The sequence below is a fragment of the Patiria miniata genome, unplaced genomic scaffold (assembly GCF_015706575.1).
Source record: "Patiria miniata isolate m_02_andy unplaced genomic scaffold, ASM1570657v1 HiC_scaffold_1, whole genome shotgun sequence".
NCBI classification, from domain to species: domain Eukaryota; kingdom Metazoa; phylum Echinodermata; class Asteroidea; order Valvatida; family Asterinidae; genus Patiria; species Patiria miniata.
This window is the reverse complement of record NW_024037047.1, coordinates 1,197,644-1,269,732: the sequence shown is the minus strand read 5'-3', so window position 1 is coordinate 1,269,732 and position 72,089 is coordinate 1,197,644. Positions and strand designations below refer to the sequence as shown.

Below are 72,089 nucleotides of genomic sequence, written 5' to 3'. Positions count from 1 at the left end.
AAACTTCTCTGTTTAAACGCAATTTGAGTTTCACGTCGGTTACCACCAACGTCACCTTTTTAGATTCTCTAAATATTCGAAAACTTGGTAAGGTGACCGAACCGGCGACTTCGGCTGGTAACGGCACTAAATGACTCGGAGAAATAAAATCTAAATCATCACCCGACACGATAAGACTTCCCCGAATTGTCACACCAGCCTCTCTAATTTTTCTCACCCTAGGTTTGCTTATTATACCTTCGATATATTCTAGAGCTATCTTTTTACCTTCAGAGACTTGATGGTATCTTTCATATAAATTTCTTAATAAAAATATAAGCGTATTGCGTTCTACACTGTTTAGGGAAGCTTCTCGTTTTTTATTGTACACAACTTCATGTGCATCACTTATTTGATTTGTTTTTTCCTGGATCGATTCTAAAGCAGAGTCTAGTCTATCTTCTTCGTACGCTTCTATAAGGTCGTTTATAACTCTATTGAAATCATTTTCGTCGTTAATTAAAAAGTCGTAGGGTACTCGGGTACCAATTGCGCAATAAAATTTCTATCCGTTCTTATTACCGCATCTGGGTCAAGTTCACTGGGTCTTATAGAGTCATCACGTCTTTTAGCTGGTTGTCCGTCTATTTGCGTATACCAATCAATCTCCGTGGCGCTGGAAATATTAAAATACCCGGGTTAAACATTACCCTTTTTACGCGTACAGATTTTTGACCGTTTAGATTATCTACAACGTCTTCTAATTTAAATGTCTGCTCATTTTGAAACAAGTGAAACGAATGCATTTATTTTAAAGTCTTTTTATATTAAAACTGAAACTAAAATAATGAGTGATTTTAAGTCGTTAAAAAAGCAGATACAATCGATAGCTGATCAGGTAACGAGACAAGTAAATCAAAATGTAGCTAAACGACAAGCTACCACCTAAGCGCATGTACTAGACAGTCCGTATCTCACTGGCGAACTCGAGATTACGGTCAACGCGTCTAACACGTTTTTAACCCCGTTCCCCGACTTAATCTCAGACTATAAAATATCTCACCTCAATACCAACGATGCTTTACTTCGTTGGAAAATAGACCCCATGTCTTTTTATCAAAATCAGTTAAACTTTGCAATCTTTTGCGCTACAACGGGCTGTGGTGTTGGAATCGATATTTTAAACTCGAACAACCGTTACGTTGAAACCTTATTTACATCTATACTTTACGGTTAGAAGGATATTAAACGACATGGCCATAGCAATACCAGGAGAAGACTCGTTTGACGCTCTCAGCAACACCTATGATCGTGGAGCATTTACCAACATCTGTCGGACGTTTGCCATCGATCAAAATAAGTCTTTTAAACAGACGAGAGATCAAAAGACTTATGGCTTAGGTCGGCTTTTTCTTTGGAACGAAAAAACAAAATCGTTTGTACACTTGCCGTTAGACTATGATAAAAACACGACCACACTCGACGATGTTATCATCGTCAAAATGGCTTGGTTAGATTTTATACCCGCGAAGAGTTCCTTTACCTCCGTGGGAATCATAAAGATCAACGAATCGATCAGATCTTACGTGTACGCTTTACTCGGTGCGCAGGCTCAAACAAAAACGAGCGTATTAACACCGGGCACTGGATTAGACGCTCAGATACAATTTAACGTCATCGTTGAAGATATCATCAATGCAGTAGACGACATGGAAACGAGTATCGATCAATTTCAAGACTCTTTGCATTTTGCCAGAACGCCTTACAATTTTGTCGTGTAACCGGGGTTGTATTTAATTCCATCGGATATGAACTTGAGGGTTGGAACGCACGACGGCTATAACAACAATCTTCAAATCGCTACCCAGAGTATGAAAACTGGTTTGGTGCCAAATTTACTCTTTTGATGACACCGATGACGTCACGCCACCAACACCCCCAGAGCCTGTGACGAACGATATTGTATCACCAACACCAACACCAACACCAACACCAGCACCAGCACCAGCACCAGCACCAGCACCTACACCCTCACCAACACCAGCACCAGCACCCTCAACTACAGTTTTAACCCAAGAACCCACGAAACTACAAACTCACCAAGACGAAAAATTATCGTTGACGGTAGGAATGTTGGCTATCGTTGGCATGGGTATTTTAGCTTACGAGGCAACGCGATAAGTCACACTCAAAGCTCACACACAAAAATAAGCCTTACCAACTTTGTGCTGGTAAGGCTTTTTTTTTTTTTTTTAAACTTGATTACAACTATAACTACCATCGTTTTTGCAGGTACGCAAACACCAAGGCTCCCACACCCAAAAACAAAGCCCACACGTGTTCGGCCAACCACGATACAGACTTAGGCCTACTCAGCGCGTTAAATATCCAACTGAGTACGCTGCCTATGATACCCGGCAGAGCACCCAACGCGCTCGCTCCGAGTTTTTTTAAGGGTTGATGCAAAATTAGCGAGTTGTTTTGAAATCCACTCTTTGATACCACCTTTTGGTGTTGGTGTTGGTGCAGGTGTTGGCGCGGTTGGGGCACCCGCACCTCTCACGCTATCGACAATGCTACTCACTATCGTGCTGATGGCTAAATTAAAAGCGGCTAAAATACTCACTATGGTTATACCTTATTCTCTAAACAGAATTCTAATCTTTTCTGCCAGAGTCGTGTCGTCATCTAATATTCTATTAATCGTTTCTTTGATTCTAGCGATCTGACTTCTGAGCCCTTCTGCGTTGGCGCTTGCAGCTTCTAATCTGGAGTCTCTTTCAACTTTCAAGTCTCTCAATTTTTTGTTTAACTTTCGTCGACCCTCTTCGCTGAGAGATTCGTCGCGTTCTTTTTTCGTGGCTTTAATCTCTAGTTTTAGTTCTCTGAGAAGCGCTAAATTAAGTTCTAGGCTACCTCTCAATGTCTGCAAATGTTTGTCTAAAGCCACGAGTTTTCTGTTATTCAATCCTTCTGTTTGAGCGCCGGTGTCGCGTTGTAAATCTTCTACAATCTCGATTACCTCATCGGTGACTCTGGGTAGTTCTGTCATGGGGATACTCTCGGGTTGTATCGATCGCAGTTGTTGACTTTGATCGTCACTGAGCGTCTTACGTGCGTAATGCGTAAAACCTAATTTGTTTCTAATAAAATCTCTACCGTTTAAACCAATCTTTCTTACATTTAACTCTATAGTCCTCAGAGTCAAAAATCTGTTTGGGTCATTTTTAACCGTCAACCTAACATCACCTTTATCAGATTTGTAAAATAAACCATCTGTTTTGAGAATAAATTTTTCGTATCTCGGAGATATTGGTTCATTGTATATGTTATAAGCTTCGTAAAACTCATCAACGCTAACATTAGTGATCATGCTTCTTCCTTGATCTAAAACGTCATCTATGTCGGTAGTGAGGATTGGTGGTGCAGGAGTATCAAAGTTGTCGTCCAGATTGGTCTCTGCTACATCATCATCATCTTCATCGTAATCGTAACCATCAACGGGATCAAAGTCAAATCCTCCCTCTGCCATTTATTTAATAAACCTATTTAAATTATGCCGTTTTCATTATACTGCCCGGAAGTATACCCTGGGTCACCAACCAATTTTGCGTGGCCAGAGCTCCACTTATAATACCCGTCAATTTAACCGCATCTTCTACGATTAGTTTGTCTAAATCCGGCGCTTTCATTTTGAGTAGTTTATTTCCTACCATGGCGTATCCCATCGAAAGACCCGATATGACGGCTCCGTGATCAATCGTATTTGCTATTCCGTTGGTGTCAAAGTTACTCATCGTTTTTAATATAACAATTTTTAAATTGCTGTTTATTCCATGTCTAGCGTTTTGGGGGCACTGGGTGTGGTGGGTTGCGTTACTACCGGCACTGGCTGTACTACAGGCGCAGTTGTCTTACTTTTTAATACCAGCAACCCCACTCCTATTATCGACGCTATAGCACCCCACATCGCCCAAGATTTGTAGTCTGGTGAGCTCGTAGCTTCGTCCGATGTTACGTTCATTTTTGCTAATTTTAATTTCATCTGTCTATTGTGCTCGGCTAAAGCTTCACCCTGCTGAATTCGTTCAGGATTTTTAGTCTTGGTCACTCTCGTTACCGTCGGTGATGACGCTGTTTTTATCGGTTGGGACGTCTCTGTCTCTGCTGGTTGAGCTGCAGGCGTTGCTGTCGCTGCTTTCTAATCTTCCATTTATTATATTAGGCTTATTAAATTTCAAATGTTTTGTTGTGATAATCGTAGCAACTAGGGGTAATATTAAAGTTCCGTACTTGTAACAAACGTCGCTCAACATACCAGCCATACTCGCGCTTATAATAGGATCGGAACTCAAGTCGTTGGTGAGTTCTTCTTCAGAATCTATAGTGACGTTATATCCTAAAACTTGTACGGGCGTAACAACGGATAACATTCGCGAAAATAGACTTAAAGTGTATTTACCAACCGTTTGAACAATTTCATTTCCAAATTGAGTTTCGCACAGATGATATAATTTGTCGAGTTCTTTACTGTCAAGAGCTTCGATATGTTTAACGGTGTATTCCTTTCCCAAGTACTTTCTAGAGTTTCCGGCTGCTACGACACCGCACAAACGATCTTTATGCTCTGCGTTGTGATCTTGTTCGTTCGTTAAAGCAAGTTTTAGGTCCTCCATTTAATTAGAAACTAATTTAATTTTGTTGTAGCTTTTGCAACTTTGTTACAAAAGCAAAGGTATTCGTAGGTGTAAAACGATAAATTAAGCGATATGATGATTTCATTGTTGTTCATTGTTCATTTATTTTCCACAGTGCCACATTTTTAATGATCGTAATTAATACAAAAGATACTATATAAACAGATAGTGAGACTGTAGAGGAACCTTCTAAGAAGCTAAGCTTGTAATCGTAGGCCCCTTGTATACAAATTTAAAGTTGCTTTTAATACATAAGACACAGGACAGACAATAGACAAGGACAATACACAAACTTTACATGCCAGTTAACAAGCAGGATAAGATTTGTTGCACGAGCAATCTCGAAGTTAATGGGTTACACGGGATCATAATAATTATACAACAGGGTCGATTTATATTTCCGTTTGAAAGTAGACACATTTTTGGATGTTTTCAGGTTCTTGGTAAAGGAGTTCCACAGCCTGGGTCCCTCATATCTAATAGTTTTTTGGGCTAAAGTTGTGCGAGTCAATGGGAGATGAAAATTAGAGACTTGGCGAGTATAATGGGAATGAACATCAAAATTCCGGGTAAAAATTGAAGAAATGGAAGATGGTGAGGTGCCAGAAGCAGATTGATACATTAGAGACCCAAGCTGGTGGAAATAAATATCTTTAACTTTCAAAAGTTTGTGTTTGATAATAGCAAAAAACTGCAAATACTCGAATATTGCTATCATTTACTATAAAGCTAGTTATAAAGTTAGCTGTAGTCAGCTGAGTAGTAAGTTGTAAACAACTCAGTAGTTAGTTGTAAAGACCTCAGTAGTTAGTTGTAAAGACCTCAGTAGTTAGTCGTAAAGACCTCAGTAGTTAGTTGTAAACAACTCATTAGTTAGTTGTAAACAACTCAGCAGTTTGCTATTATTTTGCTGATTTTGTTACAACAAAATGTAGAAAAAAATTACATATTTTTTATATCAATATAATAAATAGAACTCATGGAATACATATGTATACATTGTCACCAAATTTTACCAAAAGATTCTTTTCATATAAAAAGAGATGGGTCAACGTCTAAGACATGCCATAGTTGTTGGGATAAAATATACGTCCTAAAGATTCAAATTCCAAACGCCTGTGTTAAATGTCGTAAGGTTTGTGATCCTGAAAAGTTTTGTATTAAATCAAACGGTGAAAAATACAAAACCTGTGATGAGTGTAGAAGTAAAATGAACCAAAGAAAGTGTCCACACGGTCTTCAACGCTACTATTGTAAAAACTGCGGTGGTTCTGGTATCTGTCCACACGGTAAGGTACGCAACAAATGTAAAGATTGCGTCGGTTCTGGTATATGTTACCACAACCGCTTCCAAGGCCGATGCCGAGAATGTAAGAGTGATGATGGTAATGCTGTAGACTTTACTATTTCGAGATGGATCTTGGGTTGTCGGAAAAAGGATAAAGAGAAAAATAGATTTAATCCAGAACTTTTCGTCGATACCGATTTTTTAAGAGGTCTTACAGAAGACTACAAACATTGCTATTACGATGATTGCCGAGTCGTTTTACAATACGATAGTTTGGAGACGATATGGCAACGATAGAACGCTTAGATAACTCAATTGGGCACGTTAAAAGTAATTGCGTGTTGGCCTGAAAAAGTTGTAACGTTAAAAGAAAATCAAACAAAAAGTAACACATTTTTTACTTTCAACGCAAAAAGCTCTTCATAACAATAAAACGTTATGAAGAGCATTTTCCGTTAATTTATTTTTTACCCCTACTCAAGTAGCTCGTAACTAACTGGAGGTTCGGTGTATACGACCAATTTACTATATTTCACATCTCTCAAACGTCATTTTATATAATCTCGTTCTTCAATCGGTACGACGTCATTTTCGTCTAACGCTTGATCAAACGATGTTTTATCTTTGCAGTAAAATAACGCCAAACAAGCCGTGTTTTCTCTACAATTTTTTAAAACGCTGTTGTACTTTTGAGTCAATAACCAACAGCTGTGATTTACGTGTCTTCCGCTAAACGCCATTTTGCTTAAAGCACACGTCTTTTTACGATATTTAATCTCTTGATCCGAAGAGCAATCGTCCACGATAAACAACGTAGCAACACCTTCGCAAAGATGTACCTCGGGATCAGCTTGAATCAACTTTCTTTCGATGTACGTTTTGTTTTTAAATATGGTAGGGCAAATGATGACTATAACTTCAAATACGTTTTTATAGTCTGACTCTAACAGATCCAAAATCCATTTGGTTTTACCCGAATTTGTTTTGCCGACGATTAAAGCGCAATGCGGTTGTGTCATTTTAACTTAACAGAGATTTAAAATTCCCGTCTTCCAAGTTCAATTGAGCATCCATGACCAAAAAGACGTACATCGTGAGGTCACCTTGACTTTCGGCTTCTCTGTTAAATTGAATGTTGATGCCTCCTCCGTCTCCAGTTTTCCTACCGGATCCGTGAGCGGAATTGTCTTCGTTACTTCTGAAATCAAGCCACAGACCGTACTTGTTTTTTAGGTAGTCTCCGAGGTCAAGGCCCGTCAAATTTAAGTCTTTGGATACTCCGCGCCCGCTTTCGGTATCGCTGTCTCCAAAAACGTGTTAAAAATCGCTGCGGATTCTTCTCCGTGGGATCTTTAAACAAAAACAAAATACCCTTGAGACTCCTGATGGGTTGATTGACGCCGACGTTCCAAAGCGTGTCCGATTTGTTGACGGATCTAACTTCTAGTGAGTGGATTTTATCAAACAGATATTACATTAACCCCTTGTGTTTATTTCTGATGGTGATAGCTAGGTCTCTGTTGGTCACCACTTCGTATTCGAGAGACAAGTCTGAGATAGAATACATCGCCGCCGTATCTGAAAGGTTGTTTTAAACCGCTGGGGTAAAAAGGGTGATGCGAAGTCAGTATGTCAATGTCTAGGGGAATACAATATCTGTTACCATAGGCATCCGCGATAGCTTGATCTTTACCGTTGTTGGCGCCCGCGTTAGCATCATGAGCCCCCGTTCTTAGTTTAGACACGTTTTCTTTTTCTATTCCCGAGTACGCCATGTTTCGAGTCGTCGAGCTGTTGATCCAATTGTCTTTAAAGTTGTGATACACGTCGGCGTGACGATAACTTACGATTTTAGCTTTTTTCCATACGCATTCATTGAGCTTTTTTCCATACGCATTCATTTTATTTATACGAGTTTTAAATTTAAAGGTATCTGTAAGCCAAGAAGCCCACCAATAGCGTTCCTCCCGCGATAAACACCAGTTCTCGTTCTATTTGTTGGTCGCTAGGCTCGTAAAAATCTTCGAGTTTGGGTTCGCGGGGTAACTCTACGTTTTCTCCGGTCATTTCGTTGTAGTAACGCAACGCTTTGTCAAGGTCTAAAATGTTTGTTTAGAAACATTTTGCTTTCTGATACGTTCGTTGAGAAAATTGAGTCGTTTCGTTCGTTCTCGTTGCCACTCATCTCTGGCGGCCGAGAGTTGTTCTGTCGCTAAATCGTGTCTCTTACGCTCTTCGCTGCCATCATCCTTCAGACTTGAAAATAAAAAGTTTGAACCCGAAAAAGCTAAGGCGTTTATGATTGCACCTTCAACCATCATCACAACAGCTGACGCCATCTATTTAATGTATATAGCCTTTTAAATTATTATTATAATAAATGATGGATAAACTTCAAAAACTGTATTATAGCCCGAGCGGTTATTGGAGAAGTGAAAGCGCCGTCGACCATTTACACGAAAAAAACCAAAATCGATAAAAAGGTAATCAGAGATTGGCTTAAAAAACAAGTGATCTGGCAAATTTATCTACCGGGTCCTGCGTATGTACCCAGGCCTACGAGTACATCGCGGGAGTTTGAAACACCAAACGACTTTCACCAAATGGATGTGCTATACCTACCCTGGGATAAAGTAAAACGCAAGACTTATAAATACGCTTTGACGGTTGTCGACGTTGCGAGTCGATACCACGAAGCAGAACCTTTGGTTTCTAAAACGGCGGATTCCACCGCCGTGAGAGTAGACGCCGGTACCGAATTTAAAGGCGCATTTAAAAAATGGATGGCCTCAAAAAAACGTCGAGATTATCGTCGGCGAACCCGGAAACCACCGATCGCAGGGTATCGTAGAAAGATTTAATCGAACGCTAGCCGAGAGACTGTTTGGTCATCAGTACGCTCAAGAAATGTTAAATCCCGAGAGTAGAAACACGCAATGGGTAGAGCGATTACCCGGCGTGATCAAGGCAATAAACGACGAAACGACAAGATTAATAGCTAAAGCGCCGTCACAGGCGGTTAAACTAGAACAGGTCTGGCAATCACCGGCTAACCCCGTTAAAACAAAAGAGCAACAATTACCGCAAGACGCCATGGTTAGATATTTATATTACCCAGGCGAGCAAGAGGGTGGAACCTCGAAAAGAGCCACGGATCCCATTTGGAGCGTAGACATCTTCAACGTGGAAAAAAGAACGAGTCAATTTAAAATGATTAACGGTAAAAAAGTGACGACGGGTCCTACTCTTTATTACCTTCAAAACGGCCCAGAAAGGAGTTTTGTGAGACAAGAGCTTCAAGTCGTACCCGAGGACACGCAATTACTGCCGTAGTGACCAAAGGCCAGCGTGTTTATACCGTCCGGTAAAATGTACCTCTTTGTGTCCAACGGACTCAACGATAGTTTATTTTGAGATACGGTGTAAAGGATAAGATTTTCCGATCTAATGTGAGTCAACGTTTCGTAATGAGATTTCTTGTTTAAGATGCAGTCGTAATAGTGTCGGTGTTTTAAATTTTTAGAGGTGACCGATTTTGTGACACCCTTGGCTTTTTTCAAGTTGATGTCAGCGGTTAAAATCGAGTTCATTTTAGGCCTTATGCAAACGACTTCTTTGATTATTTTTTTACCTCCTAACTCGTCTTTAAATTTACCGATCACTTTCTTATTGGTTGGGTCGTACAAAGGATGATCCGTCGGATAATTCGAAAGGTCGTATTGTTGCCCGTTTTGCTGCATATCTTTGTATACGTCGTCAGTGTGCACTACGAGTACCAAACTGTCTGTATCTGTGTACATCAACCTGATTTTCTCTTTGTACTTGTCTTTCAAATTTCGGTTTTAGTCTTGTACTTTTCGACAAATGACAATTTGCATTCTGAAAATGACGTCGTCGTTTTGTAGCTCGGTTTCTGTACAATTTTTCGTATTTATCTCGATCGTCATCGTTACTGCCTCTGAGTAGGTAACCGTCAATTCGGTTTCTGACGTTTTCCATCGTCTTACCAAACAAGCTGTTATTAATCAGTTTAAAAAAGTCTTTCTCAAAATTAGAGGTCGCTTTTGTTCGGAGTTGCGTGTTTTTGTCTATGTAAGATGCCATCCAAGGCGCTTGTTTAAATTGCAGCACTCGATGCACCGGTATCCAATAACTCGTTTTGATAATCAGACATCCATTCTTTTGGTATGACGATATTTTCTGGCGCTAGGGGGTAATCGTTTTGCAGGTCGTGGAGATTGTCCGGGTAATCGAGGTCTACTTCAAAGCAGTAACCGGTGTTTGACGTTTTCGTGAGAGATAATATCTTGGACTCGGTAAACGTTTTTGTAGACGCACATTTAAAGTCTTTGTACGGCAGGTATTGACTCATGGCCCAGCGGTATAGATTGTTTGCATCGAGGTAGGTGATGTAACGCGACGGCTCGTTTGGATTATGGTCGGGTAGGTATTTGTTGTTGGCTTTGTGGTATCTCATACCACCCATGCTCGAGATACCGCCTCTTTTTGCCTTTTCAAAAAATAGATGTTTGTCTACGTCTTTCAATAGTTCGAGTTTAACTTCCGAGTGTTTTAACATGTAATACACGTTTGCCTAAAATTTTCAAATACGCAAGCCAGTAATAACGTATCGGTAGTGACGTACAAATCGTGATATTCCCCCATGTTTTAACTTTAAACTCGTTCCACGTCAGTTTAGCTCTGTCGTAGTCCTCTCGCGATATATTTTCGTCTTTTAGGCTGCTGTAAAATTGTTCGATGCGGGGTAGGCTGGTCTCTTGAAATCTGTCAAACGAGTCCATGTATTCATACGGATAAACTCCTTTTTGTAACAACGAGTCGATGTTTTGACGATTAACATGTTCTCTGAGTAGTTTAAACGACTCTCTCGGACAAGCTTTTAGATAATCTATCCAACGAAGACGCCATAAAATTAAACGAGTCTATCAATCGCATATTTCCGATCGAAAACGAAATATACTTTTCCGAATTTCTAGCGATATTCCTTTTCGTCATCGTAATCTGAAATACTCTGCATGATCAAGCGAGCTTCGTAATTTTGCAGATTGTGAAAGACGACCGGTATGGGGGTAAAACCTGGTTTAACTTGTAATTTTAGATTGCAGTAGGCGTGCGCGGCACCTCTATCTCTACCCGTGACGTGGCAGTGATCTCTCACCTTTCTAAATTTGTTGATTTTCTTTTTGCATTCGAGACATTTAGACTCGATAAATCCATTTTTGTTTTCGTACTGATTTTTTTTTATTTGTTTTTCTGTTTTTTGGTTTTTTTTGGTTTCTGGCACTGACAGTTGCTCGAGTAATTGGGATAAATTGGTTTCTCGCAAATCCAACACGTGCTTGTTTTATCATGATGTTCTTTAGCTCGCTCATTAAATTTCATGGGTTGGGGTTTTTTAAATATGGAATTTATGTCGCTTTGTATTTTTAACATTTTATTTACAAACTTTGATGCGGCATCTTTACCTTTATAAGTCTCTTGATATGCATTTATGCCGTAGCATCTAACTACTACCAACGAGTAACCGCTTGCTTTGTGAATGTTTGTCTTGTGCGTGTTGTTCTTTTTATCGTCCGAGTTTTTTTCTAATGTCGATTCAAAGTCGGCGTAAACTACAAACGGGGCTTTTTGATTAAACCTGTAGTTTTTAAATTCTAATATTGGCACATCGTTTTCGTCGACTATCCACTCGTTATTTACATATTTTCGCTTAGCGGTAGGAAATACAATCTTTGACGGATGTGTATCTATACCGAATCAATCAATCGTGAATTCTGTATAGTGATACGCACAACTCACGTTACGGTACACACAACTCACGTTACGGTAACTAACGTTACGTGCATGCCCATTTAGTCGTAAAAGAGTGAAACCTTTTGTCTGCCTTAACAAACCTCACAATACAGACTAGAAAAACGTTTGAAACTGTGCCAAATTGCTAACGTCAAATCCAAAGTTTTGGCAAAAATCTTTAAAAAAAAAAAAAGAATGCACGTTGTCACATTCCGTTTCATCGGCACACCATTGTTGACTGCTGTCCCCGTTAATTTGATACAAGACTCGAGGTTGTGCACATGGTGCTTGTAAATCTGAAGATTTTATTTTGAAAAAAAATTCACTTTTCAGCTGTGTCCACTTTCTCATTTCATGGTGTCCACCTTCTCATGGAATTTTCCCTGTATTCGAATCAACAAGATATGTACACTGTAGCATATCTTCTTGCTGTCTGGAGTGCATGATAGCTTGCATGAGGGGTAGGCCTGCATGTACTTACATGACATTATAGTTTGCTTGCGCTATGGTGGTCACGATCACACAGTGAATGGGGCAGCTGCTTATTAATAGACGCCCTTCCCGTCATAACATCGTCAAATAATTCAGTTCATACGTACCACTACCGCCAGCGGCCATTTTTAGCGACGTCGTAAGTTCGAACCGCCTGACGAGACGAAAGGTGAAATGTGCAAAAAAATCCTGTATAATCCTGTATTTGTATCATGGAGACATTGTGTGCATAATTATTTCAGGTTGATCCCACGTGACATATTAGACTGTACGCAGTACATCCATCAATAGCCTCCTAATGATAATGAATGATGACAAACTTGTGAAAACAATCGAGTTCCTTGATTCTAACTTGTTCTCTAAATTTTTCAGGATCATGGAGATAACCAGCAAAATTGACTTGGACAGCAGGTATTTGTAATAATTACCGTCCAATAATTCCGTTTCGAGGGCACCTTACCGACTTTTGTAAAGTCTATGGACGCCGCGGCGCTATAAATTATTCTGCAATATTTAGTACCTACAAAGGAGAATTCCAAAACCACACAATGTAAGAACATTATATATTGCAACACCATAACATTATGTCCCGTGTCCATCATTGGGAAATAATTTTAGATCTATGTTTTAAACACTGAATTAAAGCGTTGCATTACTATGGTATTATAAGCGGCACAATACGTCCCAATACCAGTACTTCAATTAAACAAATGGTGTGACGCAAACTGTGATTTCACTGAAACATCTACTTGTATGACTGTCATTAAATTTGCAATTGAAAAAAATGATGTAACTCGGCATTTTAAAACAGCCATGCATAAGATGATTTTCACCGCAAACAGATATATTCAACCTGTTGTTACACACTAAATCTCTCGCGTAGAAATATGACGATGAAACGTAAATGGTGTGTCGCAATTATCAACGGGAATGTACCTTTTCATGTCTACTATCTAGTTAAAGGGGTTCTTTACTCAAAAAAAGAAACCGGGCTGGAATAGCGTGACAGTCCATTAGCGGAGGGGGGAGGGAATACGGGGTTACACCCCCACCACGAACAAATGCTGAGTAATGTTTTGTGCCAAAAATTTCAAATGGAATGCCAGAGTTACTCAATTTGTTCTTATATTGCCTTAGAACCGCCTCATGTGTTGAAGATATCTCACAGGGTGTCCGGAATTGTGATTTAGTTACAACATGGAACTATGTTATGGTTGTAATGAACACACAAATGGTTTATTCGTGCGTTTACTAGCAAAACAAAGGCATTGCCATTTAAGATGGCTGCTTCGTATAAGATCTGTTGTCGAGAATCTAGTCAATTGTGAGGAGACGGTGGAACTACCCTGAATTCGAAGTGATTTATTGTGTATAATAAAGGGCGAGTCTTGAATAACCTGAATTCATGATTCTGTATCTTTACAACGCACAATACATTTGATACCCAAACGAAAACAAAAGTCATAAACGAGCATGTTCTTCCACTAATGTGATAAAAAAACAATTACTGAAATAGATCCATATCTAAAATCATGAAGTTAAAATAATATCAGCTATGTCAATGTTAATGATATCGTGCATATTTGAAATTTATAATCATGTAGAGTTAGTTATTAATGAAGGAATGCTTTATTCCCGATGTGAAGAAATTTAAAGAGCTGTAGAATCATGAAGCTCGCTTCAGTCTTCTGTTTAACTCATATGCTGTCATGGAATATGTTAATGTAAGTTTAGCGTAAGCAAGACCTCCCAACTTCAGTGGGCGGCGTTGGGGGAAGGAATGTAATTGATTGAGCAATCTTATTTTACGCACTACGTGGATTAGATTGCTGTTGTTTTTAATTGCGTTGAACCATTCGAATGTTCATGGATGTTCCCATGTTTTTTAGTTCAAACACCGCGCAGTCTAATAATCCCCATTCACAGCAAGTTTTCCAACAGAATTTCAAAACCGTCAAGTACAAGGGCGGATCCAGGAATTTTCGCAGGGGGGGGGGGGTGGTCATCAGCACAAAAATCTGAAAATGTACACACGTTTTTTTCTCCGGGCAATTGGCCTCCGTAAAATCCCAAAAAAAACTTGGGGGGGGGGGGCCTGGTACAAATTTCAATAGGGGCGCTGTTCAAATTCGACGATTATTAACACTCATTACAGAATGGTGTACCGTAATTTGAACCAGTATAATTTTTTTTTGGGGGGGGGGGGGTATCACAGCGGGGGGGGGGGGGGGGGGGAGGGTTTCGACTTATTTTTTAGGAATATGTATGAGAACTTTTTTTTTTGGACAGAGCTGGGGGGGGGTGACCCCAAAACACCCCCTCTGGATCCGCGCCTGCAGTAGACCCTAAATCACTAACAATAAAGAAAAATAGTTGCACAAAAGCAGATCCGGGTTATCTACAGGGGTCACCGAGAGTGCAATCATTGTTACTATAGGCGCTCCATAGCAACCGCCCATTGTGCTTCAAAACCTGTCTGGTTCCGAAATCTTGGAAAGTCCCTAAAAAAACCCTAGAATTCATTTTATTGCATACACAATAACATACATTATTTCCCGTGACCGCAGAGTGGGGGGCCCTCACCACATCATGTAACACATAATTGTTATATTTTTTTGGATAGAGTCCAGTAGGCTGAAGGGTACTTGCAAAAATGGAATTCCGATTCTGAACAGTTTCCAAGATTTTTTTTTGCGAGTTGTCTGAGAATAAAAAGACGGGTTACATGTATGTGCAGTGGTTCGAAAGGAAACGTGTTGTCATGTTGTCAATGTCCATCATTATTCAGGAAGGATTTTTTCTTGAGCGTTCCACCTGGAAATTATTTTGAGACCGTGCATTGTAATAGTCTCAGGCCCGTTTTTACCAATAGGCACAGTAAGCATTGTGCCTACGAAAAATTTGAGGTCCTATGGACAATTTGAGGGCGTACGAAATATATTTAAGGGCCCACAAAAATACCACAGTGTGCCAGCTATTAGTTTGACCTGTCTTGCTAAGTACATCGACATGAAATTGGTGGTGGTGCGTAGTGCGGAATAGGGCCTACGAAATACTGGTGCCTAGGGCCTACGGAAGACAAAATCCGGCCCTGGACAGTCAAAGTGTTACCCGTTATCCTCGGAGCCCAGACTCCTGTCTAACCTCTGATATATCTACGACTGCGTGACGTCATTTAGGATAGGATAGGATAATATATTTATTGGCAACCGTTAGGTTGGATTACATAATACACAAATTTTACATAAATTTATAACAGCTTAAAATACACATAAAAGAGATTAACAGATGAAAAATACTACGAACAATGATCCCAAGCTAAAACATAAGAAAACAAGCAGATCAAAAAAAAGGAGATTGCGTTAAAAAACTACCGGTTATTTTCAGGATATAAAAATTCATTTCAAAATTAAGTGCAATTATCTTAAAACTCATTTAACGAAGCTACTGATAAAAAGCTACTGATTAATAAGGTACAATGGGATATGAGAATTTTCAGGCCTATCTGTGCGGGTTCTGATTACGTATACACATATTTTACATAATTTCGTTCCGAAATCAGGACTAAGATTGTGATTGGTCAGTTTCGATGCCGCGTTTTTGTAATACAACAACCTGTACACAAATGTTTTTCATCGTGGGCGTGATTTTTACGCACGGGGGAGCTCGAAATAGAAGACGTTTACTTATCGGTCAGTTTCTCGAGGTCAAACGCATTCTAGTTGCATAATTAATCGCCGAATCTGTTTACGTAATATACCGTGGTCGGCTTCGCCAGGGCCAGGGTCTATTAAATGGACTAGCATTGTGACCTTTTGACAATGTAACAAACCCTAACAGTGATGCTGGTCTCACAGCCCCTATAATTAATTTCGAAAAGTTATTTCTTGGAACTCTTTTAATCTACACAAGAAACCGGTTTGGGACAATTTGCATTACGAAGTAATCATATACGACAGCCAGCCAGACAGCCAGCTAGCCAGCCAGACAGAAATAACCTTTGATGGGTGTCCCAAAAACCAGCTCCCGGTGTACTGTTCCAGATCCCCGGAACCCCTGGCGTGGCAAACTGACGCCCTGTCCTTTTCGAGGACCAATCACGGTTGTTTCGCACCCAGGCCGTACGCATCAATATAGTTTTCTCAATGAGAAGCTATGTATTATTCATAACGCGTTGATGACGTCATTGCTAAACATGGCGGCGCCCATTTATGATTTTTATGATTTCGAACATAATTCAGCAGTCAAATATTAATGCTACGACATTCATTTAGTGCATTCCCAAACTTTTTGGACTTTAAACGTGTTAATACAGACTTTAGTACTTAATCTGCTGACTGAAAGTCGTGTTAGAGTGTATTTTTAAACGATGTTTGGCGACAGCGAAAACAGTTGTTCACATAGTCCGAAGCCTTGTAAAGGGTAGCAACAAAACGATTTTACAACATAAATCCGCTCAACTACCATATTTCACAATGGTTTTTCAATAATTATTGACCTTGCTTTCATGATCATGTGGATTTTGAGTGTGAGAGATTTTATCTTTTGACCCTATAACCCCCTGAAAACTCCGCATTGTACGGGACAAATTTTGTTTTCCATGTTAGTGACAACGCTGGTTTCGTGCCCTTCGTTAATAATACGCGCGTCGTGTGCGGGAACCAGCCATCTCTGACGCGCGATATTCGATACGATGTCAACGTACATTTTGTACATGTCTGCATGTACTGTGCCATATTGTGAGTTAATTTGTACGCGTACCTACGTTTGCAAAAATCAAGAGTGATTGTTTGATTTTATGAATGATTTCTTAATTCCAAATGGGGATTAAAGTAAATCTTCAGAATGTGGATCTGTTCAAATCGTTTTTAAAAGTAATTAAACAGCGATTGACAAAGTAGACCTAAAAAGACATGATGATTTTTTTTACAGCATATAAGGGCTAAGTACTACAATGTAGTACCACATTGAGCCATAGCTCCATGCTAGTACTAACTATTATAGAATGATTACTCAAACCAGCATCCATCCGCAGTGTGTGAGAGGTCATGCAGCAAATTGGAACACAGACTTCAATTCTATTCTATTCAATTCTGGTTTATTGGACAAAAAAACCACCAAATAAGAAGTCAAATGCTTTAATTTGGCTCACAAAAGTTGTATCAACAAATACTTATGCAAACATGTTTGACCCATAACATACTAGAACTGGAGAGTGATTTGTATGCCAAACCGAAGCCCACAGTTTTTCATCAATGACTTTGGACATTTTCAAGCAATTAAATATTGTTGACAGACCAACAAAGTTTAAGATCCTGCATGCTTACGGTATCCCGGAGGAGACCATTAATGCCATCAAAATTATGTATGAAGATACAAGTGCTGTTGTTCTCACTCCCGAAGGTGAATCAGATTCGTTCTCCGTCAACGCTGGAGTTCTTCAAGGTGATCCTCTCGCCCCTTACCTATTCATCATAGTTCTGAATTATGCCCTGCGGACAGCATTAAATGTAACCGATGGTCTCACCCTCGCACGCCGTAGGAGTAGTAGATACCCTGCCCAATACCTATCCGACCTAGATTATGCAGATGACATTAGTCTGTTTGCTGACACCCTCCTTGATGCCGAATCTCTCCTCCATAAAGTAGAAGCCTGCTGCAAGTCCGTTGGTCTCTCTCTTAACGCAAAGAAGACTAAGTACATGGTCATCAACCCATCTACCTCTGATGACGTCACTGCACTAGATGGCAGTAAGCTCGATAAAGTTGATGACTTCAGGTATCTGGGCTCCTACACCAACACAGCTCATGACATCGAGTGTAGAAAAGCTCAAGCTTGGTCTGCTCTGTTCTCACTGACCAAAGTATGGAGATCCTCAATCTCCAAGACCACCAAACTTAACATCTTCAAGACCTCAATAGAATCCATCCTCCTCTACGGTTGCGAGTCCTGGACCCTGACCAAACAGATCTCTGCATCCATTGATGGCACCTATACACGGATGTTGCGGGCTGTACAAAACGTTTCTTGGCAACAACATCTCCCTAACTCTGTTCTGTATGGTGCCCTTCCCCCTATCTCCACCACCATCAGACAGCGTCGCCTTCGGCTAGCCGGTCACGTTTATCGACATAATGAGCCAGCTAGTCAAGTTCTCCTCTGGAATCCTGAAGCCCCTCGACGAAAAGGTCGTCCCAACATGACCCTGAAAACATCCATCGAGCTAGAAACGGGTCTGAGTGGTCCATCTCTTTCCAACACTATGCTCGACAGGGACAGTTGGGCCCAACTCATCAAATCATCATGAAAATGAATGAATGAAGAAGACGATATTGTTGATAGAGACTGAAATACCAGGCAGCTTTGAACAATTTTGGCCACCAAATGGGAAGAGTGTCTTTTCGTCTTTGGAATAAATGTATATCCGTGCATTCTAGACAGACTTGCAGTTCAGAATTTGTCAGCATAACTGCTGCTTTAAAAGTCTAAGGGTTTGACAATTTGTTTCAAGAACAACACAGATTTTCTGTGCATGACATGTCAAAACAATCACGATCGATTTGGGGACGCTGAATGAACAAGGGGGCCAGCTGCTGCACACAGAATTCAATCGAGCAGGGTGCATAGTCCATGGCATACGTGATGATCTGCAGAGCGAGGGTACTGTCGATAAATAAAGCAATGATCACATCAGCACCGCATCAGAGATACGGGCCAGCATCCTGAAGACCTGCAACCCAAAAGCCATACAAGTCGAAAATAAATCAAAATACTTACATGTAAATGCATGTACATCACAAACAGTTTTGTCATTTGTTTCATGCCTGGTCAACACAGAATTCGAAATACATTTCCATTACGTGTTTTGGGAATCGGCAAAAAGTCAGTATTGACAATTAAATCATAAAATTCACGCTCACAAATACGCATGCAGTGCAGACATGCAGACAAACACTTCAAGTTTGTATCGTGTGTGTATGCGTGGTCAGGCATTATTCTACAGCTTAATGCCCAATTTTGTATTTTTTTTAAGGATGTCTGAACGTTGTAAATTGGAAAATGCATTCAATTCAAAGTTTTCTGTTTCTATGAAGAGTGGACCCAACACAAGGTTGATACATGTACACTGTGAATTCCAATACTGTTTGCGTGCATCGGTGTACACAAGACAACCTGTTGAACATACATGTATATGCATTTTTATGCACATGTAAAATCGAGGATTTGCATATCATTGTTATCAAGTGACAAGTAGCCAGTGAAACAAAAAAAAACACAGTGCTCACCGGATTTGCAGCTGAACTTTCTGTGCACCTACAGCCGGGTAGTTATGGCTTGTAATGTACGATATAGAGCTTGGGGTACAGCGGGTACAAGTGATACAGCACACAAAATTAGAAGTAGTGTGCTCAAGTCAAGGGGATGTCTTCAATCACCAGCCCCCGTAGCAATCACCCGTAGCAATCTCAGCATCCGTGGCCATTTCAACTGCACCGGGATCAGGATGAGACCTTATATAAAGAACAATTCAAACATAAGAATGGACATAAAGTGCACACAATATTTATGTTTCTAAACAGTTGCTACATTTAACACAATGTTTAACTGCTACCACGGCATGTTTGTTCCCTGATCTAACAGTGTTAAAAGACATGATCTTTGGCTATTGGAACCATGCAGACTGACTATCAACCGAATGGTTCTTTGTTTGGAACGTTTATTTTACTTGAAAAACATTCCTTTTTAAAAGAATGATGTCGTTTAATGTGGTGGTCTACCCTACTATAATTCTAGGGCTGGGGTCCGTCCTTGATTAAACACAGATGAAACTGGACACCAGTCCATCACTTCTCGATCACTACGGTTTATTACCAATCGGATGCTTGGTCAATCATAGAGGTAGGAATAGAAAAACCCCAAAACAAAACCCTGAAACAAAAAAATAAGTATTGCCTATTTATTACATAATACACAGTTTCATAATCATATCTGGGTTCTAGACACACTTTTAGTTCAATAATCGTCTTCAAAAATAATAATAAATATATATAAAACCTTACCCCAGGGTCAGTCAGTCCCAAGTGTTAGGATGTCTCAATGCATGTACATGGAGTGGTGTACATTCTGTACTGTGAAAAACACATAGAACTACATGGTTAAACACATGTACATGTGGCCTACGCAGAAAGTTTCATTTTGTACCTCACGTGGCTGCAAACTTTACACAAATAAAACGATCAAAGGAAGCTGTAAAGTGGGTCTATGTATCTTGGCTTAATAAATACTCACTTCCTGGAACTTTAGTCCCCCGAAATTACAGGAAGCAGGGTTGTCATTCCTGAGTTCCTGACATTAGCGTACAGCATTCTCCTACATGTGTCCGAATTTCTCATTGATCGCCCACTCGAGCTCTCCGCAAAATGATTTCTCATTGAGGGAAAGTCCCTCCGCACGCAATCGCGGTGCCCATAGAGAAAAACAATAAACACACCATGGTCCAGTGCACTAGTGTCCTTCATGCTGCAATTTCCTTACATTATATTACATTCATCCTTCGGCGGTTCCTGTCAAGTTTCTAGAATTTCGTGTGAAATACCATATTACATGAAATATATATTGCTAGTTTAAATTACTTGTATGTAGATGGGTGTTACTTCGTGGTGTTGGTGACGATTTCGTTACACTGTCTTCATTCTTTTCTTCACCTTTTTATGGCCAGGTCAACAAGAAGAAGGCTAACGTTATGTCCTCTTATCTATGATGTCTGCGCTAGTTCCATTTTGACGGGTAACAAAAACAAGCATTAAATCGCTATTGTATGGGAACTTGAGGTCGTCTGCCTGTCACAATGCTTTTACCAGCGTCGAATAGAGTTGGCGCAAGAAAGAGGCTTTAATTTGAAGCCATCAACAAAGAAGAACGATTTGGTCATCCGTAATAAATCCACGACTTCTTAACAGCGGACCATTGTGTCTGTGTAAAAGTTAAAAAAGGACCACAATTTGGCATTGAAAGGTGTTTTATAAGCTGCAGCTACAGTGTGCTGTACATCAGTTGGTGCACGCAGTCGTCACTGTGAAGTTAGCTACTCGTCCCTTCTGTAGATTGTCTTGACTGCTTGATGAAGATGATGATGCGATCTGTTCCCGTCTTCGTGTTTCTAGGCCTCTTGGTCTTCCAGGTCGCCCTTGCCTGGCCGGAGCGTCGCACCTTCGACGAGTTTCCAGAAGTAAGTTTCATTCACTGTTCATCTTCCACATTGTTTGGTGTCTATGCAATACATGTATAATCATACGAAATGAAAAGTAAATGTGGATGGAGTCTCCAAAAAGCAACTGCTTGTCGAGTACGGATCACCATTAAAATTAATTAACAATTACATTAACACAATTGTATTCCCAATAAATACACATACAATAATACAGTAAACCAGAAAGGATAGTAAGCCATGCAAGTTTCCCTTAATTTGCCTGCTTCATTTGCCCTGCACTGGAAGTATACGCATTCACACTGTTCAAAAGAAATACAGATAATAAAGTGTAGGGCGGGTGCAACCTTGCTTGCACATATTAAAGTGTATATTAGATTCCGTTTTGTCTGTCTTTGCAACTGCCGCTGATCTGAGGTTTCGGAGACAGATGATAATTAATCCCACTGCATGTTGTTGCTTGGTTCCATGTACGCTCAATTTTTGTAAACACTAGTCCGTGAGTTTTAACTTCCTCCAATCTACATGTTGTGACTAAATTAAACTACACAATATGTTGATTGATTGTGCACATATCTCGATTTCGTGTCCGATCAGCAAAAGCGTAACGATGAGAGCAAACTGATGGATGAGCTGGTCTCCCGCCTTCTAGACAACAAACGAGGTGCTCTCAAGCCAGGTAGGTTATTAGCCTACAGATTTTGGAAAGAATGGTGCAACCTGACGCCGCTCTTTTCTTCATTATTATCTCAATGAAGGGCAGTCATTGCAAAAGTGATGATAACACATGATTCCGGGACTGCATTTAGAAAATACTTCATGTACTTAGAAATGTGTCTTAGCCCTCCAAAAACTTTGTACGCAATCACCAAAGTGGCGACAGGTTGCAACATTCTTTCCAAGATTTCTTTTGGATTGAGACTTTTAAATGCGTTGCAAGTATTGAATATTGGGGCCAAACGTCCAGGAGTGTTTATGATCATGAAAACGATGTGTTTTGACGTAATTATATAGGTATGACATATCTGTAAAGGGTTTTACCCTTTTGTATTTCCCCTTGTTAACTATATTCCTCGGGGTTATCTGAATAGTAGACCAGCCAAAGTGAAATATTACACTTTGGACGGCATTTTGTGGTTATAGCAGGCAACCATGCCAGATCAATCAGTCAAAGGATGTAGAAAAAAATATAGGTGGATGCCACCCTTAGTTTTGGCCAAACTATACCTAATTTGCATAAATTGTTCAGCCCCGCCGTATAATATATTTATTCCCATATTTGGGTATATATTCTCTTTTTTATTTTTTTGAAAGGTTTATTTTTGGAGAATTTACTTACTCACCCTTACTTAAGTAACACTTTCTGAAGCATATAAGTGAATGAGTAGTTAGTAGGGCATAGTAACCTCAGTATTGATGAGCTTTAAATTCACCTTGTTGCTTACCAGCACAGTATTCCCTATTAAAACCTTATGGAAAATTGCGTGAACAATGAAAGCATTGCGATATTTAGCTTAGTCCAACTAAAAAAAGTCTCCGGTGTCTAATATGGAGCTTGCCCAAAAAGTGGTGCGGCGACGCGGCTTTTTTTTTTTTTTTACCTGATTGTTTTGCTTCAAATGTCGGCTGATGACTGCAAATGGTCCTTGACTAAACTGAGTGCAAATATATGGGAGTCCAGAGAGGCCACATAAAGCTTATTCTCGACCATAAACCAATCTAAAAAGACGTTAAAATTGTGCAGCAGCAGGATTCCAGTCAAACCAGTGAGTTTGGCAGTTTTGAGACATCATCTTTCATTGAAAAAAAAAGTTTTCATTTTGCCGACGCGCATGGCTACGGCGACGCGCGCGCAAACCAGAAACCGGAGACTTTTTTTTTGGCCTTGGCAAACAAAAAGGGAAACCAGTTGGCTGTCCGTAAACTGGGCATAAAATTAGACGAAGGGTCGGCCAATGTGGGAGACTTGAATAAGTTCAATCGAAAATACCCCCCCCCCCCGCAAAAAAATGTTTTCTTTCCATTTTTTTTCCAATAATGTTTGGAATTTCCTTCAATATTTTCAAGTCCCCCACGCTAGACAATCGTTCACTAGTAAAAATTAGGTCAATTAAGGACACCTCTGTTTCCCCCGATTTTGATTGCTGGGCTAAATATCACAGCATTATTATTGTGCATACGATTTTCCATAAGGTTTTAACATGGTAACTGTGCCAGTAAGCAACTTGGTGAATTTGAAGCTCATCAGAACTGGGGTTTGGCGAGACTAATTCAAGATATCCGGAGACAAGGTGAATGCGCGCATCTTTGGGATACAATAGGTATCGGTACGTTTCTTAATTGCCCCTAAGGACATAATACGTACGTCCACGCATTTTTGTTATCTTCTCAGCGATGCCCGATTCCCTGTCACGTGACATAGCTATGAGTCCCTTTTGCGTTCAGGCTATGAATAGTATAGGAGGCGTGCACATTATACAAAGCCCAATACCTTGAACGAATAACTTAAGAAAGGGATGTATTGACGAAATTTCTTGCTGGGGCAAAGTGTTACTCCATTTACAGTGTATAGTGTTTGTCACAACATAGACAATAGAAGGAAGGGCCCGCAACTCAACACTAATTCCATAGAAGCTATTACCCAAAAATACCGTGAAGTTATTTACTAGAGAACTTTTCCACATTAGGCTGGTCTACTACAAAGTGAAGGTGTGCAATCAGACTGGGACCTTAAGTGCTCAAAACGATGCAAAAGAAGATCAGGCCAACTTTACTCACTTTTTAGCCAGCAAATTTCCCCAATTTTCATTGGACAAAGGGAAGCACCTCAGTATTCAACTTTAAAAGGGGACTTTTCTTCAATATTTGGCAGTGGCTTGCACATGAGCGGGAATTCAAGTGATTTCACAATGAGGCTGAAGACTAGACTTGTACATGTCTATCCATGGTCCAACTGTTTGAAAAGCCTAACTATTTCATTTATTGTGATTAGTCTGGTGCCTGATTTGGAGGAATGTGTAGAAATAGTGATCTACATGTAGTACCCGACATCCTTGATATTTCTGTTGGCGCAGTTACCTGACAGTTGATTGATGAAGTACTAAAGAGTTGTTGGACAGGACTGGTTGTTTCAGGTGTCAGTCTACTTTCTTGTATTGCATGTTTTCTATTACTTAAGTTTTGGGACTCTGATACACAATACTAACAGATCCAAATTTTCGGACTAGTGTGCAATTAATCATGGTACTTATGAAATTTGAAGATGATGGACATGCTCAATGAATGGGTGAAGATGATGGGCATGCTCAATGAATCGGAGGTTTGCACCATTTGAATGATATCTCTTTGTGAACTGCATGATTCTAAGAAGAACCAGTTGGTTTAACTCGATGTTTCCACAAGCTAGTCATAAGGAGACTGACGACTGTTGCTAATGTAGTAGTTCACGTTGTAGATGCTGAGGCTGCATACCGGTAAATGGGCCCAAATCCTTTCGCCAAACTCATGAATAAAAGTTTTACCCTCAAAATAGTGTATATCAGAGAGTTCTGAGAGCCATAAAATTGGGGAATTGAAAAGACATGGCAATGAACCTCTGGCCCAGACTTGGGATTCCAATTCTGAGCATTTTGGATACAATTGGGCTCGAAAGTGGCGCTATTTTGCCATGTCGTGGAGGGATCGTTTTTTAAAGATGGCTACTTTTCAACTTTAGAAAATAGTGATCGTCTTCTGTGGGTGAGAATATCTCGAAAAGTTAATGGTCAACGCCAAGAAAAATGAAAAGAAAATGAAAGCTAGATGACATGTCAATCATCATTTTCTGAGCAGCTTAATACCTGTGAGAGTTCTGAGTATTTATAAAAGAAGTTTGAAGTAGGGGCATTTAGCACCAGTGTCTTTGGGAATTTTAATACAAGGTTGCATACCAAAGTTTAGTGGACTGTGAAGGCAGGTGTTTATATAGTGACCGTTGAGGGCGTATCTGATTTTGATGGTTACTTTTCATCTTTTTTTCAGCTTGCGGTAAAGAGAAGGATTTCGAGTGTTGGGATGTTGGTTGTTTTGTTCTAATTGGAAAAGATATAGGTAAGGAATTACTGGTGTGCAGGGTGAATCAAAAGGAAAGTAACCTGAATTCAAGGTTTTTGTATGAGTAGGCAATTTAATATGATACACCAATCAAGCATGTCTTTATAGAGATGTTCTTCCACTCACTGGAAAAAAAGAAGAACTGAAATTGATCCGTGCTATCACAACTTATGAATGTTGAATAACTAAAATAACCCATGTTATTGCTGTCCATGAAATGCCATTGGTAGCTATTGAGCTGAGTGAGAATTACAGATTACACACGAGCATTTAAATACAAATAATATTCTAAAATAATATACATTTGTACAAATATTATTCTCTTTTTCAAATGAGTGCACGAACATATGTATCAAATTCGATTGCTTTTCAAGAAAAAAAAATCATTAATCTGGGTCACTTTCGTTTTGACTCCCTCTGTGCTCAATTCGTAAAACGGTAAATGATCAGTGGCGGACATCCGAGTTTTAATGAAATAGCCAATAGTATTCTATGCACATTACAATAGTAGGCTTTGCACAGTTAAAAGCCAAATGATGTATTTTATTTGTATATTTTCTAATGAAATTAAGCGAGTCAAATATGTTGAAAAATATTTTTCAAATTCGATTACTTTCTTTTTGACTCACCCTGTACGGGAAAGCGGCTTGGTGGGTGTATTCTTAAATGGGGTTCTGTTTTCTTTTCATTATTAGCAAATCATGCAGCACAATTCTTTTTGGGGAGAGTGTGATATCCATTGAACTAGTATCGATGTCGACTCATTTGTTTCTAACGTTTAGACGTGTTTATCGACTACTCGCCCATCGGTGGGTTGTATGTTTCACTTGAATACTACAAGAACGACTATGACATGGAAATCCTCATCGACGAAGAACTGAAAGGTAAACTATAGCTCATATATCTGACAAATGGGGGCGCTCTTTCAGACTTGGCTTTTTTTTTCAATCGCTTTCACACGGTAACGGCAACCATAAGGTGACAGTAGAAGTGAAACCGCACTGATCACAACGTTACCACCTTGTCCGGAACTAAATTAAACACACAAAGAACGTGTTGCATTCCATTAAACGTTAGCAATGCATGTTTAACGCGGATTTCATTTGAATGCATTTTTCTCATCGATGAAAGCGTACGTATTGTGTTCAACTAGGAAGATGTGAATTTTCACTGGAATTACTCGAATAACACACGAATGAACGCAAATGACTCAAGAAGTCATTCATCTGTCACAAGCAATTTTTGGTATAAAGGACTGCGAGCGAACCCGCTCTTATGTCAAAAGATAAAGTTGGTTCAAAATTGGTTAAATATAAAATTTCAAAATAAGTCATTCTTACTTGACATAATATTAAAGAACAAAGACTGGGCTTTCCAATAGTGTTTGTTTGTGCCACTTTTATGCATGGACAGAGTTGTTTCGAGTACTGTGCCATGCTGTCTTGAAGCTCACAAAAGGTTGCAACTTGGCAAAAGAAACAAACTCGATTTTTGTGTTCCGCAGTAAACTGGAGTTATCTCTGGATTGACAAAAGCAAATGAGATGAAACAAAAAGTATTGGAGAGCCTGGTCTTTTTTCTTTAATGTGATGCTCAAAACGACTTACTTATGTTGAGATTTAATATTGAAAAAAAAAATCGTTTTTGATTGTACCATATTTTTTTTTGAGACAGGCTGTAGTTCACTCCACTATCCACTAGGCCACTGTGGCAGCTCAACGAGAGTCGTTCGTTGAAATGCTTTAATGTACATGCATGACTGAGTGATAGCAATAGTGTGAATAATAGCAATTTCTTGTGAATAAACACCGAACTAGCTGAATAATCATGATCCATTGACGATGCTGCACATAAAATTTGAGATTTAGCAGGCACAATAAGAGGGTGTTATTCGATAAAGTCTTCTGTATTACACCAACCCAAACAGCGTCCTTCAACTGTATCGGCCATATCTCAAATGGGCTAAGAAACGTGATGTTTTCATAAAAAGTCCAACCCATATGCCGAAAATCTGCGCACCGAAGTTAGGCCTTCACACTCAAATTATTCAAGAGAGTTCCGAAAGCAGTGGAATTAGGGCCTATTGGTGCAATTTTGGGCCTATTTTACTTGTGGTCTGCATCCGTATCTACCCAACTCAAATGCCCTACTTTTGCGTCACTGGTGGTACGCAGAACGTGGCGTAAGTTCACAGCGCCACACTTTGTTTACAATGTGCACTTTCCTATGGAGCCAGGTGGGGCTCACGGTCCACTGAGCATCAAAGCAAAACACACACTTCAACAAAGTATGACGTCATAAGTACACAAGCTTATTGGAGGATCAACCTGTCTTCCAGGATTTTTGCCGTCCCCTATCTCTGCTCTCGATCCCACAAAATAATTGATGTTATGCTTTTTGCTGTGTATGCTCATTAACTAAATGTCAATCAGTGTATGAACTAATACGAGCGAGAAAAGCTGACAAAATCAGGTGAAAATCTAGCTCATGCTCAGTCTTTAACTTTCCTGTATTTTGTTTGTAATGAAGAACTAATAATTTACGCTCACATTTCTTAATTCAGTGGCGTATAAGCAGGGTCCTCTTGAGGGGTGTGGAACTAGGGATTCTTATTCTGGAGGCGGCAAAACTGGTTTGTCTTGGTATTCTCAGGAGGCGCAGTCTGAAAGTTCCCCTTTGTTTGCATTGCTAAGTGATGTTATCTGACAGAAAAATATTAGCACAGTTTTCATACTAATTTTGTTTTCTTTATTTAAACCAAGCGTCCGATCTGTCCGAATTGCTTCCATACTCCAAGAAGTTCAAATACAAGAGAAAGGTTTTTACGTTGACCATCCAAAACATCGTGCTTGGAGGAGAAGACTCGGATGCAGTCATAACTGGGGTGTGCCTGGAGTAATGACACAGACTACACCGCAGCCGTAAAGAAACCGACTATTGGACCAGGAACCGACCATGCATTTGAATGGGATTTCTTGAGTTTTGTTTTATGAGTTTTGGGATTTTTCTATCAACAGCCTTAGATTCTTACATTAGGTATTCATATACTTATCGTCACTGATATTCTCCGGGGCTCGTTCTTCCACTAAATTTCTTGTACCAAACCACCTGCGTTTTTATCAGCTTTGGCATTCTTTCCTTTCATCATAAATCTAGTAATTCGTAACGTTTTATTACACTATGAGCCTTATTCACGAAGTCGGCCATTTTTGTTGAGTTCCCTGAATGTATATCATTATATTGTTAACTGTTGAATGGGATGGCGCAAGACTATTTTGCAGGCACAATGCAGCCTTATTTTAATGTCATTTCTTTTTGAAATACGGCTTTAAACATTAGTGAAGGTTTAATTACACACTTTGTATTATTAATTGAAGCAGATTGGAATTTATCGTAAAATAACTTGCTTTTATTTCTCTTCGCAAGTTCCAAAATTTAAGATTATACCTAACTTCCAATGTATGCACTGTATGCACTGGGGGACGGGGTTGCATTGGGCCTACATGTGATTGTGAATGAGAAATATTGAGCCCTTGTTATTGCAAAGGCCTAAGCGTCGCCCTTGTTGAACAAAGTTTATTCGATTACGAATAGACGCTAAATCCATTATAACAGAGCAGTGAAATTCATGCATTCCAAAAAACATGGCTTTCTTTGCGTTGTGTTTCTCGAAAAACATGCTCAGTATGATTGAAAGGTCAAATTATAACGGAAGAAGATATTCTAAACTTCACGTTTGTGAAAAATCGCCGTCATTGATTCTGAAACATCAATACTGGTCACTGGTAAAACTGACCTTATAGTCGGGAAGAAATCATTCGAAAACGTCCCCAAATCTATATATTAATCTCAATTTCTAAGAATCTCCTCAAGTTGTTAGTTCACTAGTAGTTGAACATTTGTATCAACTAAGTATATTCCGAATTTCAGCTGTATCTGTAGCTGCAAATGCTTGTTACACCTTGAACTGTCTCCGAGGTAAATTTTGACGAGGATTAGTTTGCTGACCGAACTAGCTCAGGAGCATAGTTTTCAGGTCGGCTAATTTTGGGGAAACAATGACGAAGTGCGGATTAGTATATGTTCATTAGTGTCACTCGACATAACTTCACGTGGGTCTCGGTATCGACCAATGGAAGCTGGCAAAAAGGGTGATATTTATTAATTGATAACTCGCGAAGGAGGCTATTCTGCAATTTTTTACTGCACAGCATAATGGATAGGAGCCTTATTAATATTGATGAGGCTTGACAAGATTGACAGATATTGCAAATACCGGTGATACAACTTTTACAAATGCACGTAGCCAAGCCTATTTTTCCAATTTAAACGAAAAGTACTAAACATATCCAAGTTTCTTGACTGACTTTTTTTTGGTATCGGGCGAAAACTCACAATTCTTTTACCAGTTTCTTGTTCTAGCATCAATTGTTTGTTATATCAGAACTTTGTACTAAGAGGAACATCAGTCCCATTCACTGTGCACATACATGCACAGTCGGGAGCAAGGTTTTATGTTTGTTATATTATAATTTTGTATTAACAGAGTTTGTACTAACGAGAGTCGACTGTATGATAAAAACGAATGTTATGCGCGTCAACAAACATGATGACGTCACTGTCTGTCTCATGTGTTTGAAGTTTTCAGGTGTTTACCTGTCTCACGTCTTCAGTGGCGTATGGGGGGCATTTTGCAATGCCCTGGTTGCATTTTGACGGCGTGCTTAAAAAAAAAAGATTTTTAAGACGCTCCATACGCCTCTAGAGTAGGGTCGTAATCCCCCCCCCCCCCCGTCAAAACGATATGGAGACGCTTCTGCATTTATGCTTCCTTTTCGAGTAGTTGCGTCTCTCTTTTCCAAGACAACTTTCAAGGACGAGCGAAAATCAGCTCTAATCCTTAAGCTGATTTAAGGGCCCGGGAAGCGGTCATGGCCGCGGCCGCTAATCCTCATTGGAATGCAGTTGCCAGCTGTGGTATGCCGTGGCACACGGCTAGTGGGTAGTTCCACAGCTGCTGCTTTTGTGCAGTCCCGCTACCACACAAAGGCTGTGCAGTCATGCGGGCCACTTGCTCTATGTGTGGAGAAATGTCCCCATTATAACCCGTGCTTAAGGGGTTAAGAGGCTATCCAGAAGCTTAGTTGTTCAAAAGGCACGGCCTTTAACTGATAATAACCATTATGACCGCATCACTGCTTAAGCTTGCATGACAGACCGGCGACAGTATATCCCTATGTGAATTGTCTTCGTTTTGCTGAAAGAACACCTACCTTTTATGTGATCCGCGGACTGCAGAAGTTAAAAACGGTGTTTGCGTTTGTAAAGTACATGAGAAACGTGTATGATTCTTGTACTAAAAGAGAGCTTATGAAGGGGGCTTTCATATCCTAGATTATAAAATTGCTACGTGCAGAACTTCACTAATAAAAAACAAATGGCACCCACACTCTAAACACTGAAGAGTTTAATATTAAATTTTCGATACAAATTTTGCAACAGGTTACTGGGACACTGCGTCCTGGAATACCCCAAATTGGGCCACAAAACGCGTTTAAACCCTAAAGGGGCCGGGGCGAAATCCACCCCGCCCCTCTTTTCCGCGATAGCCTCGAGAAAGATTTTTCGCAACCAGAGCTGTTTTAATTTTTTAGTCTCAAGCCTTGCGCATCTTTTCATACCAAAAACATAAAAATTGGACCACGGGTTACCGCGCAACGACAAATTTTCGGCGCTACGTATACGCACCGTGAAAACTGAATTTCCCATATACGTAGTGTATTCAGAGGCGAATCACCATTCAGTCGCGCATATGATTATTAGCCATAATTCCAAAACCCTTCAACCTATAGTCATGAAATTGCTTGGTTATGTTTATGATAAGTTATTCTATGCATGTACCGAGTATCAAAACTTTTCGTCACTCGATAACCGAGATATTGGGGGCGCCCCCCCCCCCCCCGGCTAAGAGATGGTCAAAATAACCCGGCCTTTTAGGGTTAAACGAAATGATATTAATCTGAAAGAGCATTTGAAGGTAGGATATAAACATCCACAAAACTATCCTTAAAATGTCAGTTATGTGTACATGTATTTTCAATGCACGTAAGTACGTATGTATACATAGCGACACCCATCGGTTAGTTATAAGGCTCAAACTAGCCGTCAATTTCGTACGATATAAAAGCACTGAGTATCATTAACATAAAAATGTGGAAAACATGTACACGGTTCCGCTTATGACATTAGTGCACTACGAAAATCTCAACGCCATAAATTACTTGGCTGGCTTCGGATTTTGTCGATTTGTCTCTATACTTAAGCCTTTCACGGGATGATTAAATACCAATGAAGTTATTTACGGTACTGGTACGATTAAAAAGGCATCTCTTCAACAAGTTTTACGAGTTTTACCATGGGTCTGGACCCTTTTTAATAACAACCCCGCAAATTTGTAGGCACCATAGTGCGTACGACCCCATAATAAGAAAATAATCCACGCTTCACTATTTGTTTTGAGCATGATGTTTTAGAATAATACATTTGCAACTCTGCAAGTATTATTATTTCATGTGATGCTCGGCGAACTCATTGGTGTATATACTATTATATAGAGGGCCTTTGGCTGGGCATTAAGGGTATACCAGCTCCTCTCTTTCCTTTATGGGTACAGGGTGAGTAAAAAAAAGAAACTCAAATGTCGGGACGATTGTTTAAGTGAAGCTCTGCATGTAACACTTTCAAAATCTAGGATATGAAAGCCCAACTCATAAGCTTTCTTTTAGTACAAGAATCATTCAAATCACTTATGTACTTTTCAAGTTACGGAATTGTAAACGCAACCACCGTTTTAAAGTTCCTTATGGGATTTGTTTTGGTATTGTTGAGAGAACACTGAACTTTTTTCTGATCTGTGATTTATGTCCGACATGATGCGTGCACAAAAGTCCGACATGCGTGCACGCGCGTATGATGCGCGCGGCAGGAAAATGCGGTGTGGCATTGGATTGGAGCACGTGTTATTTTGCCCACGTGCGCAGTGGGAGGGGCTTACTGGATCGGTCCATTGCAGTACCCACGCACACAACATAACGACACTGAATTGACGTATAATTAGGTATATTACAAATGCTAACTTTTTAAAATCTCTTGATCAGGTATACATACAACACATTCTGTCAGCCATGATGTGACGTATAATGGCGACTACGAAAATTAACTAATCTACTTATGGAAAAAAAATTAATAATCTCCAATTAAGAATACGCTATACAATTTGGAGGAAGACTAAAAATTGAGAACGCAAACTAACTGAAACGGTGAAACCTCACTTAAAATCTCATTTAAGTAAAGTAGTGCCAGAAGGGCGTGTCTTTAGCATATACACCTCTACATTGTTATACATTTTGTTATTATGAATTTTCCTCGGTTATTTTTACACTTACATCACACAAAAATCCTCAAAACGACACATTTTTTTCGTCCCAGAACATCGTCGAACTCAATTCTTAATTTCAATTATTTATAATATAGTTGCTTTACAATCATGCAGTAATCTAATATGCTTTTATTTTAATTCACATGTGATATATTGTATTTGTAATGTATTGTATGTGTACATGTGTGTATAAATATTGGTATGTATGCAGGGCCCCAATGGAAACCAGTTTTTAATTGTTTGGGCACACCCTGGGTAAAGAAATGTAACAAATAATATTTTTAAAAGCCACCAATATATTTTATGTGACCGAGTTTAAGACAAAATGAAAACTTGCTTTGGAGAAGGTTTATCGGGCAAAGGCTAGGTACCGCGGTGTACACTCTAGAAATTCTAGGATCAAATCCGACCCGGAACGGTCATATTTGACGGTTGACCCTGGCAATTTTCCGGGTCAAAATGACACTTCTCCAAGTCAAATTAAATGACATTTTTTTCGGGTCGAAACGACACTTCTCTGAGTCAAATTAAATGAAACTTTTCCAGGTCAAAACGACACTTCTCCGAGTCAAATTAAATGACACTTCTTCGGGTCGAAACGACACTTCTCTGAGTCAAACAAAATGACGCGCCTCCGGGTCAAAATGACACTCCCCTTGGTCAAAATGACACTTCTCCGAGTAAAATTAAACGACGAGTCTCTGGGTCAAAATGACACTTCTTAAGTTCAAATTAAATGATTCGTCTCCGGGTCAAAATGACACTTCTCCAGGTCAAAATGACCCTTCTCCAGGTCAAAATGACCCTTCTCTGGGTCCAACTAAATGACACATTTCCGGGTCAAAATGACACTTGTCCTGGTCATTTTCCGGTCATTTTGATCAGAAGTGTTATTTTGATCCAGACAAGTGACATGTTCAAGTATGACCTGGAATTTACTGACACAGTATTTTTAGACTGCATCACCGCGTGATATCCATAGTCAACAACTCGGATATTTTTGAGGCAAACATTGTCATTATAACTTCACAACACGACTACATTTTTATATCGCCCTTCCTGTCCGATGTATGGATCCGCTCCTACCAAATTGTATGATGAGAACCATTTCTTACATAAAATGTACGAAGACGTTCGAAGGTACAACTTGTCGCTCGACTTGATTCAATAAATTGTTAGTTGTTGTCAAGTTGGAACCGTGTTTTAATTTTCGAGACAAGTTCCCTCATTGACGCCTCTTTCGGACAGGCCAGTTTATCAGCAATCTCTTGAATTGCTTTGGCCAATCTGGAGATATCTCCAGTGAACATGTCCAGTATGCACACTATGATCCTATCTAGATTTACTGTAAGGACCACGAACTGGATGAATTCCCCGCGGCCTTTGCCCTCAATCTTCTCGATTGCGTCCTCCCCCTTTTTCAGATTCACCTTATCCACCCTGACCAAATCGTCAATGGAACCAATCAGTTTCCCTTCTTCTTTGCCCTCCCACTCCCTCAATTTTAAATCAACCTTTTCCAGAGTCTCCTGGACTCTGTCGCATGCTTCTTTGTCTTTGGCCATGATCATCTTCGCTTCATCTGTGGATATTTTGGCGGTGACCGCTTGGACGATGATAGCCACAATCCCGACCACGGCACCTGACGCAGCAGCTGATAGAAGATACGAAGCGCCGAATGTGAACAAAGCTAATCCAGCGCCGACTCCCCCGACCGCCTATGCACAGAAATATAAATTGTACAAAAAAATCACAAAGGGAGTAGACCAATGCGCCTTGCGATTTTAAAACAAAAGGAAGATGAATTAAAATTTCACACCAAAAGGCACTGGGATATTCTTCCCAATTGGTATTCAGCAGACAAACAATTAAAGCTATACCTTTTTATACGAGTTTGTTCACTGTTTACGATGTTTATTTTAGGTCTTGGCACTTTATCGTACTTTGACAATTATTTGGGTAATCTCCTATTCTGATGTGCCGCAAATTTAATGCGACCCCGCGCGCCAGCCAACCGGAGTCCACTTTAGAAATTGTGACGTCATTGCGAGCAGAAATTCGGCCTAAGCTGTTGTTGGTGAACTGGCTGCCATGTGTTTTTTTTTTAAATACAACAACGGTTCACCGAAGACCTGATAGAAGGCGCCCGCTGAATGGTCTGAATCTGGAGGTCTAGACGCATTTGTTTCTGCTCGCATATCATTATACATTCTTTCAATAGTCTGAGGATCACTATCATAGATGCTTACTGTGCAAGCGGCTGTGCCATAGTATGCCAATCTTGGGGCAAGTTCTTGCAAGAACTATGGTTGACCATTGGTCATAGTTCGACAAAAGTTAGCCCGAACTCTATCTAGTCAACGATGGTTGACAAATCAACCACAAGTCGACTAATGGTCCTTGACCGAACTTGGCCTTGGCTTAAATGAAAAGTTCATAAAAAAAATAACAGAAAAACAAAACACACGTCGAATCTTACCGCAGCTGCTTGAGCTTGTCTCTGGCGTCGAGTTATGTACTCCACTAAATCCCTGAGTAACTTGAGCGTCTTCACCCGGCGACGAACATACTCACCAGCTGCATCTTCGAATTCTTGCACCTTCTTTCTCAGCTCATTCTTAATTTTACCTGAAAAAAAGAGGGGCAACAATTTTTTTATGCAGTCCTTGAAAATGGACATTGGTGTCCCATTTAACGTTATTTTCAATTTACATTTTGCCATTTTCAAATGAATTTTGGGCTTTGGGTTTTTTTTAGGCTTATTCAAATTTCCATATTCATGACCAAAAGTATATCACTTCTGGCAGAAACCTCAATGTTACAACTAGTTTCAGCATAAAAACGTTGCCAGAATTTTGGATATTTCTTTTCTCAAACGATTCGTTGTTGTATCAGTATACCAATGAGCAAACTTTTCTCACAAATGTTTTCAATGAGCACAATTTTGGGTTCACAATTTGAACAGAAAACACCTAAAATATACAGTGTCTTCCTGAAATATGACATCACAGCAACAGCGCCCTCAGTGCAGTGGTTCAGTAAAGCTTGGACATGTTTGTTTGATGTTAAAAGAAGTGCATTTTTGTTGCAGAACATTATGTTTCTAAGAAGTATTTAAAACAAGGCAGGTAAAGGGTGGTGGCATTTTTTTCGATACTGTCAACCCCGTCGTCCAGATCAACAGGAGCTGCTTAGAGTCTTAACTCCATCTTAGGCCGCAAAAAAATATAGGAGCGTCAAAACATCTCAGCAAACGCCTGCTAACCTGAACCTGAACCCGCCCCGCTACCATTGACTTATCAAAAAGGTAGGCCAGTTTGAAAAAAAAGACGAGAGGGATCTAATTGTTGGAGTTACTTAAACAGTTTTTTTTGTGATGATCTACACGAACCCTTTTCCTCCTCAAAGAATCTGCGCGCCTGTACGATGTCTTCCTCGACCACCCTCAGACCATTGACCGGGAACTCTCTGCCCAGGAGCTGCTTGAGATCTCCGCTATAGCACATGGCCAGGAGTTTCTCCAGGCCTTTCTGGCTCCCGACCCGCAGGGTGAGCTCCACGCATCCTTTGCGGATGCGGAGGACGTTGCAATCGCAGTTTTGTTGGAGTTCCCTCATCGTAATCGACGAGTTCTCCCCTTTTCGTCTATCATGCTGACCATCCGAAGAATCAACTCTGGCGGCCCTTCAAGCTTGATACGCACCTCTGTTTGACAAGTCATTTATTGCACACATTAACAACACTGTAAAAAGCAGTCCAAAAATCACATAGTTTATGAATCAAGACGACTTTCATTTGGTGACAATAAAGGGACAAGGTCCTTGAGTTGAATAGAGGGGCCTGTTTCATCGCTTTGAGACAGGAATTCTAATTTGGTAGCTGCTTCAATTCACACTCCAAAAAAGTTCCGGGTCATAGGCCTACAGATTTGACCCGTCTTTTCAGGGTCCACAGGACATTTTTCCGGGTCAAAAAGACAATTTTCCTGGGTGGTAAAATGACAATGTCCCCGGTAAATATGACATTTTAACTGTTTACTCGTCCTCAGGGTTATTGTGACCTGGAAAGTGTGAGGCCCAAAAAGAACCCAAATTGATCCTGGTCAAGTCCGATCCGGGACTTTTCCGAGTGCAGTCATCATGACCGTTTGGATGTCATCGTCACAAGCCTATTTATTTACCAATACATTTAACTGCTATACAGGTGGGGGCAATAATAAACTATACACGACACGTCTTAATTCGGGCGATTTACAACACAATGCACCACCAAGAGTTCGTCATGGAGGGTCAATTTTTCAAGTTTACGGTCGGACAATGGCCTATTTGAATGAATGTCATGCAGTAGAAAACTTGAAAGTTGTTATCGATTGGGGCATACCGACGGTCGTCTTACAAACACAAAACACCAATACGCCAGTGATAAAAAGAAAAGAAAAGGCCAAACAGATAGATAGGCCTACTCGAATGATGACAAAAAAAAAACCGAACAATTTCAAATGACCCGCGCTTGACTTTAAATTTGTCAACCATCTCCCACAATACACTAGACAAAATGGCTCTCCCTGGCAAACTCTTGGTGGCGCACTGCATTGTGAATTGCCCGAATCGGGTGTTATATTTCGTGTGAATAAAACCTTCTTTAAAAAAATCCTTGTATGAACTTATTACTACCTGGTCCGTAGTTGATTGTGTTCCCAGAGCTTGTTCCGATGGTTAAGAGGCCTTTGAAATTTCCAATGTGAAAGTAATTTTCGATTTTGGGGCAGTCAGGCGGGAATTTCTTCTCACCTACATAAATTTAGAAAATAATTACTGATATAATAACGGAGTCTTATAAAGCGCACGTATCTACCAACAATTGGGTACTCAAGCGCAAATGTCGATGACAAATGTCGATATATGACGTGCGTATATAATTCTGCCCCCCCCCCCTTCTGGTGGAGGGCAGGGGACAGATAATTATGTAAATAGGAAAATGCTGCCTCGTCAATTCCCAAGTACCCCCGCCCTGACAGGACGCTGGGATACTGATGAATTCACGCTCTGATTGGTTGCACATGCAAATGATACAATACCAGGGTGAGAGAGCAGGTAGTGGTGGGCGCGTACTGCTCGACACCATGGGGACGAGGTTGCCCATGCGACCCGTTTGCAGGGCGGGGCGTACGAACAAACCCCGTCAAGGTCAATCTGTCCCCTGTCCATGCAGGCCAATGTGATGTCTCTGGCCCCTCACTCACTCAAAGAAAATGCCAGTGCTATTCTCAGTCTCAAGGCCCTTTTATATTGTTGTCCAGGCCTGGGGCAGTGGCAGGGCTAGCCCCATAAATGTGGCCCCGCAACGCAAACATTTACGGGTGCTTTGTGAATAAGCACCCAGCCTGGACACGAATATAAAAGGGCCTTGAGACTGAGAATAGCACTGGCATTTTCTTTGAGTAATCGAGTGAGGGACCCGTAAGTGGATGTTAAGGGCACGTAAGACTTGCGTTAAGTTGTATTCACGAAGCACCCTTAGAGTTCACTTAGTGGAACCGCATGTTGCGGGCACCCGCAACTAATTGGTTGAACATAAAAAAAAAACAAATGCCAAGAAATTTTATCCCATTTCAGAGTTCTTGCTCGTAGAGTCGATTAAAGATTAAATTGTGTTTGTTTTCTTAGCAAACAATCAACACCAATCAAGCATGTCTTGAAGAGCATGTTCTTCCACTCATTAAAAAAAAAAATGAATCACTAAAATGTACCAATGCTTTCAGAAGTTATACATGTGTTACAAACGTAGCCCATTTTTATAGCTGCCTTGAATGTCATTGGAAGCTATTGAGTTTAGTGAGAATCGTATTACAGACAAACTTTAAAATGCCAACAAGACTTTAAAGGAAACTTGCAGTGGAAATTCAGCTCATCTTGTTCTCTTGCACATTATTATGTGTCGCAACAATACATACAAGATCATAATACTTGTTTTCGTTGGAAGTGACAAGAAAGTGGTAGTTTTTCAATTGTTAGCAAATCCTTTCATCAAATCAATCGCATGTAAGGCCAAAAAAGTCTCCGGTTTCTGGTATGGAGCTTGCCCAAAAAGTGGTGCGGCGACGCGGCTTTGTTTTTTTACCCGACTTTTTTGCTTCAAATGTCGGCTGATGACTGCAAATGGTGCCCGACTAAACTTAGTACAAATAGACCAATATGGGATTGGGAGTCCAGAGAGGCCACATAAAGTTTATTCTCGACCATAACTCATCTAAGAACACGTTAAAAATGTGCAGCAGCAGGATTCCAGTCAAACCAGTGAGTTTGGCGGTTTCGAGACATCATCTTTCATTGAAAAAAAACTTTTTCATTTTGCCGACGCGCATGGCTACAGCGACGCGCGCGCATACCAGAAACCGGAGACTTTTTTTTTGGCCTTACCAATTGCAAATGAGATCAAAGAAAGTCGTCGCCTGAAATTCCCCTCGCAGTTTAGGTTTAACAATAATGCGAATGACTCATGTCCTTTTGTTCTGCTTTGAATGACATCACGCTTTGGCTCATGAATATGGAACTGTTCAATAGCATAACAATTGAAATGTTGAAATTTCTCGCTTTTACTACTACAAAATAAGGTTGAAAGTCATAGTAACATGGCAAGAAAGCTGTTTTAAATCTATTTAAGTCATACAAACCCTTTTGCAGGTTCCCTTTAATAACTGAACTCAAGACAAAAACCACTGTCAGAACGTGTGCTTTCAAGTATATAAGAAACAAGGTAGCTCTATTTTTTTTTTAAATATTGATGGGATTTTTGTATCCTTTCCCATGCTCTTCATTCAGTGGAGGTGGGAAAGTCCACGTTTCATTGTACTCAATGGTTGTTCAGTTTGCATCACGTGATGAGTGGTAAATAAGTTTGTGATCGTATTATTGAAATAGACATAACTTAGGATTAGACTGTGCAATTTAAGTGAAATGTTCACACTCAAAATCCCATAAGATGTACTTCGTCCCATAAAAAAGGGCGGCAGTTGCTTCCCAAAAGTGGAGGGAGGACATACCTATCACGCCATGGAGCGGGCCCGAACATTTTTAGATTCTAGATGCTTGCTCTGTGGTGCGATCTGAGGACATTTCTGAGCACTCAAACCACTTTTGTGAGCAAAAGATAATCTTTTAAACATCGTTTTTTGAGTTTGGAGTCATTGAATCAGCTACTATAGAATCATTATGTAGGCTACAATTTTTATTCGGGGATAGAAAGTGTGGGGGGGGGGGCAACGATATGATATCCGCCACTTAAAACAAAAAGTGGAGGGAGGACTTGTCCCCCACCGATTGACGCCCATGAAAATGGAACGCGCCAAATATTTTGAACACATTTTTCAAATTCGGTCACTTTCTTTTTAACTCATCCTATAGTTGGTTCAACCGGTCACGGAAGATGAACCGGCACGTCGATTCAGTTCGTAGATCCAAAATACATGCCAAGAGTGCCGCCATTAATTGTGACAATCGAGATGATCCACGCAAGTTGTGGTGTGCTCGCGGGACGTCTGGAGGTCCCGCAAATTTAAGGGTGGTTTACGGGCACACGCAGATTTAAGGGGGCTTCGTGAATAACGCGCAAGTGCTTAAGTGAGGGTTGGGGGGAAGTTGCGCGCCCGCAAGTATTTACGGATGCTTTGTGAATAAGGACCCAGACCTGGGGCAGTTGCAGGTGTTGCCTTGCCGACAGGAACAATGACACTTGGTTTATCTCCTGCACAAAGTCGGCCATCGGTTGTTGCAAACTCGGAAACTTCATCCATGGTATGTGGATGGAGAGGAAACAGTTACTGCGATGTATGCAAAACCTTGAGAATTACTTTAGGCGTGCAATTGTTTTGAAGGTCCACGATTGACGATCGTATACAAAATATAATGGCAAGTCTTTCTAAAAACTTTAACTTAAGTACACTAAAAAGGGACCCCGGAAAGGCAAAAAAGAGGGGGAAAAAAGGGGGGAAAAAGGAGGAAAAAAGGAAAGAAAAAGAAGCGCGAAGTCATAGTGGTAGTGGTGTTAATTTAATGAGCTGGGGGCCAAAAATGTCCCTATCTCCCTCTAAAACTGATAAATCGAGAATTTGAGTGAACACTAAAAGTTGGCCTGCGATCATTTCCCTGATAATAGTGTATATCGTGCACTTACCGTCGTCAGATCCTCCGGATGCCATTGTCAGCAGGACATTGAGTGTGGCACGCGCTTCAGACCGAAACCTGTGACCTCAGGTGGCTGCTGCTCCAGTATCACTATCAGCAGTTCTGTGCACTCGGATCGCGAGTAGTGTACTTGTAGTTCTTCGGTTGAAGATAACAGGGTTGTTCGTGTTGAACAATTTACACAGCTCAGTTGAACGATGTCTGCTACAAAATGCATGAAACTTGAAGGGCTTTTGCAACATCAGAGAAAGTATTATTATGTTTCTATGTGCACGGTGGTCAAACCATGGTGCTCAATGTGCACGGTGGTCAGACCATGGTGGATCGAATCCCTTGCCTACTGACGTGACTAGAGCACTGAGCTATAGAATAATAGGATCTGTGCTTGTCCTCATATTTTGCATAACTGCATTAAACTTGACTAAGTCGATATGAGGAAAAGTACAGGGCTGTATAATTGGGTTTATCAAAAGCGTTCTTCAATAAACATGTATATAGTTATATAATGTAATCTGTGTATAATTATACAAATTAACCATTATCTGAGGGTATTGTCTAAGTCACTGCACTGCGTACTGAATCTTTACAAGCGTTGTTTGCAACACTCAAACACGGTGGACTTGTAGCAAGTCTAATATGAATGGGCTGGGAATTGGGGGAACCCCTTCAAACATTGCACTGCGCGTGAGCATTTCGCAACTTCAATTCGATAGGGGGAAACCCACATTTCGAAATAAATATCTTCGAGGATGCCATAAAGGAGCCAATCGCAGGTTTTTCACCCATTCATTCATTCATTCATTCTTTATTATTTTTACCTCATTTCATAAAGTGACGCATAAAAACATACATGTAGTTTAAGATATTAAGAAATTAGAGCTGGTTTTTACAAAATATACACCTTGGGCGCATTATTTAATTAGAGATGATGAAGGGGATCTGCAAAAGCGGAGCTTGTCGAGTAGGGATCCCCTTTAACATGAATTGAAAATCAAATAAAAAACAATTGAACATGTAAATTGTAAATTGTACATAAAACCACGGCAAAACATTTAAAACCAATAATATATTCCTGATCATAAAAAAAGAGATACCGGCGGAGTAGTAATTAACCCAGTAAGAAGATTAATCTGAGCTATTATAATCAGTGATAGTAAATTCGATAAAATTAATGGACGGCTACGAATGTCCTGCACATGAAGTGATTTAGGACTTCAATAGGGCCTTCCGATCCGATGCCTAATTGTCTTTTCTTGCAAATGAAAGTGAAATTCTCTACTTCGTCGGGTAACTATGGTAACTGGAGTGTCATGGCCTAGCGGTTAAGAGCACCAGACTCATGCTGTGGTGTTTCAGAGGCAACAGTGGCGTGGGTTCGAGCCCGGGCCCGGACACTCAAGTTGTGCCCTTGAGCAAGGCACTTAACCATTATTACTTCGTCCTTCGGATGGGACGTTAAGCTGGAGGTCCCGTGTGTTGTATAAGGCCTAATACGATACACTTATCGCAAAGAGAAGGGGTTTGCCCCAAGGGCGGATCCGGGGGGGGGGGGCCAAAGGGGGCCATGCCCCCCCCCCAAAAAAAAAAAAAAACGAGACCATTTTTTTTTATGTGACATCGCAATAAAGGCAGGCAATGAGTACACCACCATCTTTTCCTCAAAAAAACATTGGTTAAAGTGGTCAGAAATTGCCTCAGATCGCAGCACAGGGCATCTAGAATCCAATTTTTTTTGGATTCTTTGTTTTTTTTGGAAAGTGGGAAAACCCACTTTCTTGGGGGACAATTTTTTGGGCCCCCCCCAAAAAAAAATTGTGTTCTGGATCCACCCTTGATTTGCCCCAGTGTTTCTGGCCTCCTAGTAATGTGACTCCCTTGTCCTTAGGAGAAGAACCAACCAAGTACCAAGTACCAAGTAAGTGATATATAGTTTCGTTTCTGCAGAGCATTTAGCCTTACCTTGTTGACTGATGGCTGGCATAAAATAATACATTCTTTGTGTTTCACTTCTATTCAGTATAAAAATATGAATATAATTTCATGTGCTTTTATTTATATTTTTCAATTGTATTATGTAAATTTACATGCAGCGTACTAGTACGTGGCATCAATATGGAACCAGTTTTACCTTTTTTATACCCTGGTTATCTACTGATCTGCATTATCTGGCCCAATATTGACACTGTCACATTTAGATTTATTAGCTGACACCAGTGCATATCGATCGAGCCGCTGCAGTAAATATTATCCGCCGAGTACAGTTTTACACGTGAGTGCATAGTGGAGACATTACGCCGACAGGCTGATGTCAATTCCCCTTCTCAGTATTTTCCTTATTTGTGCAGGGACTGGGGATGGCGGGGGGGGGGGGGGTTGGGGGTTGGCGATGACTTAAATAAAAACAAATGCCCGGCCGTGAAGGGGGGGGGGGCTAGGCCTGTTCATGATTCAGATACATTTTGATCATGCACTATAATAGTATAACGTCCCTTAACCTTACATCAAAACGACACTTTTAAAGTTTTTTGGTTGTTGGGAAGTTCGAATCACCGAGAAAAAGCGGGGTTGGGGTGGGGTGGGTGGGTTCAGATCGATAGCCAACCCCCCACTTTTTGACCGGCGGGGGGGGGGGTACGCGAGCGAATTTCATCAATGTTTTGGGAAAAAGATAGAGGGCGCTGTTTCAAACGCCAAGCGTATACGGTACGGGTCGCTCGGTGCGGTGTTCATGTTGGAAATAGTGTTGATTGTTTTTTGGCGGGTCAGGCGCAGGTACGGTTCTTACTTTTTATCAAACTTTGTCCGCAGAATTTGTGTCGAGTTAATGGTTAGATCATGTGTTTGACAATTTTGGCGGCACAATTGCAGAATACCCCGCCTTTCACCTATCCCACCCACCTCGTATCCGGATACGCGGATATACCGAGTCACGCTTATAGTTATACGCAAATCCCGGGACATACCGTTATTTCGTTTTACCGTTTTGCATTTCCTCAAAACAAAAACAGTAAACAAACCATTGACCGTTTTGTCGTTTTACAGTTTTGTCAAACGGTCAAACGGTTTTAAGATAAATACGGTTTCTCTGTTTTATAAGTTTAATAACATTCATTACAGCATAACGATCAATGATTTTTGTTTTACAGTTTTACACAAATAACTTTGAAAAACAGCAAAACGGTCAGTATTGAATACAGACCGTTATTTTATTTAAGTGTCCTAGTGAACAGTCCGTGGTGCATTTTGTGGTGCTGATGAAATTTGTTTTGTGTCTACTACATTATCGTGCAAATATTAAAACGCAATCAACATCTTCGAATTTAAAGTTGTACATGTATATCAATGGTATTGGTTAAATACAAAGATATTCTCCGAATGACTCGGCGTTGCAAAAATAGCCTCGTTACATATCTCGAAGTCTCGATAGTCTCAGATTTAGACCGATAGACTTTAAGAACAAACATGTAGACATGAGTGTACACTTGGTTAGTGGAAGTTTGAAACTAGTAATCAGAGTAACATTTGTTACTCAGTGATATACGGCATTTGGCATGTGATGTTTATCGTGTACGTACCTTGTATAGGAAAGTTGGCAGCCCTCCAAAACGAGTCCCTAATCCTTCAGAGAGAGGTCTCAACCAGCGGCGACTGTATCCTGAAACAAACGTCTATGTCTCTCCTGTCCATGTATTGGCAGGTTGTCAGTTCTCCCAAACGAGTCCCGAATCCTTCAGAGACAGGTCTCGACGAGTCCCGAATCCTTCAGAGACTGGTCTCAACCAGCGGTGACTGTATCCTGATACAAACGTCTATGTCTCTCCTGTCCATGTATTGGCAGGTTGTCAGTCCTCCCAAACGAGTCCGAATCCTTCAGAGACAGGTCTCGACGAGTCCCGAATCCTTCAGAGAGAGGTCTCAACCAGCGGTGACTGTATCCTGAATCAAACGTCTATGTCTCTCCTCTACTTTACATTTTACAACCACCCGGTGGGCTTTGCGATGCCCATGCATCCATGATATGCTTTCGTCGGGGGTAAATTTCCAATGTGACTCGCTACTGGCTTCGCGAGTATTTGTCGCCAAGACCCAAAGCCTCAAGACAATGCATCACAGGCCCCTCCCCAATGCGCTCGATTGAGTGATTTCATCGGCTGTTTGTCCAAAGTTTTGCATAATTTGACTATAAATAGCATTTTCTCCTAATTAAGGCATGAAATCGGGCCACAAGTGGCTTGCCAAATATGAGTAGCATGCGGCAGGCCTGTTTGCCAGAGGTCAAAGATCGTATCTCCGACACGTTATCTGATCTTAGGTAAAAAATAACTGACACATTACAAACACTTGGACACTTATTTTCTCCATTTTGCCATGATACTTTGTTGATAAACCCTTTAAAACTCGCTCCCTGACGCTTTGATTATTCGTATCATTGTTTATTTTATTTGCTTACGTGGCCGCCTAAGTCACCAGGGTACCGACTATTGCGTGTGACGAGACTATCATCTATGGACCCGTATGCAAACAGTACTTCGATTAATACTTTTTTTTCCCAGTTTCACAAGTGTTTCTACCACGGTTTTTCAGAATGTTCACAAAACAGCTTTTGGCGTCTTTTTGTGCGCGCCAACCGCCGTTGATATTCATACAAAATATACATGCGTGTCGAAGAAAGATTTTCCTTTACCTCTATTGGCCAAGTGATAATGGTGTTATAATTGATAACTTGTGATTATGTATCCGAATGTCATCATTTTTGCCATTTCAACATTGACATTCACTACATGGTGTATCAAAAAATGAAACCCAGATGTAAATGTAAATTATAACAAAAAATATAATCAGCTCCAGTTGCCTCGCTATTTCACAACTTTGTCTAATGTCGGTAAGTTATACCACGATTGACTTGGCGAAAGGCTATGGGTGACTGAGCAATCATTCTTTTTCTGTCAAGGGCCAAAACCTGTGCTGGGCCAAGTTTGAGCCAAAAGTGAACCCTACGTGAAAGTCAGGCCATGGCAAGACAGGCGGTCGACGATATGCGACGTCGTACACAGCTTTGTGTGCAAAGAGGTGGTTGCCACGTTGAAGGCATTAGGCCATTTGATGGGTACTTCAACAATGAGAGTGGTTAAATCACCGTGTCAAAATTGAATACACTGTTTTAATGAAAATGTTGTCTTCTTTCTTTAAATTTAGCTGTTCCACACAAGTTAACCTCTTGCACAAGCTTGGCCCAGCTCTGGTTTAGGCCTATGACAGAAAAACAATGTTTGCTCAGTCATCCATGGCCACAGACACACAGTCAATATATCATTGGAGAGAGGACACATTGGTCTTTCACATGATCTCTAACTTATTTGAAAATTTGTATTAATTTGTTTTATAATTTATATTTACATATTGGTTTCCTTTGATACATCCTGTACTGAATTGACATGAACATGTACAGTCCGGGGGATCCCCTGCATTTGTCACAAAAACAAACGCCAAACATTGAGTAATTTTTTTTTTTCTGTTTTATTTTCCCTATAAATATCCGCGACTTCTTCTTGTTATACTTGGTATGATTTTGAAACTGAACAAACATCAACCCTGATTCCAATGTGTGCATATTACTCTGACATCATGATGACTTCGCTAGGTATCAAAATACAAATGAGTTTGGTTATAATTCCTGAACCACGTGACCGATCATGTTCATAATCTGTAATCCGATGTAGAACATATGACAAACATTTCGTCACCGACACCACGAACTGACACCCTCTGCATCACCTGTGTACAAAAAAAATAAAAATTCAAATTTTCTTTTTTTGCACATATTAGCAGTTTGTATCATGAAGATTAACATGACGAGGTAAAAATTGCTGAAATCATCTAAAATAAGCGAATTTTACTAATGAATTTCAAGAAATTTGTCAATTCTGGTATTTTTGGTTACCACGAAGTGACACTGCACAGGGTGTCAGTTCGTGAAAACCAAAATTGACGTGTTTTCGGAGAGTGCGCGCATGCAATAGCGTTAGTGAGTGTCAGTTCGTGAACACCAAAATTGACGCGTTTTGGGAGAGTGCGCGCACGCATGCGCAGTGTGTGCGCGCACTCTCCCTAAACGGGTCAATTTTGGTTTTCACGAACTGACACTCAATAACGCTATTGCATGCGCGCACTCTCCGAAAACACGTAAATTTTGGTTTTCACGAACTGACACCCATCTTAATCATTTAATTGCTAATTAACTTGAGAATTGAGAAGTGAAAGCATTTTTACGTTGAGTGATACTAAAACCTCTAAGATAAATGGAATATTTTACTGAGTAAATTCGTGTCAAACCTTTAAAAGCGTTTTTCTCCGATTTGTGTTTCTGCAACGCTGACCACCGGGTGTCAGTTCGTGGTGTCGGTGACAATTTGTAGTTTCCAGAAAGAAACCACAAAGGAAACTGACTAGATGTAATTCAAAGCTAAGCAAGGCGGGGTTTGAATAGCTCATTGGTAGAGCGCCTGGACGGTATCCGGAGTTCGCAGGTTCAAACTCGCTCCAGTCAATTTCTTTGTTTAACTCTAAAACTGGTCGCTCGGGGCACTTTTTGATGTTTTGCAATTGACGTGGACACTTTTCAGGATCTGGCCATTACACACCTATAATGCTAATGCCCATGATGTTTGGACATGCGGAACCAAGGACAGAGAACAGCCAGTGGAAGCCTACTTCTCGAGGCCGTGGGGACGAGGTTGACTTGTAAAAGATATTCACAAGCCTTTGTTCTTGGACTTTTTAAAGGTTTAACATATTATTTTCACATTTTCTTTTAGCTGGATTAAATGAGAAAGGTTTAATTTATGGATTTCACAAAGCCTCAAACTTGTCCCTTGATGGTACGTATAGGTGATTAAACGAAACTAAACGTCAATATTCGTTATCTAATACGTGACTGCGATATTTGGCCCTGGTTAATTATTAAAGTGTTGACGCACATCAGCAAGTTTTATCTTGACAATTCTTGTATTGCAATGTACGTCTGGACCAACCTGGCTCATCTTCCCTGCGATTCACTGAGAAATTGCAGGTTCCTTTGTCTTTTTGCACGTAACCCCCATTTCATGGTGCGTGCTAAGATGCAAATATTGACTCGAAATCCCGTCACATAAAGAACAATAGGGATGTTAAATTTATATCATTTCTGAAATAGTGCAGTTTAATTTGACCCCCTTTGCATGTTGTATGGTATCAGGTGATTGACAGTGTCACAGGGCATTATGGACTGGTGATAAAACTATCTGAGTAAAGTGGTGAAGCTGTCTCAAAAGAGTTTTTAAAAGGCAAATATTGACTCAAACTCGAAAATGATCGTCAGGGGAGATAAATGCACCTGTATTATATTGCTGAAATAGTGCAGTTTACATTTAACCCACTATGCATGGTGTATGGTATCAGGTGATTGGCAATGTCAAAATCACAGGGCATTATGGACTGGTGACAACAATGTATAGGTAGCGTGTTGAGGCTGTCTCAAAACAGTTAAGAAAAGGCAAATATTGACTCAAACTCCATAAAGATCGACAGAGGTGTTTTGTCTTTTGACACCAAAATCATAAAATTCGGACAAAGAGCTGCTACGCGCCCTGAAAACTGAATTTCCCCATGTACATAGTGTGCACAAAGCAAAATTAACAATCGTGAATATGCATAATTAATTAGCCATTATTCCAAAACCCTTTATCCTATATCCATGCAACATCTTGGGTATGTTCATGATAAGTCGTTCTATGTATGTACGGAGCTTCATAATTGTTTGTCACTTATTGGCCGGGATCTTAGAATCCCCCCACCATTATGAAGACTCCACTAGGTATCAAATTACAAATGAGTTCAGTAATAATTCATGAACCACATGAAACAAAATCGTGATTTCCAGAGAGAAACCACAAAGGGAAACTGACTAGATTCAATTTATTTAAAGCTAACCAAAGCGGCGTTGGATAGCTCATTTGGTATAGCGCCTCGACGGTATCCTGAAGTCGCAGCTTCAAACCCGCTCCAATCAATTTCTTTGTTTAACTCTAACAATGGTTACCCGGGCCTCTTTTTTATGTTATCTCCCCAAAATGGACGTAAACACTTTTCAAGATCTGCTCGACACCTTGGAGACGAAGTTGACTTGCAACAAATTTTCAGAGACCACCGTTATTCGGCCTTTTAAAGTTGTTTACATATTTTGTTCATATCTTCTGTTTGTTGGATTGAATAAGAAAGGTCAGTATTCATGGATTTCACAAGGCCTCCAATTTGTCTCATGGAGGTACTTGGGTGATTATACGAAACTTAACATCATTATTCGTTATGGATACCTGACTGCAATATTTGCCCTGGTTAAATGTTAAACTGTTGACGCAAATCCGTAAGTTTTATCTTTACAATTACTTTATTGTAATGTACGTCAGGACCAACCTGGCTTCTACAATTTACTGAGATAACAGAGATTTAAGTCGGAATTGTAGGTTCCTTTGACTTTTTACACTTTACCGCTAATGCATGGTGCGTGCTATCAGGTGATTGGCAGTGTCTCGGAAAAAAAATAAATAAAAGGCAAATACTGACTCGAACTCTCGTCATGAAAAAGAACGACAGGGGGGGGGGGGTAAACATATATATCATTGCTAAAATAGTACAGTTTAACTTTAACCCCTATGCATGGTTTATGGTATCAGGTGATTGACAATGTAAAGGTCACAGAGCATTATGGACTGGTGATAAAACTATATAAGTAAAATGGTGAGGCTGTCAAAAAAGAGTTTTAAAAAGGCAAATATTGACTCAAACTCTAAAAAGATCGACAAGGGTGTTTTCATTTAATTGGCAAAGTCACAGGCATAGCTTTATGCAATGGTGATCAGAATATCTGGGTGAAGTACTGAGGCTGTCTCAAAAGTAAAAAAAAAATAGAGAAATGTTGACTCCTGTCCTAAACGCACCAGTGTTAAAATAGTGCAGTTTCACACGTTTCTTTGGATGTGTTTGTGAAAAAAGTCATACTAAATTTAGCATTTAACAAAATAAGTCAAGAATCAAAATTATTGTGAGGTTACTTGTAACTGCTTTTGATCGTTTTCAAGTAATTATAGGTACCCTCCGATAGTGAGGTGTTTTATCGCCATCAGATCGATCGCTAGGCTGATTACTATTGTAGTCGAGAATTATCGTTCCCTTTCTCCATAAGTACTAATAAATACCCGCCCCCTCTAAAAAAAATTAAAATAAAATAAAAATAAAAAAGTAAGACTTGGTTTTTTGGGTTTTTGTTTAAATTGACCCCTTTATACAGCAAAAAAGTCAGCTCCAACGGAAATGTATCCGTTTAATTTCAGTAATAATAATAACCGTATTTATATAGCGTCTTTTCCAAAGGATACAAAGCACATGAGAGAATGCAACCAAAGACAGGTAAATAAAGTATATGAACATGTGAGACCCATTATGTAGCACCTCTCTTGCTAGGTGCTGCGGCGTATATTGCTGTCAATGCCAGAAACACTGGGGCAAACCCCTTCTCGAAGTGTTACTGAGTTCTTTAACGTGCATAACACAACACACGGGACCTACGGCTTTACGTCCCACCCTAAGGACGAAGCAATAATGGTAAAGTGCCTCGCTCAAGAGCTCATTTTTTCATTGATATTATTCGGTCTGTCAACATCCATGTCCAAAACAAAACGCTACTCCATTCTAATGCATCAATGTCTATCCTGAGAGCCTGAATTGATGTCAATAATATGTTTGCCTTCCCCTACTCAAAGAGCAGAGACAGTAGCTAGTAGAGAAAAGACAATAGGCAAGCAATCATTAGGGCTTGTGGTTTGAGTGGTGCGCTTGTCATTTTAAAATGTAATGAATATTGCCCAAGGGGCCTTTAGAATAATCAAAGTTAACGAACAAATGTTCTCTCGAAATTGTGTATGGGTGGGTCAAAAGAAATCAATGAAAATCAAAATTCTGTTGTTTGCTATTAACCCTATCCGCGATAGCCTTTCAAAAAAAAAAAGCTGTTCTGACTTTTCAGTCTGGAGTCTTGCCCATCTTTTGATACCAAAACATGAAATTGGACGACGGGTTACCGCGCAGCGAAACATTTTTGGTGAAAACTGAATTTCCCCATATACGGAGTGTGCACAAAGCAGAATTACCATTCGTGCAAATGAATGGTTATTTAGCCATAAATCCAAAACCCTTTATAATTTGGGAGGCTAATCATCCTTACTTGCAGCTGGTATGCTGAATTGCGAAGGACGCGGCTACAACGGTTGGGACGCTGGCACGTAAAGGCGCCTAAGGCTGCCGGCCGCATCGACCCATATACGACCACGGAGCACAGCCAGAGATTGAAAGTGTTTAATTTTTCCGGAGGGAGGAAAACCGGAGGGCCCGGAGAAAAACCCTCGTGGCACAGGAGAGAACCAACGCACAACTCTACTCACATGTGATCCGCGGCCAAGATTCGAACCGTGGTCACCTTGGTGAGAGGCGAGCGCTTTACGCACAAGCCACCCATGCCACCCGATAGCCACGAAAGCCTTTGACCTATAGCCATGAAATGTCTTGGGTATGTTTATGATAAGTCATTATATGTATGTTTCAAGTTTCATAATTTTTCTTCACCAATCGCCGATATCTTGGGGGGAGGGGCGGAATTTCCCCCCCCCCCCGGTTGTGAGATGGTCAAAATAATCCAGCCCTTTTTAGGGTTCTTGCTTAAGTTCACCGAGTACACGCATGCAGATTAAAAATAATCATTACTAAGGCCAAAAAAAAAAGTCTCCGGTTTCTGGTATGCTCGCGCGTCGCCGTAGCCATGCGCGTCGGCAAAATGAAAACGTTTTTTTTTTCAATACAAGATGATGTCTCAAAACCGCCAAACTCACTGGTTTGACTGGAATCCTGCTGCTGCACAATTTTAACGTGTTTTTAGATGGGGTTATGATCGAGAATAAGCTTTATGTGGCCTCTCTGGACTCCCATATATTTGCACTAAGTTTAGTCGGGCACCATTTGCAGTCATCAGCCGAAAATTGAAGACCCCCCCAAAAAAAAAAACAGGTAAAAAAAAAAAAAAAAAGCCGCGTCGCCGCACCACTTTTGGGGCAAGCTCCATACCAGAAACCGGAGACTTTTTTTTGGCCTTACTGTTCATTTGTCAGATATTTTACAAGATACGATTATAAAAGTATTTGTTGGCAAAATAAGCTGGGTTAAGGTTTTGTGTTAGTTCAAATTAGACAGTAAACAAATAGTTTAGTACTAGTGTGATGGGTGCGGCACACCTTTGTCTGTCAATTTCAATAACACATTTTTTTCCATGTAGCCTATAGCTACTACCCCTTGCATTCCCACTTTACAGTCGATACTTATCAATATGCTAATTTATTTATTACTGGATATCTGAACACAGTCTATACCATCATGAATCTGGATTTTAACAAAATATACATCTGATTAATATACATTGTTTGAAACTTTTTTGGGGGGGGGCTCAAGAGACTGTTATTATTAAAAACAGTTCTTATTCTTCAATGAGGGAATAACATATTTATTTGTTGATTATACGTGTCTTCCCATCCCATATCCAAGCCCGAACTAAACGCTACTTTAATTAAATGCATCCACATCTATCCCAATAGCCTAAATTTGTGTCAGTAATGTTATGTTTGCCTCCTCCCTCTACGGGCACAGACAGGGCTATAGAAAGAGTGGCCAATAGGCAAAATAATTAAGACTGGTATTTTGGATGGTAGATTGTCATTGGTTTTCAAATCAGACCTATTCTACACTCATATAAATAGCATGCGGTAGCATGCGGCAGGCCTGTTTGCCAGAGGTCAAAGATCGTATCTCCGACACGTTATCTGATCTTAGGTAAAAAATAACTGACACATTACAAACACTTGGACACTTATTTTCTCCATTTTGCCATGATACTTTGTTGATAAACCCTTTAAAACTCGCTCCCTGACGCTTTGATTATTCGTATCATTGTTTATTTTATTTGCTTACGTGGCCGCCTAAGTCACCAGGGTACCGACTATTGCGTGTGACGAGACTATCATCTATGGACCCGTATGCAAACAGTACTTCGATTAATACTTTTTTTTCCCAGTTTCACAAGTGTTTCTACCACGGTTTTTCAGAATGTTCACAAAACAGCTTTTGGCGTCTTTTTGTGCGCGCCAACCGCCGTTGATATTCATACAAAATATACATGCGTGTCGAAGAAAGATTTTCCTTTACCTCTATTGGCCAAGTGATAATGGTGTTATAATTGATAACTTGTGATTATGTATCCGAATGTCATCATTTTTGCCATTTCAACATTGACATTCACTACATGGTGTATCAAAAAATGAAACCCAGATGTAAATGTAAATTATAACAAAAAATATAATCAGCTCCAGTTGCCTCGCTATTTCACAACTTTGTCTAATGTCGGTAAGTTATACCACGATTGACTTGGCGAAAGGCTATGGGTGACTGAGCAATCATTCTTTTTCTGTCAAGGGCCAAAACCTGTGCTGGGCCAAGTTTGAGCCAAAAGTGAACCCTACGTGAAAGTCAGGCCATGGCAAGACAGGCGGTCGACGATATGCGACGTCGTACACAGCTTTGTGTGCAAAGAGGTGGTTGCCACGTTGAAGGCATTAGGCCATTTGATGGGTACTTCAACAATGAGAGTGGTTAAATCACCGTGTCAAAATTGAATACACTGTTTTAATGAAAATGTTGTCTTCTTTCTTTAAATTTAGCTGTTCCACACAAGTTAACCTCTTGCACAAGCTTGGCCCAGCTCTGGTTTAGGCCTATGACAGAAAAACAATGTTTGCTCAGTCATCCATGGCCACAGACACACAGTCAATATATCATTGGAGAGAGGACACATTGGTCTTTCACATGATCTCTAACTTATTTGAAAATTTGTATTAATTTGTTTTATAATTTATATTTACATATTGGTTTCCTTTGATACATCCTGTACTGAATTGACATGAACATGTACAGTCCGGGGGATCCCCTGCATTTGTCACAAAAACAAACGCCAAACATTGAGTAAGTTTTTTTTTTCTGTTTTATTTTCCCTATAAATATCCGCGACTTCTTCTTGTTATACTTGGTATGATTTTGAAACTGAACAAACATCAACCCTGATTCCAATGTGTGCTTATTACTCTGACATCATGATGACTTCGCTAGGTATCAAAATACAAATGAGTTTGGTTATAATTCCTGAACCACGTGACCGATCATGTTCATAATCTGTAATCCGATGTAGAACATATGACAAACATTTCGTCACCGACACCACGAACTGACACCATCTGCATCACCTGTGTACAAAAAAATAAAAATTCAAATTTTCTTTTTTTGCACATATTAGCAGTTTGTATCATGAAGATTAACATGACGAGGTAAAAATTGCTGAAATCATCTAATATAAGCGAATTTTACTAATGAATTTCAAGAAATTTGTCAATTCTGGTATTTTTGGTTACCACGAAGTGACACTGCACAGGGTGTCAGTTCGTGAAAACCAAAATTGACGTGTTTTCGGAGAGTGCGCGCATGCAATAGCGTTAGTGAGTGTCAGTTCGTGAACACCAAAATTGACGCGTTTTGGGAGAGTGCGCGCACGCATGCGCAGCACGCTCCCTAAACGGGTCAATTTTGGTTTTCACGAACTGACACTCAATAACGCTATTGCATGCGCGCACTCTCCGAAAACACGTAAATTTTGGTTTTCACGAACTGACACCCATCTTAATCATTTAATTGCTAATTAACTTGAGAATTGAGAAGTGAAAGCATTTTTACGTTGAGTGATACTAAAACCTCTAAGATAAATGGAATATTTTACTGAGTAAATTCGTGTCAAACCTTTAAAAGCGTTTTTCTCCGATTTGTGTTTCTGCAACGCTGACCACCGGGTGTCAGTTCGTGGTGTCGGTGACGATTTGTAGTTTCCAGAAAGAAACCACAAAGGAAACTGACTAGATGTAATTCAAAGCTAAGCAAGGCGGGGTTTGAATAGCTCATTGGTAGAGCACCTGGACGGTATCCGGAGTTCGCAGGTTCAAACTCGCTCCAGTCAATTTCTTTGTTTAACTCTAAAACTGGTCGCTCGGGGCACTTTTTGATGTTTTGCAATTGACGTGGACACTTTCCAGGATCTGGCCATTACACACCTATAATGCTAATGCCCATGATGTTTGGACATGCGGAACCAAGGACAGAGAACAGCCAGTGGAAGCCTACTTCTCGAGGCCGTGGGGACGAGGTTGACTTGTAAAAGATATTCACAAGCCTTTGTTCTTGGACTTTTTAAAGGTTTAACATATTATTTTCACATTTTCTTTTAGCTGGATTAAATGAGAAAGGTTTAATTTATGGATTTCACAAAGCCTCAAACTTGTCCCTTGATGGTACGTATAGGTGATTAAACGAAACTAAACGTCAATATTCGTTATTTAATACGTGACTGCGATATTTGGCCCTGGTTAATTATTAAAGTGTTGACGCACATCAGCAAGTTTTATCTTGACAATTCTTGTATTGCAATGTACGTCTGGACCAACCTGGCTCATCTTCCCTGCGATTCACTGAGATAACAGGAATTTAAGTCGAAATTGCAGGTTCCTTTGTCTTTTTGCACGTAACCCCCATTTCATGGTGCGTGCTAAGAGGCAAATATTGACTCGAAATCCCGTCACATAAAGAACAATAGGGATGTTAAATTTATATCATTTCTGAAATAGTGCAGTTTAATTTGACCCCCTTTGCATGTTGTATGGTATCAGGTGATTGACAATGTCACAGGGCATTATGGACTGGTGATAAAACTATCTGAGTAAAGTGGTGAAGCTGTCTCAAAAGAGTTTTTAAAAGGCAAATATTGACTCAAACTCGAAAATGATCGTCAGGGGAGATAAATGCACCTGTATTATATTGCTGAAATAGTGCAGTTTACATTTAACCCACTATGCATGGTGTATGGTATCAGGTGATTGGCAATGTCAAAATCACAGGGCATTATGGACTGGTGACAACAATGTATAGGTAGCGTGTTGAGGCTGTCTCAAAACAGTTAAGAAAAGGCAAATATTGACTCAAACTCCATAAAGATCGACAGAAGTGTTATCAGGTGATTGACAATGTCAAAGTCACACGCATGGCTTTATGGAATGATGATCAGAATATCTGGATGAAGTACAGAAGCTGTCTCAAAAGTAAAAAAAGAGAGAAATGTTGACTCCTGTCCTATACGTACCGGTGTTAAAAAAAGTGCAGTTTCACACGCTTCTTTTGATGTGTTTGTGAAAAAAAGCAAAATTAAATTTAACATTAAACTAAAAAGTCAAGAATAAAAATTATTGTGAGGTAACTTGTAACTCCTTTTGATCGTTTTCAAATAATTATAGGTGCCCTCCCATAAGTGAGTTTTATCGCAATCAGATCGATCGCAACTGTTTTCTCTGAGAATTATAGTTCCCTTTCTTCATAATCACTAATAAATACCACCCCCCCCCCCCAAAAAAAGGTCGGACTGGTTTAAAAAAAAATATTTTGACCCCTTTAAACAGCAAAACAAGTCAGCTCAAACGAAAATGTATCTGTCACTGGGTTCTTTGACGTGCATTACACAACACACGGGACCTACGGCTTTACGTACCATCCGAAGGACGCGACGAAGCAGTAATGGTAAAGTACCTTGCGCACGAGCTCAATTTGTCATTGATATTATTTGTCAACATCCATGTCCAAGCCAAAACACTACTTCATTCTAATGCACCAATGTCTATTCTGAGAGCCAATAATATGTTTGCTTCCCCCTTCTCTAAGAACAGAGGCAGTAGCTAGGAGAGAATGGACAATGGGCAAGCAGTCATTAGGGTTTGTGGTTTGAGTGGTGGGCTTGTCATTGGTTTTCAAATGTAATAATTATTACCAAAGGAGCAATTTTTTTTTTTTTGCTTTTGTTTGTTAGTAAGTTAGTTAGCTTGTTTTTGTAGGTTTTTGTGGGTCAAACGGAATCAATACAAATCAAAATTCAGTTGTTTGCTATTTACCCTAAAGGGGCCGGGGCGGAATCCCCCCCCCCCCCCTCCGCCCCACTTGAACCTTTCTCCACGACAACCTTAACAAAAAGAATTGAGACCGTAGCTCTACTGACTTTTTAGTCTTGCGCATCTTTTGACACCAAAATCATAAAATTCGGACAAAGAGCTGCTACGCGCCCTGAAAACTGAATTTCCCCATGTACATAGTGTGCACAAAGCAAAATTAACAATCGTGAATATGCATAATTTATTAGCCATTATTCCAAAACCCTTTGAATCTGCCAAAGATTACTGACGAAAATATGCTGTGCGCAGATCCAGAAGATTTTATTGTCTTGTACAACTTCTGACAGTTTTGGTAGTCGTACACTTGTCAGGCTCAGGTATAGGCACAGATTGACGTTTAATAAACCTTGGCCAGTTAATGCTTTGGGCGAAGAATTCCACAGGTTGCAAATTCTGTCGTCATTGACATGATTGAGCTGAAGCCATGTTGCTTTTTGCTTAGCTCCCGTATTCCCGCAACAGCGCCCTCACTTGGCAAAACAAAAATAAGAAATCTATCTGAGTTTGGCCGCTACATACCGGCCCTCTAATTGGTTATTAATCAATAAGCAATTACATAATACCAATAAACAAGGTCAAACTTTACTATTATCTTTAAACTAACACTTGAAATCTTGGTGGATACAACGCATAACAATATGTCTGTAAATACTGACAACTACTCAACACTGCCTTCAACTAGAAGACAAAGCTTTGTTACAGGGCGAACTAAAGTAGAAGTTTTTGTCTTCAACTTGACACTTCTAACAAATCCGTTCTTGTCCTTGACAACTTCAAGTACTCTGCCAAGCGCCCATGAGTTTCTTGGCGAAGAGTCAACCACCAACACAATGTCTCCCACAGTCACATTCCGCTTGGGGTGGGTCCATTTTTGCCTTTCTTGAAGCATAGGCAGGTACTCCTTCGACCATCTGTTCCAAAAGAGGTCTGCGAAATACTGAACTTGTCGCCACTGCTTAACAGGATATTTATCATGCTTGTCAAACAACCCAGGAGGCAGACTCTCGCCCGACCGTTGAAGAAGCAGATGATTCGGAGTCAGGACATCTAGGTCGTTGGGACTGTTAGGGCATTCGGTAAGTGGTCGTCCATTCATGATAGCTTCTACCTCACACAACAAAGTTTGGAGAGCTTCATCACTCAGATGAACATGCTGTTCTCGCATCAGAGAGTAGAGGATCTTCCTGACGCTTCTAATCAAACGCTCCCATATTCCTCCAAAATGTGATCCTGCTGGAGGATTAAATTGCCAGGATATGCCCTTCTGTAGCAAGTTGTCATGGATTTTCTGTTGGTTCCAGGTTCTCATCTGCTCACGCATCTCACGTTCTGCGCCAACCAAATTGGTTCCATTGTCAGAGAGAATGCTCTTTAATGATCCACGACGGGCACTGAATCTGCGGATTGCATTGATGCATGAATCCGTGTCAAGTGAATGCGCTAACTCTAAGTGGACAGCTCGCGAAGTCAAACAAGTGAATATGACCCCGTACCTCTTCACCATACTTCTACCACGTTTCACCTCAAAGGGACCAAAATAATCCATTCCAACCTTGCTGAATGGAGGTTCATTCAACGCAAGTCGCTCTCGTGGCAGACTGGCCATTTTCTGCTGCTCAGCCGGGGCTTGGTATCTCCTGCAAGTGACACACCTCGAGACGATACCCTTGATGATAGAAGGTGCTCCAATTATCCAGTAATGTCGTCGAAGCTCTGCTAGGATGGAATTTTTGCCCAAGTGTCCAACTGACTTGTGTATATGCTGAAGAATAAGCCTGGAGACAGGTGAGTCTCTTGGCATCAGTACCTGGTGCCTGGACTCAAAGTCGAGATCTGCTCTACCAATCCGACCACCAACACGTAGAAGTCCATCTACCAGCTTAGGATCAAGCTTTCTCAATGAAGAAGACTTCTTGACTACCGAGGATGGTTTTCCCTCCGTCTCGTTGAGCAATTTGATTTCGTCCTTCCAATGTTTCTGCTGGACATGGTACACTAAAACCCTCTCAGCAGCCTCAAGGTTCTCTGTGGTAAGTCGAGTATGGTTAAGACTTTCTCTGTCACCTGATGAAAGAGTTTGCTTAACTCTGCTCTGCTCTGATTCGAGCTTCTGTGAACGGTGCAACGCATTGGGTTCTTGCTGTTCTAACTCTTGCTGTGCTGGCTCCTGTTTCAACCTCTCGCTTGCAGCTACTCTATCTTGGAGGCGCTTCATCACAACCAATATCCAAGCAACTGCCCGTTTCAGCCTAGTCCAATTTGAATAGTGCTCCAGAAGTCTGTCAACCGGACTGATAGGTGTCTCTGCTGTCATCAGCACGGTCTTCTTCACCTCAACATCATTATCTGGTAGCTTGGTAAGATCGGCATCTTGCTGAGGCCATTCTGTTTCTGGCTGAGACAGGAAGCCTGGACCCTCAAACCACATGGAGCACTGAAGAAACCTTTTTACTGACTGACCACGTGTTGCGCAATCAGCAGGGTTGAATTTGGTATTCACGTACTTCCACTGCTGCAAGCAAGAGGCATCTCTGATTATTGCAATGCGATTTGCAACAAAGGTCTGGAAGCGACAACTCTCGTTTGCGAGGTACCGCAATACCGTCATACTGTCTGTCCAGTAGTAGGTGCCGTGTATGTCGCAGTCCAGCTCTTGAGTAAGCACTTTGCCAAGTCTAACTGCGATGGTTGCTGCTGTCAACTCCATACGCGGGATAGTCATCTTCTTTAAAGGTGCAACCCTTGCTTTGCCTGTAACAAGCGAACAGCTGATGCGCCCAGATTCATCACAAAGCCGGAGATAGGCAGCCACACCATACCCTACGTCACTAGCATCTGCAAAGATGTGAAGCTGACAGCTTACAACCTGCCCAAACCCTGAAGGCTTGTAGCATCTCCTGATCCTCAGCTGATACAGGTCTTTCACCTCACTGAGCCACTGATTCCAGATTCTAAGATCTTCTCCCTGGATCTCTTCATCCCATCCTATGTCTCGTCGACAAAGACTCTGAAGGAGAATTTTGGCTTTCAACACGAAAGGAGCTGCGATGCCCAGAGGATCATAAACTGAACTTGTGATAGATAGTATTCCTCGTCGTGTTGCAGGTTGCTTGGGCAAGTTGACTTTGAACCCCAAACTGTCTGATTCCACAAACCAATAAACCCCCAGAGCTCGCTCATTGGGAAGGTTCTGATTCTCCATCGACAACTCTCTGATGTCTTTTGCCCGTTCCTCTATTGGCACCGTCTGCAGAACCTGATGGCTATTTGACACCCACTTTGTCAGATGAAAGCCGCCTTGTTGGCACAGGGCTGTGGTACTCTGGATCAAATGAGCAGCTTCTTGTTCTGTACCAACCGAGACAAGGCAGTCGTCTACATAGAAACTTCTCTTCACTACTTCACATGAAGCCTCTCCGTAGTCACCAACATTATCCTCAACAGTTTGCTTAAGAGCAAAGCTTGAGCAACTCGGTGACGACACTGCTCCGAATGGGTGGACTTTCAGACGATAGGCAACCGGCTGCTCTTTGAGATTGGCATTTGGCCACCAGAAGAATCGGAGGCAGTCACGGTCTTCACTGGGAACTCTTACTTGGAAAAACATTGTGGCTATGTCTCCCATCATAGCTATCTCCTCTTGACGGAATCTCAGGAGTACACCCATCAGACTGTTTGTGAGATCTGGTCCTTGGAGTAAGACGTTGTTCAAAGATGAACCCAGGTACGTAGCCGCACAATCGAAGACTACTCTAATCTTATCGGGCTTGCGGGGATGATAAACTGCATGATGCGGAATATACCACACCTTGCCGTCTGCCCGGTGTAGGTCTTCTTGTGGGACCTTTTCGGCGTAGCCTTCACTCATAATCTTGAACATGAACTCTTTGTAGTCACTGCCGAATTCACTGTTTCTCTGTAGTTTGTGTTTCAGGCTATCAAGGCGCTTCAATGCCATTGACTTGTTGTCAGGTAGCTTTACATCTTCTGCTTTGAAAGGTAGACCAATACAGTAGTGACCATCTCTGTGAGTGATAGACTTGTTCACCGACGCCAAGAATCTGATGTCTTCTTGAGAATGCTCTTTCTTGTCGTCAATGAGCCTCTCGGGGAAATCCATGTTGATGGTCTCTCTAACTAATCTATCCAGATGCTTGAGCTGATCTACCTCTGCTACTGCTGTGACCTCAGCCTTGTTTACAGAGAAACTACAACTTATGTCACTCTGTACTTCTTCAGCGTCTCTCATCACATTCCAAACCACCCAACCGAGCATAGTTCTTGCAGCATGAGGGCTACCCGCTGGACCAGTTTTCAGATCAAACGGGGTGTAGGCATCTGCCACATTGTTACCAATCAGGAGTCCAATGTCTGCATCTATTTCAGGCAAGCTGATGTCTTTAAGATGGTCCCACCTGGAGATGTCATCAGTCTTTGGAATATGGTGCTGGGAAACTGGTATTGTGTCTTTGGTATACATGACTGGAAGATCAATCTCGTTCGTCATGTCTAAGTCGCTGACCTTCAGCCCGTCGATGAGATACGTCTTCATGGAGTAGGGCTTACCCATGGTGTCCAATGTAATGGACTTACATGGACCACTTGCTCCCAACTGCCGGGCTAGACTCTCACTACAGAAGGAAACCGTGCTTCCAGGATCCATGAATGCGTACGTTGGTACAGCCTTGATACCATCTCTCAGCCGGACTTTAACCGGTACAATTGCCATGGTGCATTGACCCTGCTGACCGGCCCTCGTATTACCATCTGCATACTTTGCAAAGTTTGCACACTGCCCACTGCTGCCATCTGGATTAGGCTTTGACTCGGGCTTGGGAACTCTGTTCTCATCGTGGAGGCAGGTTGGATGTCGACGTTTGCAAATGTCACAAGTGGATCTATGGCGACACTCCTTACTCTGGTGACCACGCTTGAGACATCCGTAACATAGACCTTTGGATTTTGCAAACTCTGTTCTTTCAGACAGAGGCAAACTGGACAGACGCTTGCACTTGTCAGTATGATGGCCTGTGTCAGTGCAATATATGCACACGTTCTTCACTTCATTGCCAGACTTTACTGCTGTCGACCTGTTGTCTCCTTCTCTGCTACGCCACGTCTGCTCGGATTGGCCACTTGAAACCTCGGTTGCAAAGCTGCCCCTTGAACGATTGGTGTTTTTGGTGACGACCTTTGCCCCTGTGCCTTTTATATCTTGGCTCAGTGCCTCTCTGCCGTACATGGGATCCATCACCTTCTTTGCCTCCATCTTTACAAATCGAACCAGTTGGCTAAATTGGACAGTCTCGCCTTTGTCTGAAGTCTGCCGAACAACATTTCTCCACCTGTCATGAAGATAGAATGGTAGTTTACCCACCAACTTCCTCATGTTGTCGGGGTACTCGAGGACCTTCACTGCTTGAATGCATTTTACAGCATTTTCACACTCAACCAGCAGAATTGAGAAGTCATCAAGTGCCTTCGGGTTGTCCGGACGAACACATGGCCAATCGAGTGCTTTCTTGATGAAGGAGTGGGCCATGAGATGTACGTCTCCATATCTAGATGCCAATTCTTTTAGAGCTGCAGGGTATCCTTGCTCAGCAGGAAGATGGCTGAAACCTGAGACAACTTTATATGCCTCTCCAGTAGTGAACTGCTCCAAGTAGCTCATTCGCTCATCGTCATTATCAGTATGTACTGCCACTTTAGTGTTGAACTGCCGGATGAATTTCCGGTAGTCGACTGGTTCCCCACTAAACCGCTTGATCTCAGGAGTAGGCCTTTTTAGTTGTCTGACAACTGCAAGAAGAGCGTTGTCACCTGACATGCCAGTTTCACTTCGGTTGCTGTCACAGTGCTTGTCACCTTGAGCTGAAACAGAATGGTCATTATTGACATGCAATGGCACTGGTACACTATGGCATGATGAACTATTACAACTTTGTTTACCATGTACTTGTAAACTACTACTTTGGTTATGACTTTCTGGTGTAAAACTATGTGCATTCACATTTAGTGCAGATTGACCACTATTTGTCTGGTCTACCAAGTGTGACTGGTTATTGGGTTGTGCTACAATGGACACAGTTTCATTATTCAACTGCTTAACTGAATTTGAATCTCTAATTGAAACAGCATTTGATTGTAATTCAAAACTGTCCAAAACTCTTTCCTTGGCATGAACAATTTCCAGTTCTGTGGTCAAATTCAGCTCCTCTTCTTCCAACCTCAATTTCAACTTGGCCATCTCTATCTCTCGTCTCCTCTTGAGTGCCTTCATTCTTGCCTCCAAAGCCGCTTTCTCCTGCTCCGCCTTGAGTCATGCCGATGATACAGCGCTGGCAATGGAAGCTCTTGAGCCCCTTCCACTGATGCGTGATATGCTTGTCAGGTTTTCGCTGTCAGTGGTGCCATGGCGTTGGCGTGGAACTCCGACATCTTGCTCCTTCTGTGACCGGACCGTTTCCCAGTTGGAGTAATACACCTTGAAGTTCTTCAGGTAGGTATCTCTACTGTCCCAACTGTTGTCCAGATACTCCTGTAATTCTTCCTTGGACAGCAAAGTACAGTACTCGCTGTTCTCTTTGAGCAAGTCCTCGTAAGTTGACATCCATTCCTTATATTCAGCGCGTACTTCACCTTGGTCATGCTTTTCATTCATGAGAAGTTCAAGCCTTTCAGTTTTCGACTTTATTTGCCTGAACAGCTGTGACACGCGCTTTGCTTTCATGTCCTTTTGGTAGGCAAGTCCCTTTTCTGTGTGCATTCTTGCCCTCGATGATTCATGTAAAGCAGTATCTTCACTGTCCATGTCAACTTTCTCATGGTCATGACATGTAGCTCCTTGCGTGGTAAGGTCTTCTGCCCCTTTATCCATCCTGGTAGTAAACGTCAATGATGAATCTGCCAAAGATTACTGACGAAAATATGCTGTGCGCAGATCCAGAAGATTTTATTGTCTTGTACAACTTCTGACAGTTTTGGTAGTCGTACACTTGTCAGGCTCAGGTATAGGCACAGATTGACGTTTAATAAACCTTGGCCAGTTAATGCTTTGGGCGAAGAATTCCACAGGTTGCAAATTCTGTCGTCATTGACATGATTGAGCTGAAGCCATGTTGCTTTTTGCTTAGCTCCCGTATTCCCGCAACAGCGCCCTCACTTGGCAAAACAAAAATAAGAAATCTATCTGAGTTTGGCCGCTACACTCTTTATCCTATATCCATGCAACATCTTGGGTGTGTCCATGATAAGTCATTCTATGTATGTACGGAGCTTCATAATTGTTTGTCACTTATTGGCCGGGATCTTAGAATCCCCCCACCATTATGAAGACTCCACTAGGTATCAAATTACAAATGAGTTCAGTAATAATTTATGAACCACATGAAACAAAATCGTGATTTCCAGAGAGAAACCACAAAGGGAAACTGACTAGATTCAATTTATTTAAAGCTAACCAAAGCGGCGTTGGATAGCTCATTTGGTATAGCGCCTCGACGGTATCCTGAAGTCGCAGCTTCAAACCCGCTCCAATCAATTTCTTTGTTTAACTCTAACAATGGTTACCCGGGCCTCTTTTTTATGTTATCTCCCCAAAATGGACGTAAACACTTTTCAAGATCTGCTCGACACCTTGGAGACGAAGTTGACTTGCAACAAATTTTCAGAGACCACCGTTATTCGGCCTTTTAAAGTTGTTTACATATTTTGTTCATATCTTCTGTTTGTTGGATTGAATAAGAAAGGTCAGTATTCATGGATTTCACAAGGCCTCCAATTTGTCTCATGGAGGTACTTGGGTGATTATACGAAACTTAACATCATTATTCGTTATGTGATACCTGACTGCAATATTTGCCCTGGTTAAATGTTAAACTGTTGACGCAAATCCGTAAGTTTTATCTTTACAATTACTTTATTGTAATGTACGTCAGGACCAACCTGGCTTCTACAATTTACTGAGATAACAGAGATTTAAGTCGGAATTGTAGGTTCCTTTGACTTTTTACACTTTACCGCTAATGCATGGTGCGTGCTATCAGGTGATTGGCAGTGTCTCGGAAAAAAAATAAAAAAAATAAAAGGCAAATACTGACTCGAACTCTCGTCATGAAAAAGAACGACAGGGGGGGGGGGGGTAAACATATATATCATTGCTAAAATAGTACAATTTAACTTTAACCCCTATGCATGGTTTATGGTATCAGGTGATTGACAATGTAAAGGTCACAGAGCATTATTGACTGGTGATAAAACTATGTAAGTAAAATGGTGAGGCTGTCTCAAAAGAGTTTTAAAAAGGCAAATATTGACTCAAACTCTAAAAAGATCGACAAGGGTGTTTTCATTTAATTGGCAAAGTCACAGGCATAGCTTTATGCAATGGTGATCAGAATATCTGGGTGAAGTACTGAGGCTGTCTCAAAAGTAAAAAAAAAAAAAAGATCGACAAGGGTGTTTTCAATTAATTGGCAAAGTCACAGGCATAGCTTTATGCAATGGTGATCAGAATATCTGGGTGAAGTACTGAGGCTGTCTCAAAAAAAAAAAAAAGAGAAATGTTGACTCCTGTCCTAAACGCACCAGTGTTAAAATAGTGCAGTTTCACACGTTTCTTTGGATGTGTTTGTGAAAAAAGTCATACTAAATTTAGCATTTAACAAAATAAGTCAAGAATCAAAATTATTGTGAGGTTACTTGTAACTGCTTTTGATCGTTTTCAAGTAATTATAGGTACCCTCCGATAGTGAGGTGTTTTATCGCCATCAGATCGATCGCTAGGCTGATTACTATTGTAGTCGAGAATTATCGTTCCCTTTCTCCATAAGTACTAATAAATACCCGCCCCCTCTAAAAAAAAATTAAAATAAAATAAAAATAAAAAAGTAAGACTTGTTTTTTTGGGTTTTTTTTAAATTGACCCCTTTATACAGCAAAAAAGTCAGCTCCAACGGAAATGTATCCGTTTAATTTCAGTAATAATAATAACCGTATTTATATAGCGTCTTTTCCAAAGGATACAAAGCACATGAGAGAATGCAACCAAAGACAGGTAAATAAAGTATATGAACATATGAGACCCATTATGTAGCACCTCTCTTGCTAGGTGCTGCGGCGTATATTGCTGTCAATGCCAGAAACACCGGGGCAAACCCCTCCTCTTAGCGACAAGTGTTACTGAGTTCTTTAACGTGCATTACACAACACACGTGACCTACGGCTTTACGTCCCATCCTAAGGACGAAGCAATAATGGTAAAGTGCCTCGCTCAAGAGCTCAATTTTTTATTGGTATTATTCGGTCTGTCAACATCCATGTCGAAAACAAAACGCTACTCTATTCTAATGCCTCAATGTCTATCCTGAGAGCCTGAATTAATGTCAATAATATGTTTGCCTTCCCCTACTCAAAGAGCAGAGACAGTAGCTAGTACAGAAAAGACAATAGGCAAGCAATCATTAGGGCTTGTGGTTTGAGTGGTGCGCTTGTCATTTTAAAATGTAATAAATATTGCCCAAGGGGCCTTTAGAATAATCAAAGATAACGAACAAATGTTCTCTCGAAATTGTGTGTGGGTGGGTCAAAAGAAATCAATGAAAATCAAAATTCTGTTGTTTGCTATTAACCCTATCCGCGATAGCCTTTCAAAAAAAAAAGCTGTTCTGACTTTTCAGTCTGGAGTCTTGCCCATCTTTTGATACCAAAACATGAAATTGGACGACGGGTTACCGCGCAGCGAAACATTTTTGGGCGCTATGCGCCGTGAAAACTGAATTTCCCCGTATACGGAGTGTGCACAAAGCAGAATTACCATTCGTGCAAATGCATGGTTATTTAGCCATAAATCCAAAACCCTTTATAATTTGGGAGGCTAATCATCCTTACTTGCAGCTGGTATGCTGAATTGCGAAGGACGCGGCTACAACGGTTGGGATGCTGGCACGTAAAGGCGCCTAAGGCTGCCGGCCACATCGACCCATATACGACCACGGAGCACAGCCTGAGATTGAAAGTGTTTGATTTTTCCCGAGGGAGGAAAACCGGAGGGCCCGGAGAAAAACCCTCGTGGCACAGGAGAGAACCAACGCACAACTCTACTCACATGCGATCCGCGGCCAGGATTCGAACCGTGGTCACCTTGGTGAGAGGCGAACGCTTTACGCACAAGCCACCCATGCCACCCGATAGCCACGAAAGCCTTTGACCTATAGCCATGAAATGTCCTGGGTATTTATATGATAAGTTATTATATGAATGTTTCAAGTTTCATAATTTTTCGTCACCAATCGCCGATATCTTGGGGGGAGGGGCGGAATTCCCCCCCCCCGGTTGTGAGATGGTCAAAATAACCCAGCCCTTTTTAGGGTTCTTGCTTGTTTCATTTAAAGTTGTTCACCGAGTACACGCATGCAGATTAAAAATAATCATTACTTACTGTTCATTTGTCAGATATTTACAAGATACGATTATAAAAGATCCATTTTATTGACTAGTATTTGTTGGCAAAATAAGCTGGGTTAAGGTTTTGTGTTAGTTCAAATTAGACGGTAAACAAATAGTTTAGTACTAGTGTGATGGGTGCGGCAGACCTTTGTCTGTCAATTTCAATAACACATTTTTTTCCATGTAGCCTATAGCTACTACCCCTTGCAATCCCACTTTACAGTCGATACTTATGAACATGCTAATTTATTTATTACTGGATATCTGAACACAGTCTATACCATCATGAATCTGGATTTTAACAAAATATACATCTGATTAATATACATTGTTTGAAACCTTTTGGGGGGGGGGGCTCAAGAGACTGTTATTATTAAAAACAGTTCATATTCTTCAATGAGGGAATAACATATTTATTTGTTGATTATAGGTGTCTTCCCATCCCATATCCAAGCCCAAACTAAACGCTACTTTAATTAAATGCATCCACATCTATCCCAGTAGCCTAAATTTGTGTCAGTAATGTTGTGTTTGCCTCCTCCCTCTACGGGCACAGACAGGGCTATAGAAAGAGTGGCCAATAGGCAAAATAATTAGGACTGGTATTTTGGGTGGTAGATTGTCATTGGTTTTCAAATCAGACCTATTCTACACTCATATAAATGTCAACATAATTATTATCCAACGTTAAGAACTATAATTAGTACCAAACGTTAAGTACTATAACAAAAATATCACCCAACGTTAAGTAATATATGTTTGCTTCCAGCAATTGTAAAGGTAATGCACGGAGGCTTTTCTTGTTCTCTATTGTTCTAAGAAAAGTGTTCATAGATTATCGACATACTGACTATTTTAAGCTAATTATGAGAGAAGATGTGATTGTGAATATAGTCCATTTTATTTATCTAGGGTTTATTCAGTAAGAAAGCAGGACTAAGGTTTTGTGTTAGTTAAAATAAGGCAATTAAACAAATGTTTTAACTCTAGTGTGATGTCTGTAAATGTCAATATAGTGGTCGGCCCTACTGTCTTAATCATAGGGCTCGACTCGTCCATCAGTTAAGGAGGATGGGAGGCAATCATTAAGCATGGTCAATCATCAGATACTTCTCATCGGTTTCTGTCATTAGTTGATTTGGTTGATTTATTGATGAGTGATGAAGCTCAGTTGAAATACAATATTTCAATAGAAATATAAATAAACTCGACGTCTTCAAATCTTAGCTGAAATGACTTCAAAAGCAGCTATGCAGCACTTCACTCCAGTTGGTGGGCTGTTCAGATACGGGCCTTCAGGTTTTAGTTCGCCAAAGAAGGGTCTTTGATGTGACTTTGGTTCAACTGAAATACAACAGCATGGTCCGAAGAAAAAGAAAAAAAGGACGTGCAAATCCTGCACGTAGGCCACTTACTTCCGGAAAAGCCTGAAGAAGTCCGCAGCACTCAGAAGCACAAAAACAAGATTTACTTTAGTAAAATATCACATTTCTGGAATGATTTAATATTATGAGAAGAATATAAATGTATTCTGCAAACTTACGCATGCCCAATTAAATACTAGGAATAAAGTTTGAGAAATTGTAAGAACGTTTTTGTTGTAACTATGTTGTTTCCGAACGCACTATTAAAGTAACCACGAGTCAATAACGTCATCAAGCTTATGACACGTACGTAAGGGGAATTCCCAGATCTCCACATCAATATATGTAAACCAACTGACTTGCAGATTTTTTTGCAGTCTGTTTTAGTACCCTGTCCAACTTCATAGGCCACCAAGGTCAACTTACCAATTGATTTATTACTGGCTATCTTAACACAATCCATTCAATCATGAACTTGATTTTCATTACAAGTTTTCAGAAATAAACACAAAGGGGAAATGACTAGGTTCATTGAAATAATTTTAAAGGGTGAACGAAAACAAAATTACCAGCATGGTTTAGGTAGTGCAGTTGGTGGAGCACCCGAACGGTATTTCGGGGATCGCAGGTTTAAACCCTTTACTGTGTTCAACTTGAAAAACGGCCTCTTAGGCCCCTTCTTGATGTTAATTTCGGGCAATTTACTTCAAACTTTTAAGGCAGGTCGAACATCATTATAATGCCCACTAAATTTAGAGATTCAGTATAAAGGCGAAAAAAAAACACAAGAGTTGGTTGAAGCGTACTGCATGACACCATGGAGACAAGAGACTTGCGACAAATTTCCACATTCTCATTCGTGGGCTTTAAATTTTGTTATCACAATAATTCCCTAGGTCCTAATGTGTTAAAATTCATAATAATACTAATAATAAACACAACATTTTTTGATGAAAGATTAATTGAGGGGGATTCAAAAGATGACGCTCGTTAACATTGTTTTCTGGAATAACTTTTTTTTTTAGGAAACCCTATTGTTGGTTTCTGTGTCACCTGGTAATTGGGAAATGAATCGTTTTAATGAAACAAAATAAAATGTCATGAAACACATTCAAACAGCCCCGTCGTTATTCAATAAGTCTTTATTGGCGGATTTTAAAATCACTGTGATCAAGGGAAAACTTTGCGTAGGTCAATCGATTGTATAATCACTCTCGTATTCATTGTTTTTATTTTATATCAAAAGTGTTTTCAATGCACCTCGTTTTTGATTAGGTTTTCACTTGCCTTCTACACATCCAAGACTAAAGTATCAAGATTACTTCAAAGTTGTGCGACCTCTACCCCAATAGCCTGGATGTTCATGCGAGTATGTCAACAAGACATCATTTCTGTTTGCTGCTACTTGAACCTTTGCATCCAGACAGCCCAAATTTGTGTCAATAATATCAGTTTGCCTCCTTCCTATTTTATAGTTTGTGTTCCCTAATGCAGCCGATCCCTGGCAGTCACGAAAGGGCCACCGCAGCAGTAGAGGGCGCTATCAACAAGATATATCAAATCCAATCTTGGAATGGGAGTATTGGCAGGAATTTCCTGAGTTAAGTTCCAAAATCCCCAATACTGAATTTGGATTTGGGTCCCCTAATGGCAAGCGTGATCGATCAAGCCACCACAGCGGTAAAGGGTGCGATCAACAATATGAAGCAGATCCAGGAATTTCCCATGTCAATGTTATTCCACCAGACTGGATTTGATTTATTATGCTGACAGTAATATCAAGCGCCGTGGCGTTTTAACCGTGCAAAATCACACGTTTTGACGCATGGGAACAAACTATAGAATTTTAAAAAACGACTCCAGCTTTTGGCGAACGCCACAAGACCATTCCACAAGAGGGCGTTATTTGAATCTGAGGCTGGATGCGTATTTTTTTTTCCTATGTCGATTGGCGGCAATGTCATGAATGATTAAGTTTTTCCTTTGAATCATTGCAAGACATAGCTTTTTGTTCTCTTTGCCCTTTAAATTCAAATTATCCCAGCGATAAATTTGAAGGAGGAAAATAGTCTATGAAAATGAGCATCGACGACGTGCATTCGAACCAGGGATCTGTGTGTCATAGCTCATCTCGCTATCCACTATGGGCTGCCGTGTGTGATAGCTAGACGACAACCGTTCTTAAAATGGCTTGAATGTATCTTGTAGACTGAATAAAATCAATGTTGTTAATGTCATTGTTCTGTTCTCATGAATAAACATGATTTATTATCGAAAGTACTGAATTATTGATGATTTGGCCCTAATTATCCTCAATAACAATTACGCAGCCTCGATAGATAAAATACCACCAAATCATCAAACAAGAGGGCGCTTACCTAATTTAATGCTGGGTACATACAATGTTCATTCATCAGAAACTGGTGTTTTGGACAACAAAAGTTCAAAAAGAAAATAGATTTCAGTGCCTGCGATTAAGTTGAACGGGAAGAGGGGAGAGGAAGGTGGACAAAAAGAAAGAAAAACATTGTTTAATAATTAAAAATCCTTCAGCGTGGTCCACATGCAGATAAAGCGGTAAAATATATTTTGGTGGATATGTTAAGTGAAGATGAAGAATTCTGAAAGAGGGCGCTATTTCTTAATCGTAGGCAGAATTATAAGCATGCAGTGATGGACCCTGGTCTAATTTCAATAGGGGCGCTTTTCAAATCCGACGATTATTCACATTATATTACAGAATAGTGTACAAATACACCCTAACCAAGCTGGCTCTGTCCGTATTGTGTGGACAGGCGGACATTATATTAGTGTCGCAGGAGGGGGGGGGGGGTTGCATTATTTTGTTAGGAATTTCGATGATTTTTGTTTTTACAGAACTGGGGGTTGACCCCCCACCCCCCGCTGGATCCTCGCCT

At 40.6% G+C, this 72,089-nt stretch overlaps 2 protein-coding genes and 1 pseudogene across 2 annotated transcripts; 1 reads left to right on the top strand and 2 right to left on the bottom strand.

Moving 5' to 3' along the window:
- The first annotated feature begins 21,250 nt into the window (after nt 1-21,250).
- On the top strand, nt 21,251-29,433 carry LOC119736084. Its single transcript, XM_038210127.1, has 5 exons — nt 21,251-21,500; nt 22,077-22,158; nt 25,500-25,568; nt 26,354-26,455; nt 28,334-29,433. Exons 1-5 carry the CDS (start codon nt 21,393-21,395, stop codon nt 28,468-28,470), a joined length of 498 nt encoding a protein of 165 aa, XP_038066055.1. The 5' UTR covers nt 21,251-21,392; the 3' UTR covers nt 28,471-29,433.
- Nucleotides 29,434-33,240: 3,807 nt separating this feature from the next.
- Nucleotides 33,241-41,523, bottom strand: LOC119735998 (annotated as a pseudogene).
- Nucleotides 41,524-58,016: 16,493 nt separating this feature from the next.
- Nucleotides 58,017-63,684, bottom strand: LOC119724123. The gene is made up of 2 exons (XM_038195078.1): nt 63,648-63,684; nt 58,017-63,232 (listed from the first exon to the last, which is right to left on the bottom strand). Exons 1-2 carry the CDS (start codon nt 63,682-63,684, stop codon nt 58,017-58,019), a joined length of 5,253 nt encoding a protein of 1,750 aa, XP_038051006.1.
- Between the last annotated feature and the right edge of the window lie 8,405 nt (nt 63,685-72,089).

What these genes read in the sequence shown, in the direction of transcription:
- LOC119736084 (XM_038210127.1), top strand. Translation starts at nt 21,393, where the DNA reads ATGAAGATGATGATGCGATCTGTTCCCGTCTTCGTGTTTCTAGGCCTC. An exon ending in CCTTCGACGAGTTTCCAGAA is followed by an intron (nt 21,501 to 22,076) that starts GTAAGTTTCATT and finishes GTGTCCGATCAG; the next exon opens with CAAAAGCGTAACGATGAGAG. An exon ending in CATCGACGAAGAACTGAAAG is followed by an intron (nt 26,456 to 28,333) that starts GTAAACTATAGC and finishes ATTTAAACCAAG; the next exon opens with CGTCCGATCTGTCCGAATTG.
- LOC119724123 (XM_038195078.1), bottom strand. Translation starts at nt 63,684, where the DNA reads ATGACTCAAGGCGGAGCAGGAGAAAGCGGCTTTGGAG. An exon ending in AGGAGAAAGCGGCTTTGGAG is followed by an intron (nt 63,233 to 63,647) that starts GCAAGAATGAAG and finishes ATTCTGTTTCAG; the next exon opens with CTCAAGGTGACAAGCACTGT.